We start from the raw sequence: 72,089 nt of genomic DNA, 5'->3' as shown, positions 1-72,089 counted from the left end.
TTCTTATACACAACACGTCTTTTGCATTTCTCACAGCTTGAAACGTCATAACGACTTATAATTAGCAATTAAGTGGAAGAATCTGACTCTCACAGGAAAGTTTTAAGTCTCTTTTGGGAATTGGATGAGTGATTTTCGATAAGAAATGCAATACAAATGCTTCGAAAAATCATTTAATGAGGGAAGGAGAGTGAACAATAATATCATTACTGCGGACATAGCTAGTACACGAGAAATCGGCAAAAATCTGTTACTTTTATATCCAGTGTATAATAAATCCTTGCTTTGACTACTATCCATGAATTATGCAGTTTGTTAGATTTCTGTGAAAATAACCATTTGAAATTACTAGACATAATTTAAAAATATCTAAAAAAAATATGATTCTATCCCAGCTGGCACACAACATTGTTTCAACGTTCATCTAACGTTATATGGACGTTGTAAACATTAGATGGACGTTGAAACAACGTTGTGTGCCAGCTGGGATTACGTACAGACAAAGTTTATACGTCACATTTTGGTCTCTAACAGTGGATCTTAATTATGCAATTCCGTCTAAATAGACCTTTTCATAAATTATATCACGAACATCACTTGCCTCGTTTTGAAATTATTGCCATGGTGATTAACTCCCAGCCTATTTTATTACAATTACTTTCTATTCATAACAAAGATCATTTGATGTCTCAAGGGATATGATCACCATGGAAATTATCTGGATACGAGGTAAGTGATGTTCGTGACGTAATTTATGAAAATGTCTAAATTATCTGGTGATTAATTAAATAGCACACCGCTATGCAAACGTCATGATTATTACTTTTAACATTTGACCGAAATTCAATCCTACAATCCTTTTCATCTTGATTCGTAATGCGTGCAAGTTATTACTTTTGTATTGTCAATAAGTGTAATTGACTTGCAAAAGCAATTAATGCAAAGGATGATGGGATCAAAACTTGGACGAACAGTAATTTCGATGTTCTTTACTCTTTCAGAATAAAATGTTACCGAGTCCCTATAATACCCATTGTGGTACCAAAACATTCAACTTTCTTGATCCGATACTGAAATACAGCAAAGGTCTTTGTATTATTGATTGTATTATTGGTCACATATACAAGAATATGGCTTGTGTTGGAGAAGAATTCCGCTCTCTCATAAATGATGGTTAGTATTTTTATCGGAATACCTTAACGCCTTTTTTTCTTTATTGATAATCATAAACACAGGGTACACTACGAACATATACTACAAAATACTACTAAACATTAATATAGTCCCTCCCTCCGCTAGAAACTTAAGTTATATCGCCAGAGGTAATAGACTATGAAGAAAGGTAAAGCCTTTTAACGATTTTTATATCTTAACGAACTTCAACCCACCACTGCCCAATTTTCTAGATTAGAGCCGTTAGAAACGTCGAAACCTCACTGGATTTTCATAGCAGTAAATATTGACTTAAATCGGTATTAAATGTAGTACTTTAGTTGATTCATGATATTCATGATGTAATCTTTATACGGAAGCCACAAATAATCCGGAACTAGTGGCAAAAGCGAAATTTTGGATTTAAGAAAAACTACACTTTTTTTATAAGAACCAGTAAATTTTTGCTGAGGCTCAGCTGTTCTTATTTTTTGGCACTTTGAGCCTTGAATTGTTCTTATTTTATTCTTATTTTTTCTAAGGTAAAAAACAAGTTTTGGCTATTTGCTTTACTATTTAGAGGATTTTAGAAACCAGTAATTCTTTTTGCTATAACTCTCTAACTTCAGCCTCTCCACTGTTCTTAAATTGTTCTTATTTTTTGGCATTTTTGGGCCTCATTGTATTTATAAAATTGTTCTTATGAAAAAAAAAGTTAATGCTAAATCATACTTTAATCAGTAGAGTGAAATCAACGCTTTTTAGGTAAATAAAATACATTGGCTCCTCATCCGTTGAAAATAAAGTGATATTTTCTCACTTATATGTTTTAGGTTATGAATTTTGTTTGCTTAAAGATCTTCCAACCTATTATCAAGTTCTGAGTAAGTACACGTTTTCTTTATAAACCCAAAATTTTGAAGCCTTCGGATGTTCTTAACTTTTTGAGGTTTAAGCCTAAAAATGTTTTTAATATGTTTTTTACTGTATTTTCACCATTTTTTTATTATTTTTGTCAATTTTCCTAAGAAATTATGTGTTTTAAAGTCTGGGAAGCCTTAAAACGTTCTTAGCTTATTCTTAACATTTTGGCCATCGAAGCCTTATGTTCTTATAAAGTTTGTTCTTATTGAAAAAACGTGTATTCTTAGTATTTCTAGATCATTCAAGGTTTGATTCGACATCTATCATTTGCTATACGTTTTTTATAAGAACAAAAAACACAAAAACATAAGGCTTCGATGGCTAAAATGTAAAATATTAAGAATGTAAGAACTATTCGAGACTTTGAATTTAAGAACTCTAAAAAAAACGATTTCTTAGGAAATTGTACAAAATACTCTAAAACAGATATTTGAGAATAATTTCAAGAACATTTTACGGCGCTTAAAACTAAGAATAAGTTAAGAATATCAGAAGGCTTCAAAATTTTTTGATGTTATTACACGTTTTTTTTTATAAGGAACCTTAACTTTGCTCTGAGCCTGGAGTTCCTTATTTTTACAGAGAATTTCAGCCTCAAAGTTCCTTATCGAGTTCCTTATTTACATAGCTGCTAAGTTTGGATAACCATCTCTTACTGTTCCTTAAAACTTGTTTTCTTATTCTCAGCCTGAGCAGTTCCTAAACAATTCCTTATTTTTTGGACCATTTTGAGCCTCGAGTTCCTTATAAACGTGTTCCTTATATAAAAAAAAACGTGTATATAAAAGGAACGTGTAGACGACAAGCAGAAGCATGGCTTGTAAAAATATACACTGTCAAGTCCTGTCAAAGCGAATCGCAAAAAATAGTGATTTTACACATTTGATATCCATGTAGAAATGCAAGTTCTTCATAGAGAATACAGAATATACACGCCTTTTCTTTTATAAGAATAACTTCTATAAGAATATCAGGGTGAGATTTCAAAGTTAGAACAATAGGCCTAATGTTTAGAACAATAGAAAAATAAGAATAATGCTCACCCTCAGCCAAAAATTACTATTCTTATAAAAAGAAAAGCGTGTATTCTATACTGACTGAAGACTGCCTGAAACGGCACGAAACTCAGAGTATCGGAAAAAAAATTTGTCTTTATTCTTGGCTGGTATATCACTCTACCGATGGTATAGAGCACTTTCTTGAATATATTCTATACATTCTTTGAACCCAAAAGTTCCCCTATTACTCTCACTCATCACATTCATAGATGAATTGTATGAAGGCGATGTTTTCGAAAACACTTGCTACCATACATGTCCGAATGAATGCGTCCGAAAGTCGTACACCGTCCGAAAATCAACATACCGAATCGGAAGTCAATCTGTATATGAAGAAATGAAGAAAACAATACCAAAGTTCAATAACAGAAGTATCAACGAGATTGAAAAATATATCAGGTCAGGTAGATAATAATCATGTCGGCGATCCAAAAAATATCAGCAATCTGATTGGTTAAAAAGAGTATAATATATCTCGTATTTTACATGTACAAAATATAAATTGACGAGAAGATGTTGTTGCATGTAGAGATATAGTAGCAATCTAACGCCATTTTGCTACAAAAGTGCCCTGCGCTTTTTTATAACACAAAAAGTGCATTTTTGGGTCACCGATAAACCAGCCATCAGACATTTGCTCGGACAATATGGAAATATTTTACTTGTTCCGGATTTTCCGTATATTTATTTCCTTGGAGACAGGATAAGGTGAATGGTGGAGAATGTTATGTACTTGAGCAAAAACCCTAATCTATTATTCTAGTCAGATTTAATCTTTCCTGACTAAATTAGCTGCTACATCCTGTAGCGTGTGATACTACTCCTGTAGCATGTGACAGTACTCTATGGTAAAGAGATGGCAATTCTTTTTTTATTCTTTTTCTAGTGATAATATCTTGAAAATCCATGTTGCGTTTTTCGATAGCACGATTGAGACAGAGGAAATGCAACCAGCCGTCTCTTGGAATTCTCTCATAGGTAAATTTATACCTTATCGGCCAAAACTTAGTCAGCCTTAATTTTTAGCTGGCCCTAATTTTAGTCACCAAGCCAAAATTTAGTCACTTGGTGCCGACAAAGTTTTGGCCTAAAATGTAATCAATTTTCTTCGCTACGAATATTTGTGTAGTTTACCTTTCAACAAATCAAATGATTATTTCAAAGAGACCTCTGTGTTACAGACCCAGTGGGACCGCAACATCACTGAAAATTTTAGCCAGAATTTCGTTACCATCCCCATTGAGGAAAATACCTCACAGTTTCAGACCCACTGGGAAGTTGACTTTGTTTTTACGCCCATTTGAGATTCAATGAAAAAACTGCACTAAAAATCATCCCCAGTAGACTTTTTGACCTGGAATCAATAGGATTTCTTTCCTTATTGAGATATAACAATACACCCCCTTCTCACAGGCCCACTAAGAACCTCTTCCCACTGGAAAAATTTGCCAAAATGTGTTCGTTCTCACCTTTTATTACGTCACACCCTGGTAAGGAAATATTTTAGTACCCTTAGACTTCTTTCGGGTAATATTATGGTGCGAATAGTGGTTTACTTAATTGTATATTGGTCATTCGCATTTAGGAACACCTCCTTCTCACAGACCCGGCAGGATTTTTTCAGCCCAAACTCGATGGGGATTGATATTAGCCAGAAGATTCAGTGGGGATAGATAAAATAGCACAATATTTTGCAGTGAGGATTCGCTTTCTAATTATTTTCAGCAGGGACAAAAATTGGGGTTCAATTTTCCACTGGGGACAATATTTTGGCCAATTTTTCCAGTGGGTCTGTGAGAAGTGGGTGTGGTTTTGAGTTTTGTTTAAGAGGGTTTTAGGTTTAAAACTAGTAAAGCTATTGAAATGAATATAAAACATTCATGAAAATTATTTAAACGATTTTAAAATGTCAAAAGGAAGACATGTTTAGTTACTATAATGGGTCATTTCTATAATGTTCCCTTATGGAATTTTTTCAAAATCTTTCTTTCAGCGACCATGGGTGGAGCAATCGGGCTTGGTCTCGGATTCAGTTTCATCACCGGATTCGAATTTCTATTCTTCTTTTTTGACGTCATTAAATTGGCATGGCAACGACGTAAACAAAAACAAGTTCTTGGTATGTAAATTGACAAAGTATGCACAAAACGCAACACATGTGTTTATTTGGGATTTGCAAGTCAATATATGAAGGTTGTATCGAGTATATAAAACACAAAAAAGCTAAGAATTGGCAATCGACAGGGACTGGAACTTGAAAGTGTTACCATCTTAAACTTTGATGTTTATAGTTTAGGTTTAAAAGTGCACAAAAGAAAAAAAAATTTCCATCAAGAAAAGGGGATTTTTCATCCATCATTGAAATTTTTCTATTTTGCAGTTAGATCATTTTTGGTTTAACCTGACGATGGTTTCATACGGATAAGACCTTCGTAAAAATTATATCTTCGTGATGTATTTCAATGAATTATAATTAAAAGTACCTGCGTGAGAACTTTATATTTAATCATATCGTAAAATAAAAAGTAGAAATAAAATATTCATTATATTAAAATGGAAATTCGGAAATTTTTTTTGTGCTAGCGTGTGATAAATGAGGTCACTGTCTGAAATTTCGAAATTTAATTAAAAAATGAATTTGGATTAAAGAAATGTAGTTTTATTACTATTTTTCATTTATCTCATTGATTGTCTGGGTATTCCTGATAGAGGTAACTTTTTTGATATTGACGACAATGTTATCGCCCGTTGCAGTGATAGTAAAGGCGGGAAAATATGGCGGTATGGCGCTATGGCGGCATACAGGAATAAATCGGTGGAAGAGTTTCGAAGAAACAACTGGCAAACTCTACCGGCTGTAAACTATTTTCGGCAAAAAGCCTGTTTGCGATTTTTTTTTTGCTTTTGGGCTTATTTCTTAGATAGTGATTTGTCTTAGACTATATATAGCATAGTCTAGGATAATACGAAAGTTGAAAGGAGCATATAGACATTTTGCTTGTTTCATGCGCAGGAAGAACTGAAAACTCATGTCTCGTTTTGAAACGATTATCGAGTTTATAAAATATCATAAAAAAATTTAAGTTTCACGAATTTTACTCAACAACACTTTCGCGATTTTCTGAAATCTTTATTTTTAATGGAACTTTTACGAATGACTAGGGAAAATGAATTAAAGAATAATTTCAAATCTGATGCGGGTAATCTTCTTCCCCTTGATGGAATAGTATGAGACGAAAATGGGTGAATATCCTGTTGGTGCTACTCAATGTATCGTCGAGAGGTAAGGCTGGCAATTTTCTGTGCTTATTTACGGCACACCTAGACACTTTGTTTCCAAAAGAATCTACATACTCTATAAGAACACCCCTGTGTCACAGACCATTGAGTTTAAAGCCCGAAGGGCTAGAGAGATAGGTTTTGGAGCGACCTGGGACATCTAAAATTATCAAAAATTATCGTAAAATTACCGCTTCAAATGAGGTGGTTTTTAGGTCAAGAATTACCTAAAATTATCGTAAAATTACCGCTTTGAATGAGGTGCTTTTGACATCTATTATTACCTAAAATTATCGTAAAATTACCGCTTCAAATGAGGTGTTTTTTAGGTCGAGATTTTTAGGTTGAAAATGGGAAAATTTTTGAGAATGAAAAATAAAAGTGGTCAAAATTAGAAATTTCGAAAAAAATTTGAGATCTCAAAATTGAGAATTGAAAATGGGGAAATTTTAAAATTTTTGAAAGTGAAAAATAAAAGTGGTCAAAATTAGAAATCGCCCGCGCGACCAAAAAAATTTTCCGCGCGACAAAAATGATCCGCGCGATTTGAAAAAATGCTGAGTCATCAAAAAAAGTTGTCGAAAATTTGAAAGGAATGAACTTTCAAATTTTGTTGAATATTTTGATGATTTGAAAATTTGTAAAGTTCTTGCAGAGAATACAGAGAAGTATATCAGTTTTTCGGTTCCAATTTATGTTGATGTTAGAGATAAGGATGGAAATATTGTAATGTATGAAGATAAAAATGGGAAAATGAGGAAGAAAACAAAGAAATGTATGTTGAGATTTATTGATAGTTGTCGATTTATGAAGGCTTCTTTAAGTAGTTTGGTGGATAATCTTGTTGGTACAAATACGGATGGTATCAAGTGTTGTGAAGAAAAAGATGTAGAGCTTGTGGAAATAGATAACAATTATATCGCAAGCTTTGAGTGTGAAGAATGTAAAAGCATTAAGACAAGACAATTAAATCGGGAAGCCATAGAAAAAAGTTTTAGCAATTTACATAGTCGATGTGTTAACGACGATCATTTTAGATTGTTTTTACGTAAAGGTGTATATCCTTATGAATACATGGATAGTTTTGAGAGATTTAAAGAGGTAGGTTTACCTGAAAAACAAGCGTTTTATAGCCATTTGAATTTGAGTGATATATCAGATAGAGATTATCAACATGCTGTGAAGGTATATGATGCGTTAGAATGTAGAGATTTGGGGGATTTTCATGATTGTTATTTATGGAGCGATGTTTTATTATTGGCAGATGTTTTTGAAAATTTTCGAGATACATGTCAAGAAAAATATGGGTTAGATCCAGCTCATTTTTATTCTGCGCCAGGTTTGGCTTGGATAGCAGCTTTGAAACTTACTGGAGTTCAACTTGAATTATTGACTGACAAAGACATGCTGTTGATGTTTGAGAAAGGTATTCGAGGAGGACTATGTCAAGTGATGATGCATTATGCTCAAGCAAATAATAAATATATGAGAAAACAGTATAATGAAAGAGAAGAGTCATCATATATAATGTATGTCGATGCGAATAATTTATATGGTTGGGCAATGTCTAAAAAGTTGCCAACAGGTGGTTTTGAATGGGTGGAAGATCCTGATAGCATAGATGTTTTGAATCATAAAAGTGATGATGATGATGATATTGGATATGTATTAGAAGTGGATGTTGAATATCCCAAGAAGTTAAGCAAGCAACATAATGAGCTTCCATTTTTACCTGAGAAGATGAAATTTGGAAAAGTTGAAAAATTGGCATGTAATTTGTTTGATAAGGAACGATATGTAGTTCATATAGATTTTTTAAAACAGGCTATAGAACATGGATTAGTATTAAAAAAGGTATATAGAGCAATTTCATTTCAACAAGGAGCCTGGCTGGAACCATATATTACCTTTAATACAAAGATGCGCGGACAAGCTAAAAATGATTTTGAAAAAGATTTTTTTAAGCTTATGAATAATAACATGTTTGGTATTAAAAATAAGTTAGTTTGATATTCAGTTTGATATTCAGTTTGATATTCGAAATTCAGTTTGATATTCGACTTTTTCCTCTGCAAAGGAGAACAGACATCTGTTGCACTTCTAAACTTCAAAATATGTTAGCCACTATTCCTAAGTATCATTTCCACCAAAAATGGTCGCTCTCCACCACAATGGGGGAGCTCTAAAATTATACAACCACTTAGTTTGAAAATCGACTAATTAGCGTTTTGAGCCCTATGAGGGAGAGCAGTCATATGTTGCACTTCTAAACTTCAAAATATGTTAGCCACTATTCCTAAGTATCATTTCCACCAAAAATGGTCGCTCTCCACCACAATGGGGGAGCTCTAAAATTATACAACCACTTAGTTTGAAAATCGACTAATTAGCGTTTTGAGCCCTATGAGGAAGAGCAGTCATCTGTTGCACTTCTAAACTTCAAAATATGTTAGCCACTATTCCTAAGTATCATTTCCATCAAAAATGGTCGCTCTCCACCACAATGGGGGAGCTCTAAAATTATACAACCACTTAGTTTGAAAATCGACTAATTAGCGTTTTGAACCCTATGAGAGAGAGCAGTCATCTGTTGCACTTGTAAACTCCAAAATATGTTAGCCACTATTCCTAAGTATCATTTCCACCAAAAATGGTCGCTCTCCACCACAATGGGGGAGCTCTAAAGTTATACAACCACATAGTTTGAAAATCGACTAATTAGCGTTTTGAGCCCTATGATGGAGAGCAGTCATCTGTTGCACTTGTAAACTCCAAAATATGTTAGCCACTATTCCTAAGTATCATTTCCACCAAAAATGGTTGCTCTCCACCACAATGGGGAAGCTCTAAAATTATACAACCACTTAGTTTGAAAATCAACTAATTAGCGTTTTGAGCCTTATGAGGGAGAACAGTCATCTGTTGCACTTCTAAACTTCAAAATATGTTAGCCACCCTGCCTAAGTATCATTTCCACCAAAAATTGTTGCTCTCCACCACAATGGGGGAGCTCTAAAATTATACAACCACTTAGTTTGAAAATCGACTAATTAGCGTTTTGAGCCTTATGAGGGAGAACAGTCATCTGTTGCACTTGTAAACTCCAAAATATGTTAGCCACTATTCCTAAGTATCATTTCCACCAAAAATGGTCGCTCTCCACCACAATGGGGGAGCTCTAAAATTATACAACCACTTAGTTTGAAAATCGACTAATTAGCGTTTTGAGCCTTATGAGGGAGAACAGTAATCTGTTGCACTTCTAAACTTCAAAATATGTTAGCCATTATTCCTAAGTATCATTTCCACCAAAAATTGTCGCTCTCCACCACAATGGGGGAGCTCTAAAATTATACAACCCCTTAGTTTAAAAATCGACTCATTAGCGTTTTGAGCCTTATGAGGGAGAACAGTCATCTGTTGCACTTCTAAACTTCAAAATATGTTAGCCATTATTCCTAAGTATCATTTCCACCAAAAATTGTCGCTCTCCACCACAATGGGGGAGCTCTAAAATTATACAACCACTTAGTTTGAAAATCGACTAATTAGCGTTTTGAGTCCTATGAGGGAGAGCAGTCATATGTTGCACTTCTAAACTTCAAAATATGTTAGCCACTATTCCTAAGTATCATTTCCACCAAAAATGGTCGCTCTTCACCACAATGGGGGAGCTCTAAAATTATACAACCACATAGTTTGAAAATCGACTAATTGCGTTTTGAGCCCTATGATGGAGAGCAGTCATCTGTTGCGCTTCTAAACTCCAAAAAATGTTAGCCACTATTCCTAAGTATCATTTCCACCAAAAATAGTCGCTCTCCACCGCAATGGGGGAGTTCTAAAATTATACAACCACTTAGTTTGAAAATCGACTAATTAGCGTTTTGAGCCTTATGAGGGAGAACAGTCATCTGTTGCACTTCTAAACTCCAAAATATGTTAGCCACTATTCCTAAGTATCATTTCCACCAAAAATGGTCGCTCTCCACCACAATGGGGGAGCTCTAAAATTATACAACCACATAGTTTGAAAATCGACTAATTAGCGTTTTGAGCCCTATGAGGGAGAGCAGTCATATGTTGCACTTCTAAACTTCAAAATATGTTAGCCCCTATTCCTAAGTATCATTTCCACCAAAAATGGTCGCTCTTCACCACAATGGGGGAGCTCTAAAATTATACAACCACATAGTTTGAAAATCGACTAATTGCGTTTTGAGCCCTATGATGGAGAGCAGTCATCTGTTGCGCTTCTAAACTCCAAAAAATGTTAGCCACTATTCCTAAGTATCATTTCCACCAAAAATTGTCGCTCTCCACCACAATGGGGGAGCTCTAAAATTATACAACCACTTAGTTTGAAAATCGACTAATTAGCGTTTTGAGTCCTATGAGGGAGAGCAGTCATATGTTGCACTTCTAAACTTCAAAATATGTTAGCCACTATTCCTAAGTATCATTTCCACCAAAAATGGTCGCTCTTCACCACAATGGGGGAGCTCTAAAATTATACAACCACATAGTTTGAAAATCGACTAATTAGCGTTTTGAGCCCTATGAGGGAGAGCAGTCATATGTTGCACTTCTAAACTTCAAAATATGTTAGCCCCTATTCCTAAGTATCATTTCCACCAAAAATGGTCGCTCTTCACCACAATGGGGGAGCTCTAAAATTATACAACCACATAGTTTGAAAATCGACTAATTGCGTTTTGAGCCCTATGATGGAGAGCAGTCATCTGTTGCGCTTCTAAACTCCAAAAAATGTTAGCCACTATTCCTAAGTATCATTTCCACCAAAAATAGTAGCTCTCCACCGCAATGGGGGAGCTCTAAAATTATACAACCACTTAGTTTGAAAATCGACTAATTAGCGTTTTGAGCCCTATGAGAGGGAGCAGTCATATGTTGCACTTCTAAACTTCAAAATATGTTAGCCACTATTCCTAAGTATCATTTCCACCAAAAATGGTCGCTCTCCACCGCAATGGGGGAGCTCTAAAATTATACAACCACTTAGTTGAGAGCTTGAACTGTAAAAAAGAAACATAGTATTTTGAAATACTCTTCTTGAATATCCCTTTTCTTTATACAACAGTATGCTGTCCATGCCATAAAAGAAAACGTGCAAGACAACGAACCAACAATATTTTTTTCAAAATCGGCATGGCATGGATGGCTTTCACTCTCACTTGCATTCATTAGGGGGTAAGATAGTTTTAAAACCTGGATACAAAATCTTTTTATAAATTTTGAAAGCAAAATTTGGAAAATAATATTGTAGTAATAAAATACTTTAAACAATGAAAAACATTTTAAAAGGAAAATTCTATTTTTGATCCAAATTATTTTTTACTTAACTAGTTTTAATACCCCCTAATAGTTCAATTTTATCACTGCAACGCCTCGCCGTCCGGAAGCTTGTACTCCGTTCCGTAGCACACCTATACCGTCAAAGTTTGGTGGGCGGCTGCCCACGCTCTAACTATAGCTCATTACAATACTCTGGGCCAATATCCCCATCGGAGAGGGATGGTTAACGTGTCGCAATTTTTCCGTCAATGTTCGAAAACCTTCAAAACTTTAATTTGTGTTTTTTCAGTGGCCAAAGTAGACCTCTACGCTAGCGGTCGAAGACCTGCAAATTCGCAACGCGCAAAGCAGTGGCGTTGTGGCAGGGGGGGGGTCCGCCGGGGGGACATGGCCCCCCAGCGAAGCTTTTTTGAAGGGGCGCCGACGAGCTAGGGGCACCAAAAGAGATTTTTTAAACGCCCCAATCTTAAATCTTTTTTCGCTCACTTCGCTCTCCCAATACAGTTAACAATTGGTAACTTCTTTGCAATCTACAATCATGGTCGTAATATTTGAGAAAAAAGGGAAATCCACCGGGAAGTTTTGAAACCACAATCGATTTGTAAGTGCTCTAAAGTAGGTTTGAAGGGTAGAGTTTTAACTCTGAGTTTTAACACTAGACTTAAGACTTTCAAAAAATAGTCCAATAAGGCTCAGAATATAGCCTGGAAGTCTGCCAACCCCTCCCAAATTGAAATATTCGATTAAGTTAAAGAGATAGCCCGAAATCGACTTTCTCGCCAGAACTTTAAATCTTGAAAAACGTTAAAATAACCGGAATTCTCATTCTATTTCGACCATGATTGTAGCTAATTTACAAAAATTTTTATGTACAACATTTTCTATAAGTCAATATTTGCACAGGGTGGAATTTTTTAGTTTGACAAATTTTGAAACCTCCTCTAGCCCCCTTAGTCTCAATAGATATAACTCAAATTGAAACAAACCATTGTCAAATAAACTCTCTGGTAAATTTTGGAACTTCTTCAAAAAAAGTAAATTCCCTATTATGCCGAATTTAGTGTCATTTATCCCAAACGAGTTCCAATTATATTTTTTTAGATTAGATTTTGATTTTTTATTCATGCAAACTGTAACCCTAAATATTAAAAAACTTACTTTTTTACAAGGCTTCATCATTCCTGACCAACACCCGAAACAAGCCAAGAATGGTCATTTTCGTTGGAATGGAATAAATTTTGTCTCCTGCATTGCAAAAACTGTAGCGTGACAGTTTGGTATCTAAAAAGCTAAAATCTCCCTTCTTCAAATCCTCCATTCGAACCCCTGCCTGAATGAAGTAACGAAGTATCCATTCTTATTCATTCTGTTGTCCTGGTCTATGATGTCTATGTGAAAAAGGCAGTTTAGGCAGCACCAGGCAGGCATAGCAATAAAAAAAGAAATCAAGCTAGCTTTTCTCTATTTCTTTTATTTTTATTTGAGTGTACTTTTTAGTTAGATTCTTTTTTTAGTAAGATTCTTCTTACTTACTTTTCTTTTTGGGTACAAACTTTCTTTTTTGCCGTGAACTTCTATTCGCCACGAACATTTTTCTATTCACCGTGGCTTTTCCTTTTTGACGTGGCAGTTGTTGGCCACCGTGCATAGACAACTCTGTACTCATAAATTTATTTTGGGTGGTGATACCTTAAGGGAAGAAATTTTCGCCAGAAGAAATTTTCACGGAATTTAATTTCGCGAATCAGAGTTTCAAAATGGCAAATTTCGCGGAATTTAATTTCGCGGAATTTAATTTCGCGAATGAGCCGATTTCAAAAGTTTCACGGAATTTAATTTCGCGATTGAGAAGAAGTTATCAACTTAGATTAACTTTTAAGCATCATGGAGTTGTTTATATTTGTTTATATTTGATAAAAAATACACGTTATAATGCTTAAAAATCAATTGTGTCCATCTTTTTTGGCAACACCTGGTCAAAAACAACAAAATAAAAGAAGAAGAAAAACAAGCTAGATGCTGAATGGACCTACCTGATGATGAAAGTTAGATAGCAATGCGAGGAGAAAAAAATCAGTCAGAAAATATATCGTTTAGCGAAAATGCATAACGCAATAAATTCATCATTGATTGTTGATGGGGGGAGAGGGAAGGGTTGTAGGGAAAAATTAATAGAAAGTTCTGGTCGCAAAAATCAGTTTTATTGACAATTGAATCATGCTTGATGGTGAGCATTGTTATCAATAATGTTTTTGTGTGAAGAACATAGAAATACAAGGAAAACATATAATGAAAATCTGCAAAGACGGCGATTTCCGGCATTTTCAACTGGAAAAAATTTTTTCTCTCAAAAATCGAACTCGGCCATGTTTTGAGCATTGCATATACGCATCTTTCTTCTTTCTGCAAAAAAAACAGAAAAAGCTAAAGATGAAATTCGAGAAAATGTAAAAAAAGACGGGTTTCTGCATATTCTGGCATTTTCGGCCGGGAAAAAATATTTTCGAAAGATCGGGCTCCGTCACATTTTAGTATTGTCATTTTGCATCAGTGTACAAAATTTTCATGAAAAAATATAAAGTACAGCTCGAGAAATTCAAGAAACCGTTCCGTTTTTTTTTCCGGCGAAAATAGTCTGTTCCCGCGCGCGCGGCTTTTTAGAAAGTTCCGGCTTCAAAAATCACTTTTATTGACAATTAAAACCATGCTTGATGGTGGGCGTTGCTATCAATAATGTTTTGTGTGAAAAACAACGAAATATAAGGAAAAAGTCCGATGAAAATCTGCAAAAACGGCGATTTCCGGAATATTTCCGGCATTTTCAGCCGGAATAGAATTTTTCTCAAAAATCGGACTAGGCCATGTTTTAGACATTGTTAATACGCATCTTTGTGCAAAAAATCTGAAAAAACTAATGATGAAATCTCGAGAAAATGCCAAAAAAACGGTTTTCCGGCATATTTCCGGCATTTTCGGCCGGAAAAGTACGTTAATTGAAAATCAGGCTCAGTCATATTTTAGGTATTGCCATTTTGCATCAGTGTGCAAAATTTCATGAAAAAATATAAAGTACAGCTCGAGAAATTCAAGAAATACCGTTTTTCCGGCGAAAATAGGCTGTTCCGGCGATTTTTAGAAAGTTCCGGCTTCAAAAATCACTTTTATTGACAATTAAACCATGCTTGATGGTGGGCATTGCTACAAATAATGTTTTTGTGTGAAAAAACAACGAAATATAAGGAAAAAGTCCAATGAAAATCTGCAAAAACGACGATTTCCGGGATATTTCCGGCATTTTCAGCCGGAATATAATTTTTCTCAAAAATCGGACTATCTATGTTTTTAGGCATTGCTAATACGCATCTTTGTGCAAAAAATCAGAAAAAACTAATGATGAAATCTCGAGAAAATGCCAAAAAACCGGTTTTTCCGGCATATTTCCGGCATTTTCGGCCGGAAATGATTTTTTTTTCGAAAATCGGGCTCCGTCACATTTTGGGCATTACCATTTTGCATCTTTGTGCCAAAAATTAGGAAAAACTAATGAGCCAATCCCGAGAAAAGCTAGTAAGGAACGGACGAACGGACGAACGGACGAACAGAGGTTAATTTATAGGACCTACAGCCCACCGGGGTAGGTCCAAAAATCGAATTTCGCGGAATTTAATTTCGCGAATTACGCCCCAATTCGCGAAATTAAATTCCACGAAGATTTCTTCCGCGAAGATTTCTTCCGCGAAGATTTCTTCCGCGAAAATTTCTCCCGCGAAGATTTCTACTTGCGAAAATTTCTTCCCTTAAGGTATATATGATGGCCCACAACTGCCAAAAAGAAAAAACGATCACGACAAAAAGAAAATGGGCCAGCGGAAGAATTCTGTCAGTAGGGTACTTGCAGGGGCTTGCTACCTCAACCAGCTGTTACCTTGCAGCTGTACCGAACAAAGTTTTTTATCTCTTTGGAGATTTTTTTTGGGACATTTTTTTACCATATTATGAAGAAATTTCAAAGAAATATCCCATGCAAAATGAGTGTAAATTGTACCTAAACGAATTCCAATCGGAAAAAAAGCTTCGTTTCAATTAGGATAAAAAAGCTAGGTGATTATTTATTCATGCAAACTGAAAATTAAGATATTAAAAACATTGTCCTTTTTTAAATTCCTGACAAACACCAAAAATAAGCCAAGATAGGTCATTCTCACTGGAAGTATAAACATTAGCTCCTACCGGGTATTCGGGTATTTAGCATCTGTGGAGAGAAACAGCCATCAAACGCCTCACCAATCAAAGCAGCAAAATTTATAAAATTGCTAAATAATCGATTCTCAAACTAAGTGGTTGTATAATTTAAAGCTCCCCCATTATGGTGGAGAGTGACCATTTTTGGTGGAAATGATACTTAGGAATAGTGACTAACATATTTTGAAGTTTAGAAGTGCAACAGATGACTGTTCTCCCTCATAGGGCTCAAAACGCTAATTAGTCGATTTTCAAACTAAGTGGTTGTATAATTTTAGAGCTCCACCATTGCAGTGGAGAGCGACCATTTTTGGTGGAAATAATACTTAGGAATAGTGGCTAACATATTTTGAAGTTTAGAAGTGTAACAGATGACTGCTCTCCCTCATAGGGCTCACAACGCTAATTAGTCAATTTTCAAACTAAGTGATTGTATAATTTTAGAGCTTTCCCATAGTGGTGGAGAGAGACCATTTTTGATGGGAATGATACTTAGGAATATTGGCTAACATATTTTGAAGTTTAGAAGTGCATAAGGTGACTGCTCTCCCTCATAGGGCTCAAAACGCTAATTAGTCGATTTTCAAACTAAGTGGTTGTATAATTTTAGAGCTTTCCCATTGTGGTGGAGAGCGACCATTTTTGATGGAAATGATACTTAGGAATATTGGCTAACATATTTTGAAGGTTAGAAGTGCAACATATGACTGTTCTCCCTCATAGGGCTCAAAACGCTAATTAGTCGATTTTCAAACTAAGTGGTTGTATAATTTTAGAGCTCCACCATTGCGGTGGAGAGCGACCACTTTTCGTGGAAATAATACTTAGGAATAGTGGCTAACATATTTTGAAGTTTAGAAGTGTAACAGATGACTGCTCTCCCTCATAGGGCTCAAAACGCTAATTAGTCAATTTTCAAACTAAGTGGTTGTATAATTTTAGAGCTTTCCCATTGTGGTGGAGAGAGACCATTTTTGATGGAAATGATACTTAGGAATATTGGCTAACATATTTTGAAGTTTAGAAGTGCATAAGATGACTGCTCTCCCTCATAGGGCTCAAAACGCTAATTAGTCGATTTTCAAACTAAGTGGTTGTATAATTTTAGAGCTTTCCCATTGTGGTGGAGAGCGACCATTTTTGGTGGAAATGATACTTAGGAATAGTGGCTAACATATTTTGAAGTTTAGAAGTGCAACAGATGACTGTTCTCCCTCATAGGGCTCAAAACACTAATTAGTCGATTTTCAAACTAAGTGGTTGTATAATTTTAGAGCTCCACCATTGCCGTGGAGAGTGACCATTTTTGGTGGAAATAATACTTAGGAATAGTGGCCCGGGGATAGTGGCTAACATATTTTGAAGTTTAGAAGTGCAACAGATGACTGTTCTCCTTTGCAGAGGAAAAAGTCGAATATCAAACTGAGTATCAAAATGAATATCAAACTAACTTATTTTTAATATGTTTGGTAAAACAATGGAGAATGTTCGTGAACATAAGAATATCAAGTTAGTTAATAGCGAAAGAAAGCGCAAAATGTATGCTTCTAAGGTAAATTATAAGAGTACTGTGCGCTTTACTGAAAAGTTTGTGGCCATGAACATGAGGCGGAATAAGGTTGTTATGAATAAGCCAGTATATCTTGGTTCGGCGATTCTAGATTTGAGTAAGATTGTAATGTATGAATTTCATTATGATTATATTAAGCCAAAATATGAAGGAGCAGCAAAGTTAATGTACATGGATACAGATTCGTTTGTTTATCATGTTAAGACAGAAGATATTTATAGAGATATTGCTGGAGATGTAGAAAATAGATTTGACACAAGCAATTATTTTAAAGTTGATGATCAGAATAACGCTAAATATCGGCCACTTGAGGTAGGAAAAAATAAGAAAGTGTTAGGTAAAATGAAAGATGAACTTGGTGGTAAAATCATGACAGAATTTGTAGCTCTTAGACCAAAAATGTATGCGTATCAGAAGCTTGATGGAGGAGTTGACAAAAAGTGTAAAGGTACGAAAAAGTGCGTAGTGAAAAAAAGAATTTCATTTGAAGACTATAACAAGGCGCCCAAGGGCGTGAAGGCCCAGCTTAAAAAATCTGTAATAGAGACAAAATACAAGGATACTTGCTACAGTAGATTGATTAAAACGAATTGATTTATTAATCTTAAAACGAATTTTTCAGTTATTCGAAGCAAATTCTTATCCCCTTGGAGTTTCGAATAACCGGGAGTCTACTGTTTTTTTTTTCACATTGTAGGGATCGATGATCAAACAACTGGACGAGCAAGAGTTCCTGAATATGTAAATAGCAATAGCAGTTTTTAACATGTAATATATCTAGACATTGTAACTTTTTAATGGTACTAAAAAAATCTCCCTTCACTATTTCACCCCACCCCCCCCCCACCTTTTTTTGAAGGAAAAATTGTACCCTTCGTTTGCAAAATTGATTGTCACTTTGTAAAGATAGTAAAAAATATCCCGTCACTATTTCACAAGTTGTCTGATATGGAGAGTTCTACCATGACCACAGACAAAGAAAGTTTTGAAGTTTTGCTTGAAATAGAAGAGTTGACTACTAAATGACGATAAATTGAGCGGAGATCATATTGCCTTGTCCCGTTAAAGTTGCCGATTTGACTATGGGATGCTTCGATTGATATCATGTTTTGAAAAGGGGAATGTAAAAAAATGATAAATACGTCAGTTTCAAATATAATGTATATTTATTTTAATAGCCTATTGTTTTTTAATAAGTTAAAAAAGCTGAGCAAGTAAGTGGTAAACAATGAAATGTCAAAAAAAAATCATAAATTCCGGGTTAGCCTCGGGAATCTGAGTTACCCAAATGCAACACAAGTTAATTGAATCAAGTGAGCCGAGTACTATCAAGTTAGTCGAGTAATATCAAGTTAGCTGAGTAGTGTCAAGTTAGCTGAGTAATATCAAGTTAGCCGAGTAATATCAAGTTAGCCGAGTAATATCAAGTTAGCCGAGTAATATCAAGTTAGCCGAATAATATCAAGTTAGCTGAGTAGCATCAAGTGAGCTGAGTAGTATCAAGTGAGCCGAGTAGTATCAAGTGAGCCGAGTAATATCAAGTGAGCCGAGTAATATCAAGTGAGCCGAGTAATATCAAGTGAGCCGAGTATTATCAAGTGAGCCGAGTAATATCAAGTGAGCCGAGTAGTATCAAGTGAGCCGAGTAATATCAAGTGAGCCGAGTAATATCAAGTGAGCCGAGTAGTATCAATTGAGCCGTGTAAAAACAAATAAACTGAGTAAAACGAAGTATTCCAAGTGTATTCTGGTGAGCCAAGTGAATCGAGGGGAATCCTTTAAATCTGAGTTAACTGTGTAAATCCAAGTTAGCTTTGTATAACCAAGCTATCTAATGTAATCCAGATTGACCAGAGTAGCTATACACTGAATGATGAACCCTGAAAAATAAAAACAAAAACGAAATTACGGAAACAGTCGCGTTCAACTGGAGTATACTACCATGTTCATAAATCGTAAAGCTCAAGTGCAGCGTAAGCTTGTTCCAAGTTTTGGAAGACTTTCATAATTATGTCCACCCGTTAGGAAGACACTTGCTTTTGGTTGAAAATTGAGGCGTGCAAGCATTTGTAGGTCACAATTTTTTCGCACAACATAAAGAACCCGAGATGAAATCTGATCATGATGTTTTACAAATACAAGTGAAAATCTCATTTCCAGGGCAGCTACCTTAAAGGGATAACCAGATAAAAAATAAAATTCAGCCCAAAGATTCCTTCCATAGTCCTTAGCAAAACCTCCAAATTTTACAGGCTAATTGTTTTTCAAAGTCGAAATATTTAGGTTTTTAATTTTTAATTTCTGCTGGAAAACAATAGAATTTCAACGTGAGGTATGTGTGAGGTACGAAAAACTGAGATTTCTAATTGTCATATCTTGAATCTGGAATGTTATTTCTCAAAAATATTTGGAGGGCTTACTAAGGACCGTGGAAAGAATCTTTTAGCCAATTTTCATATTTTATCTGGTTATCCCTTTAAAAGTTTCAAACAAAAAGGACAAAAAATTACGAATCAAAAAAAGAAATCCTTCTCTAGACTATAACCAACAATGGGCTTCTCTTTACCACACTCCCCCAACCTCACAAAGATTTTGCAGTAAATGGTAATACACAACTTGATTTTCACTTAGGTCATTAGGTTCTTAAGCCTTTCAATGATAAATCCTGAAGAAAATCAAATTCAAACTCACCTTAAGATTTGGGTATCAATCAATCAGTGGGAACCAATCAGTCTGGATATGATGTACGATAACAGTCTTGATGTATATGGATGATGGTCCAAAACTGTTCAAAAAGAAAAACAAATATGATTCTTATTAACAAAAAGTACAATCATTAGGCATGGCCTGGAGTAATACCTTTAAGGGAACATTTTTTGGCAAAAACTTAATTTGGCAAACAACTAAAGTCAGCAAAATTTTTTATCTTTGTGAGAACGAATTTTGGTGAATGAATATATTTTAAATTTTGACAAGAACTTATTTTGGCGGATGGCCAGGCAAATCTTCCCTTTCTATTACCTTTTTTTAATGATTGACGGCAAGAATCAATTTTGGTTAGAACTGAAATTGGTGAATTTCAAGTTTTTGCTACCTCAAGTAAAAATTTTTTCTCCATTTCGACCAGACGATCTCAATCAAACGGAATTGAAATTCGATTGTCGAACGCAATCGAATCTCAATCCAACGAACGAATTCTAGGTAATATTTGATTCGTTTGATTGAGATTTTTGTTCGAGTCATTGAATCGAATGCAATCGAACCCAATCGAATCTCAATCGAACAAGGCTGATGGAATTTAATGATATGTTTATCGTAATGACGATCTTCAGAATTCGATGCGGCCAAGTTTTCATTATTCATTATTCATTATTTTAGGGAGATAATTCTCAATAAGTTGCGAGCAAAAAAATTATCTCCATAATTATAAAAATCAAAGAAGCGCACTTTTGGTAGATGAGATGGTAGGGCCGTACGGGTTCGTTTTTAAACGGATATTTGCCGGACCCTTTGTTTTGATCTTTCAAAATCTTGATGAAGCGCCAAAATAACAAAATAATGGCAACTTGGCGCGGCAGTTTTTTTGACATGCGGGCGGCTTACGGTAAACATAACATTAAATTCCATCGGCCTAATATTCGATTGAGATTCGATTGCGTTCAACAATCTAATTTTAATCGTTCGCTTGCGTTTGATCTGGCTCAATCATCGGTTCTGTTCGATTGAGATCGTCTGGTTTAGAGTATCAACCGACCGACCCTATTATTGGCAGACAGAAGAGTAATAGATAGAATAGCTGTTTTCAAAATCAAAGCATACGTCGTCTGACGTCAAACAACCCGATAGTGACCTGCGCTGCATTTTTAGTAAGTGAAATTGCCTGATTCTTACCCCTCCTACCTAGCCCTTAATTTGAGAATGTCTTGTTGCAAAAGGCCAATCAATTTTAATCGTTCGATTGCGTTCGATCTGGTTCGATTGGCTCGATCATCGGTTCCGTTTGATTGAGATCCGTCTGGTTTTGAGTATCGACCGACCGACCGACGTAATCGATAGAATAGCTGTTTTCAAAATAAAAGCAGACGCCAAACGACCCAATAGTGAACTGCGCTGCACTTTTTGTATAAGTGGAATTGCCTGATTCTTACCCCGTACCTAGCCCTTAATTTGAGAATTAACCTTGCAGATTTTTTGTATTTCCCAGAGTGTCTTGTTGCAAAAGGCCAATATTCTTATGATACTATTGGAGCACACAATAGAGATTTACCTTTATGAATGGCAGCAGCAGTCAGTGACAGCTAAATCTTGATTATCCTCTTTACTTCTAAGTCTTTGAGAGAAAAAGAGCTCACGTTTAACACTCCACGTTGACTTGAAGATAGTATATCAGTATATGTAGGTGGTAGACTATACGAAATACAGACAATAACAAGATACGGTCTTCAGCCATATATCAACATATGGCTTTGCTCGGCTTTGCTAGAGGATAGATAATTGTATGCTAGCCGACAGACAACATTGACTATGACGATCCCTGTCGATCCCTTTACATTATAGCGCTGAGTTTAGCCTGGAAAATATATGTACTCTCGCGGAACACCGCCTAATTGCTTTGCGTAACTAACAAACGTACGGGCACTGTGCAGATGAAAGGCCCACTACGCTGCGCTGCTGGGCCAAAAATGTGTATGAAACAGGAAAAATTCAATATAGAACACAGCAGCGTTTTGTTAGTGAAAAGCATCGAGTTTATACACAGTATGTGCGAAAAGTAGCGTTAAGCGCAGACGATGATAAAAGAATACAAGATGGGAATCAAACGTGGGCTTATGGAACTTCAGTCGGTATAATATGTAGAGATGAGTTAGAAGTTAAAACTTGGCATCCTAATCGTGCATATGAATGGTGTTTTGATGAAAATCAGAAACGAGAAGTTACACAGATCTTGACTGTAACTAGCATAAAATGAAAACAAGAGATAATTGAAGAAATCATAGCAAAAGTGAATTGTATAGTTTTGCAAAAAGTTCAACTTTTTGCGGTTAGTGTAAAACGCAGGTCACAGGTCACAGGTCGCAGGTCACAGGTCACAGGTCAGTGATGACAGGTTAACTCTAATCAATGTCATTGCAGAGGAAAATGTTTGGAAAACACAAAGAATTATCAAAAACATAATTCTCAAGCAATTTCATCCATATAAAACCATTTAAAACATCAAAATCTAACCACGTGCTTTTATCGATCTTTCGCGGTTTGCGCCGTGTATAACGCAGACCAGAAAATATTTGAAACCATATTATACGTATAACAGGTATATTACATATTGTAATGTTTGTAATGTTATATGATGGTTACATATAATAAAACAAATCGCTCTAAAACTACCTTCTCAGAGAACTCACGAGCTTCTGATTGGTGTAATTTTATATCCTGCCATATTGTTATCATCACATTCGGCATGCTGAATATTTTTGGTGTTTTTCTCTTGTAAGACATGATATTTTGTAATTCTGTCAATATTTTTGTCAAAAATTGTCATTAAGTCATTAAAATGACAATTGAATAATTAATTAGTTTCATCCTTCTAAAACCACTCTCTTAGGGACCTCACAAGCTTCTGATTGGTGCCGTTTTATATCCATTCACACTATCTACATCACATTCTGTATTATAAATATTTTTCGTTTTTTTGTCTGTTCTTGCATCATATTTTATGATTCTGTTAATATTTTTGTCAAAAATTGTCATTAAGACATTAAAATAATAACTGAATAATTAATTACTTCCATCCTTCTAAAACCACTCTCTTAGGGTCCTTGCAAGCTTCTGTTTGGTGCCATTTTATATCCATTCACACCATCCACATCACATTTTGACATTTTGTATAATAAATATTTTTCGTGCTTTTGTCTTGCTAGGCATCATATTTTATGATTTTGTCATTATTTTTGTAAGTAAGTGTCACTATGTCTAAATAGGTTGTTATTCTATTCAATTGTCATTTTATAATATCTAAATAGCATGTATTACTTTTTTGTAATTTAATGCGCTATGTATTGATGTTATGTTATGTATATGTTATGATCTTATTTTCTTTTCCGGTCTGCACTTTGTTGACCTGTGACCTGTGACCTGTGACCTGCGACCTGTGACCTGCGTTTTACACTAACCGAACTTCTTGCAAAAATCATGCTGAGTGTGTTGTGTTTTGAAAAATAAAAATGAGTAAACAACTTTTTTAAAGAAAATCCATGGTTAAAAAATTGAAAAGCTGAACAGAGAAGCATAGAGAGAGAAGTAAAAAAAAAGTATTTTAATTTGAAAAGCTGTAAAAAATAAACATGGTGAAGTGTGGAACTTGTAAAGAAGAATTGACACAACAAAGAAAAGAACCTCATTACCATAAAGGTGAGGTAGTTGGATGGACGATATACTGGATGTGCAAAAACCACCATTTGACGACTGAATTCAAAAAGAAATGATAATCAAATGCTGAAATTTTTATTTGAAACGTGGATAATAAATCGTTGAAAGAAGAACATAATGACTTATTAGTTGTAACAAACATGGAGCAAACACTACATTGATTTGAGGCTTTAACGATGATTTTTTTTTTTGATCAATTGAGAAGTTGTAACAAACTTAAATGATGCGTAAAAAATAAGTTGATAATTGTTGTGCGCAGATATGTAATTTTGCGCAGGTATGTAATTTCTGCGCAGATATGTAATTATTTTGCGCAAATATGTAATTATTTTGCGCAACTTTGTAATTTCGAGCTGCGCAGATATGTAATTAAATTTTTGCGCAGATATGTAAAACACGATCTTTAAAATCAATGGTACCCCCTTGATAGCTTTCTACCATTACTTTTACCTTTTTTTCGACTTAAGGTATTTTAGCTAATTCCTATCAAATACAAGAAGTAATATCTCATAACAACAATTTTTAGCTTTCGGTGATTGGTTCTTTCAAAGCAAAGATGGAATAGCGCCTTAAATGAAAGTAATTATTTTTCTTATAAGAATCATCGTTATAAGAAAATTCTCTATAACTTTTCAACCACTAAGTTTTAGCTTTCGATGATTGGTTCTTTCAAAGCAAAGATGGAATAGCGCCTAAAATTAAACTAATTATTTTTCTTATAAGAATCATCTTTATAAGAAAATTCTCTATAACTTTTCAACCACTAAGTTTCAGCTTTCGGTAATTGGTTCTTTCGAAGCAAAGATGTAATAGCGCCTAAAATGAAAATAATTATTTTTCTTATAAGAATCATCTTTATAAGAAAAATTATTTATAACTTTTCGACCACTAAGTTTTAGCTTTCGTTGAATGGTTCTTTCAAAGGAAACATGGAATAGCGCCTTAAATTAAAGTAATTGTTTTTCTTATAAGCATCATCTTTATAAGAAAATTCTCTATAACTTTTCAACCACTAAGTTTCAGCTTTCGGTAATTGGTTCTTTCGAAGCAAAGATGTAATAGCGCCTAAAATGAAAATAATTATTTTTCTTATAAGAATCATCTTTATAAGAAAAATTATTTATAACTTTTCGACCACTAAGTTTTAGCTTTCGTTGAATGGTTCTTTCAAAGCAAAAATGGAATAGCGCCTTAAATGGATGTGACTATTTTTGTTATAAGCATCAGCTTTATAAGAATTAAATCAATAACTCTCGATAGACGGTCATATACCTTTCGGTAATTAGTTCTTACAAAGTAAATAAGGGACGGCGCATAATATGATCATATTTATTTGTCTTATAAGGAACTACTTTATAAGAATCAAATCAATAACTCTTGATAGACGGTGATATACCCTTCGTTTATTAGTTCTTACAAAGTAAACAAGGGACAGCGCACAATATGAGCATATTAATTTTTCCTATAAGCAACTACTTTAGAAGAATCAAATAACTCTTGGTAGAATAGTATTTACCTTTCGGTAATTACCGTATTCCTACCAATACACGCTCCTTCTCTGAGAAAAAAGACTCCCTCAATGGGAGGTTTTAAAATTTTTAATTAACATCCTTTTCTTTAACACCCTTCCTGAAAGTCTTAAAATTAAAAAGACGCCCAAGGCGTTTATTCGAAGAAATACGGTAGTTTTTACAACCTAATAGAAAAGTACAAATGAGATTTTCGATAGAACCTCGACTCGAGATAGTCACACCTATGTAAACTTTATTGATTTTGTAGATATGAATTACATTTCTTTACATTACAGTGAGATAAAGTAAAATTCTATTGGTTGTCTTTACCAATACATGGACTAATTTATGATAAAAAAACTCCCTTTTCCTTTTCATGGCTCGCGATCTACGAGCAAAGTCATTAAATTTGATTGAATTATCCAATGAAATAGAATGGGATTATCGAAGTTGTGATTCTCGCTCGAACTTTAAATTCTGAAGAATGTTACACAATTCAGGAATATTTTGACACTGATTGTTAAAGATATTTAAAAAAATTACATGTCTTTCTTATTTTCCCCTTACAAATTAAACTAAGGCAAAATATTTGACTTTAAGCCATCTAAAAGGAGACAAATTTAACTTTTTTGAAGTGGAATCGGCATTCACAATGACACAATGGCTCTATCGAAAGAAATAGGGAAATTTGCTAAATCTAACATTAGTTTATTAGAATTTTATAAGAACAAGGTTTTTTTCTAAGTGGAATAGGCTTTCAGAGATTTGATTTATCAAACAAAAGCCAACAAATATTGTTTAGGAGTTATGAATTCTGTTCTTATAATGTTGATGCTCATGAGAAAAAAAAATTTTCTAGCTTCAGCACTATCCTATGTTTGCTTTGAAAGAACCGATCACCGAAAGCCAATATCTATTGGTTTAAGAGTTTTGAACTGTGTTCTTATAAAGTTGATGCTTATAAGAAAAAAATTTTAGCACAATCCTATATATGCTTTGAAAAAAACAAACGCCGAAAGCTAATAATCATTGGTTTAGGAGTTATGAATTGTGTTCTTATAAAGTTGATGCTTATAAGAAAAATTTTTTTCTAGCTTCAGCACTATCCTATGTTTGCTTTGAAAGAACCGATCACCGAAAGCCAATATCTATTGGTTTGAGAGTTATGAATTGTGTTCTTATAAAGTTAATGCTTATAAGAAAAATAAATTTTTCTAGCTTAAGTACAATCCTCTATTTGCTTTGAAAAAACCTAACACCGAAAGCTAATAATCATTGGTTTAAGAGTTATGAATTGTGTTCTTATAAAGTTGATGCTTACAAGAAAAACTAAATTTTCCTCATTAGCACAGTCCCCTAGTTGCTTTGATAGAACCAAACGCCAAAAGCCAATATCGCTTTGATAAAAAGATATTGACTTGTTTCTTATAAAGATGATGCTTATAATAAAAACAACAATTGCCAAATGTTTGCCTTAGTCCAAGAACAATGTTCAAGATATTACTTCTTGTATGTGAAAAATTAATGTTAAAATTTAGTTAGTTTTTCAAAAAATAACCAAGTCAAAAAGGTCGTGTTTTACATATCTGCGCAGAAATTTAATTACATATCTGCGCAGCTCAAAATTACATAGTTGCGCAAAATAATTACATATTTGCGCAGAAATTACATATCTGCGCAAAATAATTATATATCTGCGCAGAAATTACATATCTGCGCAGAAATTACATATCTGCGCAGAAATTACATATCTGCGCATAACAGCGCACTTTAGTACTGTGGAAGGTTAGAGGAATGTAAACATTGTCAATTTTTTTCTTTCCTTTAAAAAGAATGACTTATATATTTGAACATGATATCAATGATAATTTTATGGATCTCATCTGAAAATTTCACAAAAATTCATCCAGAGGAAAAGAAGTTATGATTAAGAGGAGTTCTTTACCTACCGTTTTTCTGCTGGGTTTCCTTATGAAAACCAAATTTTTACCCCGTTTTTCTACGCTCTCCCCCGTAGTTTCCCGCGATCACTAAAATCAAAACAATGGAAAATTGTTTGGACGCGTGCGCAGTCGACACTACTAAACGGTGTATTGTAAAGAAAGAGCCCAAAGGCGAGGAAAATTCACACACCTGATAAATTTTGGTCTGTGGAGGAGATCCTATTTATTGAAACATAAATGGAAAGTACACTCCTCCATAATACTCATTTTCTAAATTTGCTCATCTCAGAAAAATTAATCGTCTCAGTATAAATAGAACTAAAGTTTATCAAAGTTTCTATCTGTGTCATATCAATCGTCATGAGATATCTTTTATGAATAACTTTTACAAAAAACAATTCTCAATAACTTTAACGTCATGAAAGTAAAGAAGTTAATTCTCTTTAATCATAATGACTGTTGTAAAAACGATTATTGTGTTGGTATATATTTTCTTACATTTTATTAAACACACGCAACAACCTTCTACTCAGAATCATGTTCGAATCGAACTCGATAATTTTTTCCGGACACCCTGTCTATCACTGCTCTTATTACTGATGACAGTCAGCACGAAAAAAGAATCGTTATACTTTTCCATGTATGACAAAGAAAGCCCAACATTTCATTACTTGTGTATAAGTCATAATTCACACCACCCCATTCACCCGAACAAAGTTCATCAACGGCCGGCAATAACAAGTATCCTCACAAAACAATTCGGTGCAATTGTTCGATGGAATATACATGTTTTTTTTTTATAAGCAAGTGTCTGTCCCTATATCAGGCTCGCATTATGCTTAGCATTCTATTGTTCTCAAACAATAGAGCCATTGTTTAGGTACCAAAAGCTGAGCCTGCATATGCTTATAAACGTTATGCTTATAAAAGAAAAAACATGTATTCTTTCGTCTAAAATACCAAAAAAATGTGATGTACTTACAATTGATGCTCTCTGATTGATATTTAAGGAAAAGTTGATTTTATTTTAGCAGCTACAGATTTTCTTAAGGGCTCCAACCATAGTCGAAAAATTTATTTTAGTATTTGAACATAAAAGTTATGTTTTAAGCTTTTTAACACTTTTAACAAAGAATTGCCTTTATAAATTGCTTTTTAATCGAATCCCTTAAGAGTGATTAAGAATTTAATTGCAAAAATGACGCTATGAACTTTAAAAAGACGTTAATAATATGTTGCATTACCTCCTTTTTTTAAAAGTGCTAAGTTTTAATGGGTAATTAACCTTTTTCAACTTTTTTAAAATTTTCGGAAATTTTTTCTAAATTAATACATCAAAAGTTATGGCTGTTTTACTATGAAAAATTGGGATGAAAATTTGGTTAAAAAGCACAGTTTTCAAGATTTTGAGACAAATAAGCTTTTAGAAAGATTTTCTGAACATAATTTTTTAGTTTCGGTAAAAGATACACCATCTACCACAAAAAAAAACTTTAAAATGATTTTTATTCGCCGAAAATAAGCTCTTCAAAGTTGAAATATTCTCCTTCGCAAAAGGCTTCATTTTCTTCTTCATTAATTTTTTTCATTGCCATTCTTAAATTTTCAGACTCAAGGATAACTGGCCTAACAGAAAATGTATAACATACCACAGTTTTGTATGCTACATCAAGTAGAAATTTATATTTTGTACGTGGCAAATATCAAAAATTCACTATGGCCAGAGCCCTTAATTGATTTCTTTGTAAAGATCATGAGAATGATAGAGGGAAATTTTAAAGCAACTTTCTTCATTCAGACTTGAAAATTTTTAAACTACCTCGGAAAATAATCTCGAATTCCCTTCTTAAAATCATGAAATAACATACTAGATTTACAATGTGAACTTCCATATCCTTTTATTCGCAATAATCCGCCCGTCTCTCCCCTTGAAATTCCTCTTGGATTGACCCCTAAAAATTTTAGTCCATCCTCAGTATGAACATAAAATGGAATGAAGAAAAAGGAAGTTAGGTAGTTACGTGTTAAGTGAGCGTAGGAGAAAATACTTCTCGTATCTTTCTTAAGTAAATAGTTACACTTGTTTAAAGTATATCAACACATTTTTTTCATTTTTCAGCCAAAAATGATCAACTTAACAGTGTTGTAACTTCTTTTATCTAAAAAAGATAAACGAAAACTCGGAATACTGATTTGAAATCAGCAAGGTTCAAATAGGGGGGTTCTAGGGGTACTGAATACCGAAATACCTGCAATTTTTTCCCAAAATACCGGAATACCGGACACAATTAACTCCAAATACCGTCACAGAAAATTTTTACATTTCATTTTGGACGTTTTTTGTGAGGAAAGGTATTTCAACTGTAAGAATTGTTGATGAAATAAGGAGTAAGGGATACCACCCTGTTGAAAACTTCATTTTCAACTGTTATTAGCTCAGTATATCAGACGAAGTGATGTTTAATTATTGAGAAAGTAGTATCAGAGGTTAAGTTTTCAAAGAATATATTAACCTCTGAAGACCAATAATAGAAATTTTATTGCGATGTGTCAATCTAATCACTGTAGAAAGAATCAAAGATGAAGAGTAAATATTACAATATTAATGTATAGCAGACTGTATCAGTATGCAGTTTACTATTTACGAATTCCCGAGAAACCCCTAGGTTTAATTGAAGAAATTTTTTACATGTTTCCCAAATGTATAACAGTAGTTACTAAACTATTAATTATGGAGATGCTATTTTAATTGAATCAAAATAATAGACAGACTTTTTGTTATGATTCTCTGTCACTGACTCTTTTTAAAAAGCATTGATGACATTTGTGAGTTGTGTTTTCAACCACGGGAATAAAAGCACTTTCTTATTTGTAACCTGTCTGTGCCTATCCCATCCTTTGAGAAAAGGGACAATAGCATGTTTGCTTGACCAAGATTGGGGAGGCAAATAAAAAAAAGGCAACCCACAAGGTCTGGGGAAAGGTTTTAACAAAATAAAGCGAGCGAGGCGAGCACGAAAAGTTTGTGCTAATTTACAGGTCCGCTATTGTGGCTAAAAGTGTGTTTAGGGAAAGGGTCGCCAGATTCGTTTAGTCCGTCCATTTATCTTTGGATCAAATTCTACCAGGTGCGCCACAAAAAAGTTTTTCTATTTAAAGTGAATTTTCTCGAAGTCTGAAAATTTTAAAAGAACCATTCCTTTTTCATTGGAAAGAAGAATGATAAACTTAAATTTTGATAGGTCATTTATTGAATTTGGTTTATTAGACCCCCGGGGGGGGGGGCACTGGCTTTGCGGACTGACGGTATGTGCGGGCCGAAAATTGGCTTTTGAAATTGCACCCTTACAGTGCAGCAAAATTCGATGAAAATCATACCCTTAGAGTGCATCTTCCCCCTAATTTTCAATCCTTTTCGTGCAAAAAATGGTCAAAATTCTAGCATTTTTGGGCAAAATATCTCGATTTTTCAAGAATTTTCTGAAATTTCTACCCTTACATTGCATCTTTAGTTTTTCCGACCCTTACAGTGCATTTTAAACATCTTGGAAAAGGTACCCTTAGGGCCCGCACATACCCGTTGGTCATTTTGCCCAGCTGCCCCCCCCCCCGGGATTAGACCAAAAGTTATGCTCGATTGAATAAAAAAGTTACTTTCAGAAAGTGCTCGAAAACGTTGAAAATCAGCCTATCAAATTAAACAGAAGCACGATCACATGATACATCAGTATTGTTGTTCTAGTCATTAAAAATTATAATTAGCTGTCAAAGTGACCTTTTGTTTTACAAAGGAAAGTAGAATTTCAATTTAAGGAAGAAAATTCTTCAGAAAATGCCAAAAATTCTGGCAGAATTAATCAAAATACATGAAATATGGGTTTCGAAAATAAATCCAGCCTTACATTGACTTTATCCAGTCTAAAACCAAAAATCTAATGATAAACTCGGTAAAAACAAATGAAAATGATTTTCATAAAGATTATAAACCCTTTTTAGGCTTAAGTTTCAAAATTTATGCGTATAATTGCTAAGAAATGCTCTTATTCGTACAAAGGCTATCACGACTGCCAAATTTTAAAATAAAAATTTGATAGGTACTTTAATAAAGAAAAAAGACATTTGTAAGTGCTTGAGAGAAGATAGCACTTTACTTGTAAAAAGTCATTATTTCAAGGATAGTGATGGTACTTTTGGAAGCTAAAGTGGTATATATATACTGTATCAAAACTGGTCGTTTTAGAAAACATGGGTGCAGTTTTCTAAAATTTAAGAAAGTTTAGCGCCGCAGGCGATGTTTGGAAGTCTCTTTATGAAAAAAAAACAGTTCGGAGAGATTTTCAAAGTTACCGAAATACCGAAGTTTTACGAGTGAATACTGAAATACCAAAGCATTTACTGTCCAATTTACCGTCACCCGTAGTATCTCAAATACCGGAATACCGTACTATGTTTCTTAAAATACCGAAATACCAGACCGATAAAAGGCCGATACCGTGTCACTGTAAACCTTGAACCCCCCCCCAAATATTGCAAAAACTCTAAAGTAATGTCATGATGGCTGAACCAGAAGAAAAAATTTTCATTTTTTAATCCTTATTTTCTCTTCATTTTTTAACTTTTTTTATTTGGATTATTCATCTCGGAAATATCTTTCCAACGGTGTATGGTTCTTTAATATAGCATCAACACATGCTAAGAAATCAAAGGCGGTTATAGAACCTGTCGAACTTATCAGACGAAGAGAGAAAAGATTTGTAATTGTAATTTCATTGTCTTTTAACGAGCGTTGCACTTCTTCGCATGTTTCGTACTTGCTCTATTGTCTTAAATCCACCAGTGGAAATTGTTAAAAATTTCAAGTGTTCACATTTATTTTTAAAATAATATGATTTTGTTTAAAAGTTATCTTAAGCTTTTTTTTGAGTAACCGGTATTTACAAAATATAATATATAATGTATACATAGTAGCATAGTAGTATATTTACAAAATTAAATTCAGCAAAACTTATAAATTAATGATTATTGCTGACAGTCACCTGGGGAACCAAAATCAATGCGTTTATCTTTTTTTCAGAAAATCTCTTTAACCTGATTTTTAAATCCACGGTTAGCAAATGCATAGCAAACGGGATTAAAAAGTGCGTTCAGCCAACCAAAGATGTAGCAAAATCTCCATAAAGGCTCTGGTAAAGATGTCTTTAAAATTGATCTTGCTAGTATAGTAATATGATATGGGAACCAACAAATAAAAAATGCTGTCGAGACCAATAAAATCCATTTTAAAGCACGCTTTTTAGTCTTTTGTCTACATTTATCCATTTTTCGTTCACATGAAGTCTTCCGTTCTCCATAAAAAGAAATATTGGATGTTCTATTACGTTTTTTCCCTACTGTTGAATTAAATCCAAGTTTCATATGAAAGTCTAACGTATTTAAAGTGAATCTTCGTTGCCGTTTTGGTGCGGTTTGAGTAGTAGTAGATTGTAACTCGTTATGGTTCTCCAGCTCTGTCGTCATAGTGGCAGGTCTTGGTGATAGCATTAATGTTTCTGTAAGTGTTGAGAATCTCATCCTTTCACCATCTTCAGCATGTTTTCCTACCTTTTCGACGCCCATTTTATCGAAAGAGTTGACCCGAGAATCTCTTTGGCTGGTACTATTAGAACTATCTAGAGAATCTTCTATAGTTGAAGTAGTGTCCTTTATATTAAATCCTTGGTTAATATGTCCTTTTTTATTATCACATAAGTCAGGTGTAGATTCAACGTCATCTAAAGTATTAGAAAGTGAGGCTATATTCTCAACTGCTTTGTTTGGTATAACATAGATTTTCTTTTCACCTCCACTGATTCTTGAAATCCGTCTCGATATACATAAATAAATTACCAGTAATATAATACTGGGAACGATATAGCTCAAGACTACAACTATAGATGTTACAGTAATATCATTTTGATAGAAATCTACGTAACATTCGCTCGATGGCATTACTCTATCAGGGTCTTCCTCAGTATAAGGGTAGATCAGGATGGGTAGCGGCCAGACCAAAACTGGTAGCAACCATATAAGAATCACACATCGTTTCATGAATCGAGCATCGCATTTCACTTTATGAGTCATCGGGTAAAATATCGATCCAAATCGATCAAATGCGATAAAAATGAGACAAAAGTTCGATGCTGTTCCTATATAGTGATCTAAAACCAACCATGTGTAGCAGAGACCCCGGCCTAGTGGCCAGTGACCAATCATTAGTAAAATAGTATAAGGATTTATTGAAAAACCCACTAGTAGATCCGCTACAGCTAGGGAAAGTATAAAATAATATTTTGGTTTTTGTAGTTTTTTTTTTGTTTTGAAAACATAGATGACAATGGCGTTTGGGATTATGATTGAAAGACTCATGACGACCAGACCAAATCCAATCAGTGATAATTCTAAATCTATAGTTTGATTTGAGTTCATTTCTTCGTTATTCGATGTTGCGTTCGTCATTTTTGTTTTGTTGTTGTTACTTTCCTAAAAAACATCAAATGTTAAGTTGAAAGGTCATTATTTAGCAACATACATCTTATATTAAGCACAAGATAAAGCTACTGCGTCCCTAATTGAATCAAAATAATCTGCCATTATTGAAGTAGACCATTGTTCGGTGCCGGCAATTTGATCGATCAAGCCTATCTTTCACCTATTTGCTTCGTGCCATTCAGTTTTTTGCTTGGTTGAATAAATTGCCGGTACTGAAATGTGACCTACTTTCAGCAAAGATTGTGCATTACTTTGCTTCACCTACCGTTCGCTTGGGAAATACAGAGTAGCTCTATATAGTGTTTTATATAAGATATCTATACATTTAACACATCTCCTATCATTTTCATAAAAAACATTTTTTACATAAAAGAAAGAACAACATTCTGCTCTGCCGTGTGTACGACTCAGCTATTTGCACGCAATTTCTTTAATCTCGTTGAACAGAAACTCTTACGCGGCTGTATGATTAATACATTCACGTGTCTTTGCTGTGAGCGCTCAATTATAAAAAGTAGACTTTGCAACTGCAAAGAATCATTTTCAAACAGTATTGCTATCAAGCTTTCTTAACTCTAAGCAAACATTTATGTAAATGAAGCCAAAGTAAATGTTGTGGAGATATTTAATGCTTTGTAATTGATGATTTAATGGTATTCCTTTGTGAGGGTAAATTAGGCTTCCTTTATCATTAATCAGATCAATCATCTCAAACACAAAGAATCTATCATTTTGACGTACTGTTATGTCGAGACGTACAAAAATTATCGGAAAGTTAGCTTGTTTATTCCTTGGGAGGTGTTCAGCAGTTACCAAGGTAACTGGGATAAAAAGCAATTTTAAGATATGAAATAAACCGGAAAACCCAAGCCACAAGACAAGGAATCTCCCTTTAAGTAAGGGAAATTAGTACTAGTAATCTCATGGTTATGAGGGAAATTCGGGATAAATTTCCCGAGGTAAATTTTGAAATTTGACCGAGGGTAATTTATCCAGAATTTCACGAAAACAAGCATGAGATTCCTGGTTAATCTCATGGTTTGGATTGAAACTCTAACAATTCTGTAAGACGTCAATTTAACACTGGAAATCAATCTGAAACTTTAAAAAAAGGTCTCAAAAAAGTCATAGAAATGCGAATAGAGTTTTAATTGGATAGTATTCCATTTACTTAAGCCTTCAAAGTTAGTAAGAAATTCAAAAAAGGTGAAGAATTTCCAAACGATGGAAATTTCACTTTTGCGGGAAATTACAAAATCTAGGAGGGAAATTACAAAAGCTAGGAGGGAAATTACAAGTTCGCGGGAAATTGCAAATTAACGTAAGCAAAAACGTCAATCGAATTTCAATCAACCATGAGATTACCAGTGGAATACATGTTTTTTATAAGAAACAACTATATATAAACATAAGGCTTCAACGGCCAAATTTATTACCTCTCATTATTACTAGTGCGGTACCTCCACAATAACTTTTCTTAAGTTGAATTCTCTTTAACTCGAGTCTCACATCTCTATAAATCGAAAAAACCTTATTTCAAAATGAAATTCCCTCAGCTTAAGAATTCAATGGATATTTTTTTGTTTTATGGGACGCCGTTCCGGGAAAAAATATGGCACGAGGCCAGTCTGTTGTTTATGTTTTTCCCCGGGGGGGGGGGCAGTGGGTTTGCTGACTGACGGTATGTTTGGGCCAAAAATTGGCTTTTAAAATTGCACCCTTACAGTGCAGCAAAAATCAGTGAGAATCATACCCTTAGAGTGCATTTTCCCCCAAACTTTCGATCCCTTTCGTGCAAAAAATGGTCAAAATTCTAGCATTTTTGGTCAAAATATCTAGGTTTTTCAAGAATTTTCTGATATTTCTACCCTTGCAGTGAATCTCTAGTTTTTCCGACCCTTTCAGTGCATTTTAAACATATTGGAAAAGGTACCCTTAGGACCCGCACATACCCGTCGGTCCTTTTGCCCAGCTGCCCCCCCCCGGGTATTTTTCTAGTCAGTATTTTGTCCTATCAAAAAATTGTAGGTATCTATCCAGGGATAGGGCCCATTCCGGGTGATTCGGAGGGTTCACTTCTCTTCTCTTCTCTTGTTCTATTACTATACACTACGTTAATCACCTACTGTATCTACATCCTTGGTCAAAATCAATCAACCTAACTCTCGACATGCCAGCAAGCTTACATAATCCCTTGGCTTGCCAACCGACGGGGTGTTCCGCTGAGGTTCGGAAAATAGACCCTATGAGGACTCGTAAAATTCATCAAAATTTGCGAAGAAGTGACCCTGAACGGGGCTAAAATTCCAAATTTTCTCAATATATTCCAATTTTTTCCCAAAATCTGCTACATCTCATCTTAATTCGCCCAGAAATGGTACGTTACTATTTTATTGTTTTTGCGACTCTACCTGGAACTCATTAAGGTGAAAAGTACCCAGACAAGTGGCACATTCTCGTACTCCTTTTTACCCAAGTATGTACACAACCTGCGAGTTATGTTAAAATGTCATTTTTTTCCCGCGCTGTTTCACCTGCTTTCATAGCCCTGCATTTTTTGATGGACAAAACACTGACCAGAAAGATAAACTACTGAATGACCTTGTGCCATATTTTTTCGAGAACGGCGTCCCATAAAACCAATAAACGAAAAAAAATTCACTAAATTAAAAAAAATTCACTAAATGAAAAATATTTCACTAAATGCAGACAAAATTTCACTAAATGCAAAAATATTTCACTAAACGAAAAAAATAGAGTTTTGCTACAAATGAACAACCACACTCACCGCACTCTTATTAATTCATTGAAGAATTTATTATATCATTTATAATATTGTATAATTTTAGAATCTTTTAACCCTATTAGCCCCAAGCTTTTTTGACTTTTGTATCCCTAAGGGGGGGGTAGAATCTACCACCCTCGATTATTTTCGATCTAGAAGAGCTATGGCCATGAAATTTGGTACAGATGTTTTCCATCATGATACAATTTTCCAGGAAGAAAAAAAAATTGATGACGTCATTCAAAAACTGATGACGTCATCACAAAATTTCCACCTGTCGGGAAAAAGCCCAAATATATGGTTTACAAAAATGTCTATTACAGTCGAACCAATAAAGACATTTCAATTTTGTTTGAAGATTCTGAAAGGTAAAAGACTGTTCTTTAATATAATTGCCGGTTTAGCAATTTCCATAAAGAGTTTTTTCATTTTCAAAAATTTTCTTTTGATTTTTTAAATTTGTATTATCAATGCCTATCACGTGTCAAAATTTGAAAATGATTGAATAAATAGTTTAGAAGTTATCAGTACTTTAAAATTTTGAGTTTTAAGCGATTTTAGCTGGGTTTTATGTCATGTTTCAAAATAAAGTCATAAAACCTGCTCTGGACAACCTATGACCCTAAAATTTTGCACAAGTACTCTTAATAAGATTTTATTAAAAGTCAGAAAGTTTCAAGTCGTTTAAAAAATTTTTCTTTGAGATATAAACAAAAGAACTCCAGCGTGGTAGATTCTACCCCCCCCTGGGGCTAATAGGGTTAAAGATTATTACTGTCTCAATTTTCTTAAGAAACGAAACCCTCCTTAATACTCTGATAAACAATCACAAGGAAGAAGAAGATTTGTTTAAATTCATTTCATTCAAAATATATATCAATTCTCGTCTGTAATTCATTGAATAATTTATAATATTATATAATTTTCTTCTTCATTAATCTTTTTCATTCTTAAATTTTCAGACTCAAAGATAACTGGCCTAACAGAAAATGTATAACATACCACAGTTTTGTGTGCTACATCAAGTAGAAATTTATATTTTGTGCGTGGCAAATATCAAAAATTCACTACGGCCAGAGCCCTTAATTACTTTCTTTGTAAAATCATGAGACTGATAGAGGGAAATTTTAAAGATACTTTCTTCATTCAGACTTGAAAATTTTTAAGCTACCTCGAAAATAAACTCGAATTCCCTTCTTAAAATCATGAAATTACATACTAGATTTACAATGTGATTTACATACCCTTTTATTCGTAAAAATCCGCCCGACTCTCCTCTTGAAACCCTCTTGGATTAACCCCTAAAAATTTTCGTCCATCCCCAGTATGAACATAAAATGGAATGAAGAAAAAGGAAGTATGGTAGTTAGGAGTTAAGTGAGCGTAGGAGAAAAAACTTCTCGTATCTTTCTTAGGTAAATAGTTACACTTGTTTAAAATATGTCAACACTTTTTTTTCATTTTTGCTTTTGGCCAAAAATGATCAACTTAACGTTAACAGTGTTTTAACTTCTTTTATCTAAAAAAGAAACGAAAACTCGGAATACTGATTTGAAATCAGCAAGGCTCAAATAGGGGGGTTCTAGGGGTACTGAATACCGAAATACCTGCAATTTTTTTCCAAAATACAGGAGTACCGGACACAATTAACTCCAAATACCGTCACCGAAAATTTTTATATTGGGCGTTTTTTGTGAGGAAAGGTATTTCAACTGCAAGAATTGTTGATGAAATAAGGAGTAAGGGATACCACCCTGTTGAAAACTTTATTTTCAACTGTTATTAGCTCAGTAAAGACGAAGTGATGTTTAATTACTGACAAAGTACCCTGAGTATCAGAGGTTAAGTTTTAAAATAATATATTAACCTCTGAAGACCAATAATAGAAATTTTATCGCGCATGTGTCAATCTAATCACTGTAGAAAGAATCAAAGATGAAGAGCAAGTATTATTATATTAATGTCTAACAGACTGTATCAGTATGCAGTTTACTACAGGGTGTCCCTAATTAAAGTATCGAGTCGAAACACAACTATGTGTAGAAAGTTTTATGTGTGTGTTCACAAAATTGTATTTTAAGCTCTCCCTCTTTTTTCTTTGTCATTACGATTAATTTATACGTTGTAACTACCTTTTGTAATAAGCCTGTGTGATGGAGAACGTTCTTATATTTTAGCGATAACACCAGGGGGTGAAAATATTTTCACCCCCTGATAACACACACAAACTTTTCTACTCAATCGCATGTTCAAACTCGATATTTTAATTAGGGACACGTATTTACGAATTCGCCAGAAACCTGCAAGTGTAATTGAAGAAATGTTTTACATGATTCCTAAACTATTAATTATGGGAATGCTATTTTAATTGAATCGAAATAATAGACAGACTTTTTGTTATGTTCTCTATCACTGACTCCTTTTAAAAAGCATTGATGACAATTGTGAGTTGTGTTTTCAACGATGGGAATAAAAGTATCAACTTTGAACCTCATCCAAGATCTTGGATGGTCGTCTTGGTTACCTTTGTCTTCGTCGATTGCGCGCTGAATAGAATATCGATTGTTCGTCACAGCGTCGATATATGATTTCGACCTGTGCTTTTCACAGTACTGACAAGGTGCAACCGTGGTTTGTGCCGATCGAAAAAAAATTTGATTTTAACACTTTCTTATTTTTAACTAAGTACCTCAAAAAGCTCTTTTTATGGATAATTCTTTAGTTCTAACCTGAGAATTAGGCAGTGCCTATCCCATCCTTTGAGAAAAGGGCAATAGCATGGTTGCTTAACCAAAAGTGGGGGAGGCAAATAAAAAAAGGCAACCCACAAGGGCTGGGAAAAGATTTTAACAAAATAAAGCGAGCGAGGCGAGCACGAAAAATTTGTGCTAATTTACAGGTCCACTATTGTGGCTAAAAGTATGTTTTGTGATGTGAAATTAGGGAAAGGGACTCCAGATTCGTTTAGCCCGTCCATTTATCTTTGGATCAAATTCTACTTTAATAAAGAAAAAAGACATTTGTAAGTGCTTGAGAGAAGATATAGCACTTTTTCTGTAAAAAGTCATTATTTAAAGGATAGTGGATGGTACTATTTGGAAGCTAAAGTGGTATATACATACTGTATCAAAACTGGTCGTTTTAGAAAACATGGGTGCAGTTTTCTAAAATTTATTTAAGAAATCTTAGCGCCGCAGGCGATGTTTGGAAGTCTCTTTATGAAAAAAACAGTTCGGAAACATTTTAAAGTTACCGAAATACCGAAGCATTTACCGTCCAATTTATCGTCACCCGTAGTATCTCAAATACCGGAATACTGTACTTTTTTTTCTTAAAATACTGAAATACCAGACCGAAAAAAGGCCGATACCGTGTCACTGTAAACCTTGAACCCCCCCCCAAATATTGCAAAAACTCTAAAGTAATGTTTGTTAATAATGATTGTTGCACCAGAAGAAAAAATCTTTTTTGGATTACTCATCCTGGAAATATCTTTCCAACGGTGTATGTTTTTTAATATAGCATCTATACATGCTAACAAATCATAGGCGGTTTTAGACCCTGTCGAATTTATCAGACGAAGAGATTTGTAATTGTAATTTCATTGTCTTTTAACGAGCAATGCACTCCTTTGCATGTTTCGTACTTGCTCTATTGTCTTAAATCCACCAGTGGAAATTGTTAAAAATTTCAAGTGTTCACTTTTATTTTTAAAAGACTATAATTGTGTTTAAAAGTTATCTTAAGCTTTTTTTTGAGTAACCGGTATTTACAAAATATAATATATAATGTATACATAGTAGCATAGTAGTATATTTACAAAATTAAATTCAGCAAGACTTATAAATTAATGATTATTGCGGACAGTCACCTGGGGAACCAAAATCAATGCGTTTATCTTTTTTTCAGAAAATCTCTTTAACCTGATTTTTAAATCCACGGTTAGCAAATGCATAGCAAACGGGATTAAAAAGTGAGTTCAGCCAACCAAAGATGTAGCAAAATCTCCATAAAGGCTCTGGTAAAGATGTCTTTAAGATTGATCTTGCTAGTACAGTTATATGATATGGAAACCAACAGATAAAAAACGCTGTTGAAACCAATAAAATCCATTTTAAAGCACTCCTTTTATTCTTTTGTCTACATTTATCCATTTTTCGTTCACATGAAGTCTTTCGTTCCCCAAAAAGGGAAATATTGGATGTTCTATCACGTTTTTTCCCTACTGGTGAATTAAATCCAAGTTTCATATGAAAGTCTAACGTATTTAAAGTGAATCTTCGTTGTCGTTTTGGTGCTGTTTGAGTAGTAGTAGATTGTAACTCGTTATGGTTCTCAAGCTTTGTCGTCGCAGTGGCAGATCTTGGTCTTGGTGATAGCAATAATGTTTCTGAAAGTGTTGAGAATCTCATCCTTTTACCATCTTTAACATGTTTTTCTTCCTTCTTTACGTCTATCTTATCCAAAGAGTTGACCCGAGAATCTCTTTGGCTGGTATTATTAACACTATCTAGAGAATCTTCCATAGTTAAATTGATGTTCTCGTCCTTTATATTAAACCCCTGGTTAATATGTCCTTTCTTATTACCAAAGTCATCTGCAATAGTAGAAAGTGAGGCTAGATACTCGACTGCTTTGTCTGGTATAACATAGATTTTCTTTTCACCTCCACTGATACTTGAAATCCGTTTCCATATACATAAATAAATTACCAGTAATATAATGCAGGGAGCGATATAGCTCAAGACTACAACTATAGATGTTACAGTAATATCATTTTGATAGAAATGTACGTAACATTCGCTCGATGCCATGAATCTATCAGGGTCTTCCTCAGTATAGGGGTAGATCAGGATGGGTAGCGGCCAGACCAAAACTGGTAGCAACCATATAAGAATCACACATCGTTTCATGAATCGAGCATCGCATTTCACTTTATGAGTCATCGGGTGAAATATCGATCCAAATCGATCAAATGCGATGAAAATGAGACAAAGATTTGATACTGTTATTAGATAGTGATCTAAAACCAACCATGTGTAGCAGAAACCCGAGCCTAGCGGCCAGTGACCAATCATTAGTAAAATGGTATAAGGATTTATTGAAATCAAACCCACGAGTAGATCTGCTACAGCTAGGGAAAGTATAAAATAATATTTGGGCTTTTGTAGTTTTTTTGTTGCTTTGAAAACGTAGATGACAATTGCGTTTGGGATCATAATTGAAAAACTCAAGACGACCAGACCAAATCCAATAAGTGATAATTCTAAATCTATAGTTTGGTTTGGGTTCATTTTTTCGTCTATAGACAGGTTATTTGATGTTGCGTTCATCATTTTGGTTTTGTTACTTTCCTAGAAAAAAACATCAAATGTTAAGTTTAAAGAACACCATTTACAGGGAAATTAAAGTAGTAAAATGTAAACATTGCACCAGCCACGTGTCATTAAAGAGAACAATTAAAATCACGTGTCCAAAACAAACTTGTAAAACAATTGAACAATCAAAATTAGCCATATTTGGTTTCATTTTTTATTTTGACATGTGACATTTGTTTTGATTTTGTATCCGCTGCATACAGTTTGTTTACAAATTTCGCAAGTACTTTAATGTCCCTTTAACACATCTCCTACCATTCTCCTAAAAAATACTTTTTCACATGAAAGAAAGAACAACTTTCTCCTGTACCACGTAGCGTAACCAAGGGGCGTGCAAAATAGACCTTATGGGAGTTTTTGATTTTTCTGAAAAAGCGATGCATTGTGGGATTGTTTCGAGTGCATTACAATAGAATTCCCTCGAGGAATTCCTAAGAGATTTCTATTGTAATTAACTTAACTCCGATAAGGTCTATTTGTGTAGGATAGCAGATTTTTAGCAGATTGTAATTTTCTATTAATACCATGAATCTATTATCTATTAGAATCATAATCTGCTCACCTACACAAATTTTGCGCCCCCTTTGGCTACGCTACTACAATGGCTTCGATATTTCTAGCCAGCTGAGTAAGTACTTTTCACGGCTCAGCAATCTCTTTGATCTCACTGGCTAGAAACTCTTAAGTGGCTGCCTCATTAATACATTAATGTATTTTTGTATTGAGCGTTCGATTATAAAAGTAGACTTGCAAAAACTGCAAAAAAAATCGTTTTCAAACTGCATTGCTCTCAAGGCTTCTTAACTCGAAGCAAACATTTATGTAAATGAAGCCAAATTAAAATGTTGTGAACAAAAATACCAGCCAATTGGTATAATTGAACCGTGTTGAATGTATTTAATTGATTGATTTAATGGTTTTTCTTTAAAGGCAATTGCATTCCTTTGTGAGGGTAAATTAGGCTTGCCTTTTCCATTAATAAGCTCATTATCATTACCCAATTAATCATCTCAAACACCTACGAAAAGAATCTATCATTTTTGTGTGATTCTGACGTAATGTCGAAACGTACAAAAATTTCGGGAAAATTAGCTTGTTTATTCCGTGGGAGGTTTTTAGCAGTTACCAAGGTAACTGGGATAAAAAGCAATTTTAAGTTTTGAAATAAACAGGAAAACCCAAGCCACATACGACAAGGAATTTCCCTTCAAGAATTGTTTTTGGATATGATTGGTTACCCAGCTTGTGTGAAAGGTTATGAGCCTGCCTGATTGAGACACATTTTTTATGAGAGCCAGTAAATTTTGGCTATCAGGCTGGGCTTTTTCTTAATTTTTTGAAATTCTCAGGCTTTAGTTGTTCTTAAAATGTTCTTTAGAACATCTTGGACTTGGTCTTATTTAGTTTGTTCTTAAATATTCACTAGAGCTGAGTCTCTCAGATTTTTTTTTAATTTATTGTCAAGGTTTTGGCCAATTATCAGCCTCGTGTTCTAATAGAATTAAAAAAAGTCGTGTAGATTGGATTGTATGTGAAAGCGTCTGAACCTAAATTGCATTAGCTCCTCCGTATAAATAGCACCGAGAGATTTAGTGAAGTATCTTTTATTAGAACATCCAAAATTTCCTATTTTTTCACCAGTATTTTTGTGCCATTTTCTAAGATGTTGGGTGATTAAGAGGTCGCAAAGACTAAAAATCTTCTTATTAAACTCCGGTTAAGGAGTTTCTTAAAATCATTGTTTTTCATTTGTAATCGTGCGTAAATCCGATTAATCGCGGTAATCGGGTTCGATGTCCAGATCTTTCCGGTTTGATTTCCCGATTTGGTTTGTGTTCGCAATCGCACTTACTAGGATATACTCTTTTAAATTTTATGTTAGATATATTAAGAAAGGCTGACCACGATAGAGATGTTAACTTAATGGTTTACTATTCCATGGATTTATCATAGAACTCTGGATACACAACGAGCTGGTTTTTCATCGATTTCTCATGTTCTAGCCTTGTCCGCAGTAATGACATTATTGTTCACCCTCCTCCGTTCACTAATAATTTTTCGTAATTTTTTTTTATTGCATTTTTCATCAAAACACAGCTATACAATTCCCAAATGAGACTTAAAGATCTCTCAAGAGAGTCAAATGCATCAAATTTTTAGGGGCATAACATATATATACCAAACCGTATTGGTGATGAAAGAGAATTTAATAAATAATAAAAAAATTGATTGCTAATGATATGTCGTTATGACGTTTCAAGCTGTGAGAAAGATGCGACAAACATGCTATGTATAAGAAATTGAATGTTAACACCAGAAAATTTCAAACTTCCACCTCGCCGAAACCACCGTGCCACCGCGTGCCTCCAAAAGATTTTCATATCACTATGAAGCCAAGATACTCCAGTCTAACATATGTCAATCCTAGCTCTTCCCAGGAAAAAATTGGAAAGATATTGCCAACCTTATTTTCAGCTTCATTCTAGGCTTTTTACTCAATTTTTCTTGTTTGGTGAAGTTTTTTTCACATTTAATTTCATAAATGTATTAGTTAAGCTTTCTTGCTTTCATTTTCAAAGTTGCATCCGGTAAATATACAAAAACAAGAAGTTACAGGACTTTTTAGAAATGGGATTATTAATCATTTTTTAAAATCAGGGACCTTCGAGCCGCCATGACAGTTGTCCTTTGCGGACAAAGCTAGAACATCGATTGTTTTCTAAAACAATGGAAAGCCAATAGTTCGCTCTCCACCGTTTTATTTGATGTTTATCCAGAGTTCTATGATAAATCCATGACTATTCAAAAAGAAAATTACCGGAGTTTTCACCCGTCATTACGGGATTTTTATCTTATTCTTACTTCTGACATCAGAGTTCTATGTTCTTATAAACTTTCTTGTTATAAGAAATGTGAAGAGCATCTAAACAACAATCCTGGTCCGATAGCAATGTTGTGGGGACGTTCAATAACAACATTGATTTTTGAGGAGGGGAAATTACCAGTGGAATACACCTTTTTTATAAGAACAAACTTTTGAACATAAGGCTTCGACGGCCAAATTCGAAATTTCCTTAACTTAAGAAGATTTGTGTTCCCAGTGCGTGTTTGAGTAACAGAGACTGCAATGTAATTTTCCGTATCGCATAAGAGAAACAACGGTATAAGTAAGTAAGTCTGCGAATGCAGTCAGAGGCCACCCGAAAGGCTCCTCTTTCGGTCTACCCGAAGGTAGGGGAGGGCGCTACTCATTCTCCCTGGATTGCTCCACTTACCCTTGATCCTTGTTTTAATTGCTGAGCATCCAGCAGAGAGGCATCAAGTACCATTTTGGAAATCTTTGGTATGACCCGGCTGGGGGTTGAACCCACAACCTTGCGCTCCGTTATAAGACATCCAAACAGCTCTCACCGTACAAAATTTTCTTATTATTTTATTGAAGAATTTATTATATAATTTATAATATTATATAATATTAGAATCTTTTAAAGATTATTACTGTCTCAATTTTCTTTAATACTCTGATACACAATCACAAGGAAGAAGAAGCTTTGCTTAAATTCATTTCATTCAAAAAATATATCAATTCTCGTCTGTAAAAATTATAATAAGTAAATATTTTTATCTGATCTTTGAAATTCCTCGTTGCGATTATTTTTAAACTTTGTGCAATTGTAAAGAAAGAGCCCAAAGGCGAGGAAAATTCACACACCTGATAAATAGCAGAACTCTGCACTAAGGGTTAAAAAACCGTCTACAATTGCAGCTGAAAACTCTTCTTCGAAACTCTACAACCAATTTTTTCCCGTATACCGCAATTACGGCTGTAAACTCCGCTTTATTACTCATTTCTAAAATCCTTTTAGACATATTGATTTGTAATTTTAACCAAACCTCCTTTCATAAAATTCTTTTATTTCTTATTTTTCAATCTTCCTGTCAATTTCAAGATAAAAATAATTATATTTCATTTTCAAAAAAAAGGAAACTTTAGGGTTGGATTAGGGTAGGATTTTTATTGAGGCTACACGTTCTTTTATAAGAACATTTTCCGGCTTAAAACTCAAATAAGAACATCCGAAGGCTTCAAAAATTTTGGATGCTCTTATGAAAAATGTTAATTATTACAATCATGGTTGAATTATATTGAGAATTCCGGTTATTTTAACGTTTTTCAAGATTGAAAGTTCCGGCGAGAAAGTCGACTTTGGGCTATCTCTTTAATTTAATAGAATATTTCAATTTGGGAGGGGTTTGCAGACTTCCAGGCTATATTCAGAGCCTTATTGGACTATTTTTGAACTTTTGAATCCTCACATCCTAAGGTCATAAGTCTTAAGGGCTCTGACCATAGTGAATTTTGATATTTGTCATGAACTAAATATAATCTTCTGCGTGATGTAGCTAACAAAGCTTTGACACGTTATACATTTTCTATTAGGCCAACTATCCTTGAGTCTGAAAATTTATGAATTCCAGTGAAAAAATTAGATGAAAAAGAAAATGAAGAATTTTGCGACGAAGAGTATTTCAACTTTAAAGAGCTTAGTTTGGTCAAAGAAGAAATATTTTGAAAAATTTTTTGTGGTATATGGTGTATCCTTTACCGAACTAAAAATATATTTTCGGAAAATTTATCTAAAAGCTTACTTGTCTCAAAATCTTGAAAAAAGTGGCTTTTGACCTATTTTTCATCCCAATACACCTTTTCGACCGTAGCCACCAATTACCGCGCGGGCTTTTTTTGTCCGCTTTATCCCACTAAAACCGTCCCAGTCCTTTTCCCGTACCAATAAACAATAGAAAAATGCGTCACAACGAGCTTCTTACTTCTTCTAGATCCGGAGATATAAGCCTTTAAAGTTTGAACTAGTTATTTTCTTTAAAAAACTTAGAAAAAATGACCGGTTAGGGGAGTTTGTTTCGAGCTAATGGATTTCTTTTGTTGTTGCTTTAAAAAGGTCGTATAATTAGCGTGCTATGACGAAATTCTTTTGTTTAGGGGCTTATATTTTGGGCAGACTTCCGCTGCGCGGACCTGACTGAATGATAGAAAAGTGCCGAGTGGTAAAACTTCAAACTAACTTGCTGGAGGACAGAATCAAGTTAATCAGGGCCAAATTTGGAGGTTCCTGGATCACTCATCGACCAAAAATGGTCAAAAAACGGTCAAAATCTTAAATATTTGCATTTTTTGACTTTTTTTTGCTTAAAACCTCTTCTAACTCAAACTAGGCATGATATATACGACATTGGCACTTAAACGGTTAAGGGCAAAGGACCTGGTATAATGACTAGCCGTCTGTCTATTGTTCTGAAGAAGCTGTTTTCCATCTCTTTACATTCCTCTGATCCATGAATTCGAACTTTTTGTGCTTTTTTATTTTCTATTTCGCTTTTTTGTCAAAATGTAGTAGTGTTTATTGAATTTTTAGATGGTTTTATAGTTGAAATTCTACTTTGGTTTTGAATTTTCACCGGTCGACTGATCCTCTTTTTTGAGTAGCTTGGCCCTTAAAACAACAAATCAAATTGGGCTCGCCTCAGACAAAAGATCTCTCAGCTCATCAAAACAACATCCATCAAAAATAAAAAATTCACAAAGTCGAACTTTAAAGGTTTTGTTTTTAAATAAGAGTGATATCGTTTGCTTACTCATCAATTTTAATTAACAAGCTTTTTGATATTGAATTGATACGGATGTGTAGCAGATTGGTCAGCAAGAGAAAAAGAAAGACATTTTTTGCTGATATCAGCACAATTACAACTATAGTGAGACACTGATATGACACATGTGCCTGATATGAAACAGAAACACTTATGTAAAAACAAAACCTTTAACAGAAACGATAAAGAATTAATTTCTCAAAAACCAAACAAGTTCAAGTGAAATCTAAATTTTCTCAGAATTTCTTGACACTAAATTATTTAATTGAAAAACGAAAGAAAGAAAAAAAATTAAGAATTTATGAAAATACAAATTAAGTGACGGAATTCTGACCAGTAAAACATTGTCGATATGGATTTCTCTAAATAGAATCACGAATGTGATTTTAGGTTTCGAGGAATGAAACAAATCAATCAAAGTTATACAACTTACGTAACTTTTGCGTCACAACTCATATTTTTCTCCAACTAATTTTAGAATAAAGTTTTTAAACACAGCAAGCATTACCAAGCTTGAGATTACCAATCCCAAAATTATTCAAAAAAGATTAAAAAAAGACCTTAATGGCAACCGCGAAATACTAGTATTTTCATAAGATCACCCAAAATTCTTGAAGCGTTCGGGTGGATGTTCTTATTTTTTTTAGTTTCAATCCTAAAATTATTCTTAACATGTTCTTATTTTCATCATTTTGTGAGTATTTATTTACGTAATCTTTTAAAAGGAAGCACACGAAAAACACCAGGCCTTTGTCAACAGTTTCATTGTCATCAAAACTGGTGGTAAACGCCCAGTGTTTTTCGGGTGTTTCGGTATAAAAGATTACGTCACGAATATCAAGAATGCAAGGCTGCTTTTTTGGAAACGGTAAAAAAGACAGATTCCACGTGGGCTTAGATGCATTTGCCGCATCGTTTTAAAGAACACCCCTGTCTCACACTCCCGGTGGAACTTTTTTCTCAGTGGGGATAGAAATTGAAATTGAAATCCCAATGGGGATAGAAATTCCTTTGTTCGAAGGTTAAAAAATTCAGTGGCAATGGTTTTGAAGTGCAATTTTTAAGCATTGAATTTCAAATGGGGATGAAATAGAAATTAATTTCCAAGTGGGCTGAAATTCTAAGGTATTTTCCCACCGGGGACGAAATTTTCGTCAATCTTTCCAGTGGGGCTGGGCTCCCAGCGGGTCTGTGACACAGGGGTATTTAAGATTTGCCACAATTAATCAACTGATTCTTTTTTTGAAGAGAAATAATTTTTCCGAAGATATGCGTGCAAAAAAGTCGTTAAAAATGATTAATGCTTTGTATTATGTCTTAATTACCAAATGTAACGTTTGAGGTAATTAGAGTTGTTTCGAGCCAAAAAGAAATTAAACCAAAAAATAGTAAACAAGTTAATTGCAGCCACATGATACAAGTAGTGAGTAGCCTGGGAATTCAAGATCAAAGTTTTAGATAAAAATTAAGAATAACCTCAGATCACAAAGCTCAAAAATTTCTTTGTACAGGTGTATCAATTTAGTACAGAATACAGATACGCATATTTCTAACCTACCATAAAATCTCTTTCATAAGCTCTATAGCTTAAAGCTACTAAAAACCACATCAAAACATATTCAGCCACATATATACAAGATCAAAGATAAATGAATTTATTTACGCTTTCGGAAGAATATCATATTCGATTAATTTGCGTTCCGTAAATCAAATCTTTTTGGACAGGCCCGTGGTATTCAAAATGGGTTAATTTGTGTTACAGTTGTTCACAAGTCGATCAAAACTCTTTCTCTAACCAGCAGCTTTTCTTTGAATGGCCCATTCCATTTTATATCCATACAGGGGGTGGACGAACATTTCCAGAGGGTAATCTGAGAAAAATTTCCAGGGGGTGTTTTTCATTTTTCCAAGGGGATAAAAGACTGATTCTAGTTCGTCCACCCTCACTTTTAGGTATTAAAAAAAAATTCCAAAAAAATTCAACCTAGGCTCTTAGGGGCGTGGTTTGACAAAAAAAATCATCAAGAAATCAAAAAATCTTTGCTGAATCAACAGCGGAATTTTCGATTTTAACTTTGCATCATACAAAATCATAAAATCTTTCAGAAAAGTTGACAACTTTCATTATATTCAGTTACTATACAATTGACGCTCTCTAATTCGACGTTCTACTATTCGATAGGCTCCCTTATTCGATGGAATTTAAAATCCCCGTCAACAAGAAACTCTCATAAACGACGCTCCCTTATTTGATAAGCTCTCTTTTTCGATGAAAATCCAATTCCCCTTGAAGATCGAATTAGAGAGCGTCAACTGTATTTACCAGCCATTGAGAAAATGTCAATAGTTGGCCCAGCGCGCAGCGGAATGGGCCTTTAAAACACAACTGGTCGAAAAAATTTGACTTTGTCGGGGCCTATGCGCGCGATTATCAATTAACGAGTCCAGGCTAAATTATTACTATTAAAATATTACGCGTATGCGTAAGAAAAGAACACATTTAATTAATACCTCAGAGTGATATGGTCAAATCTTTCTTTCTCAAGCAGTAAGAAATTTTTACTTATCTCAAAAAATTAAAGTAATTAATTCTTTATTGCATTTACGCCGCTTAGGCTTTCTTGTTTCTCTTTAGTCGATGAGTTCCTCTCAACAAAACCTCCATTCTAGGGACCACAAGCCTCCATTCTAACAACCATTAGTAGATTAGTAAAAATGTTATCAAATTATTTTACGCAAATAACAATTCAAAACTAGCTATGTTGAAAATTTAATTTCGATATCTAAAATAGATCATGAGAAATTGTCTAAATTCTAAACCTCCGTTCTAGGGGCCATTCAAAAAAGTGACACAACTTTGAGTCAATAAAAAGTGTGACCGACTTAAATATTTTTGAAAAACTCTCTTGGGAAGGAGGGAAGGAAAATAGAAAGACTGAAATTTGTTTTTGAGGAAATATATTTTAGATTCGTCTATTTTTGAAGCCACCAGGGCGATCTTATTTTTGACCTCCCTTCTAGGGGCCACATACTGTAATTATGAAAAGGATCTTTGAAATATAATTTTAATTATTCAACTGTGACTGTGCTACACGCTCTTTTTTTATAAGAATGGAGTAAATCCATTTCATCATGGATATTCTTAACTTTTTTTAGGAAAATCATCCTAAAATATTCTTACAGCATTCTTAGGTTAGGATCCTAATTCAGACTAGATTTAACATTTAGAACATACGTCTCAAGCATAAAATTGTATTTTTGTGAAAGGAGTGAGCCTTGCTTGGGGGTAATTGACAACTTATAATTGAAAATGCTCTATAAATGGCATTCTTAACTTGAGTAGCAAAATTCCTTGATGGTGATATTCTTAGCGTTATTCTTAATTTTTTAGCTATTTTCATCATGGACATTCTTATAGTGTATTCTTATAATAAAAAAAAAAGCGTGTATTGAATGAAATCTAGTTCAAAATCGAAATTTTCAATAAACTTAAAAAAAACCGTGGCAAAGAAATGGAAAGTGCCCATACCCGCATATGCCGACATTCGGCAGTTAAAGGGTTAGTCCAGTAAAATGACGAGTGAGAAATTATAGAACATTTCAAATTGAGCCACAAGACAATAAAATAACGGAAAAGAATCAAACTTACATAATGAAATCTAAGCTTGTGTCATCGGTTTATGCTAGGAGAGTATGCGGTATATCCAGACATTCAATAATCTTTGTTGATATTCGAGTATGTAAATCATTCTTAGATACTTTTCAATTCTTTATTAAATCTAAATCCAGTTGTTACATCTTTATTTCCATCTCGGAATCACAGTACAAAGTGTTGAAACAACATCCATTGTATGTAACATGAACATTATATGAACGTCGGGACAGCGACGTTTGCTGTCTTTTACTTTTCTCTTCTTTGTAAATGTTTTATCTAAATACAAAATAGGAGCATACACTTACTTAGAATCGAATAATTTTGTGGTGGACATGATCATAGAATTTACAAGATAAATTGAAATGTTCTATATTTGTAATAGTTATCGGACAGTTGCGAGTACAATATGAGAAATACTATACGAGTTCCGAGATTTTTTCCGTACAATATACGGAAAATCCAGAACGAGTGAAATATTTCCATATACAAGCAAATGTCTGATCAAATGTCTGATAACTGGTTTATCGGCGACTATTTTTAAAATGCCATTTTACCGTTTAGCCAAAAAAGAGCTATTTGTCAAAATTAGATCCCTCAGTTGTAAGAAACAAAATTGTAAAGCAGAAGAGACTTAGATGGTAACACAAAACAATTTAAAAGAAATTTGAGATGTATCGTTATTCAAAGTTTTTTTGTGAATTTAAAAAGAATGCAACAAAAAATATGAAAAATATATACATAAAATTGTCTAATTATCAAATTTTTCAGGAAGAATTAGTTACCCTTGATAAACTTTTTTTTTACGTAAGGCCGCTAGTTTTAAACGTATCTGAGACTTTACACGTACCAAGGCTAAGAATCTAAGAAACTCAAAGCTAGTTAACGAGATTGATGAAAGGCTATAGTCAAGAGTTCAAGAATCCCAAAAAAGAAAACATAATAAAAACAAAATTTGAAATAGAAAGAAACTAAGAAGACTAAAAAAAAAATTCTTACGTAAAGTAAATACTTGTGAAGGTACCCATTTTTGTGCGAAAAAATAAATATACATCTGAAGTTGAAGGTTACCCAATAAACCCTGTGTGTACCCTATATGGTTAAAAATGTTTCTTTTGTAAACAATGCCGAATTTTTACTTGGCTGTAGTCCAAACATTAAGATCCACAATGCCATTTTTCTGCTTACAGAAAATGCAATACAAAACGCTTGTTGGAGAAGGTTAGATGATAGTGGCTATACCGGGTTGACCAAAAATAATATAGTAGTTAAGAAGGCAAACATCTTCCAATTATCTTATCATTAGAATCATTGTTATGCCAATAATTAATGATCAATTTTTATGATACCAAAACTTTTTCATTTCCTTAATTGTGCTTTATTTTCGATAAGGCTCATGCCTTGGAGCTCGACCACCGGGACCTACAAAAAGAAAACAAAGAAGAATGACAGGTATAAGCTTCAATTGGAATTTCGGAGTTTTGAGGTTTGAAAATAAATTTCCAAAGAAATCACGCCATTGCTTTACCTTTAGCACAGACAAAAATCAAAGATTAGGGTTCCTGAAAAGAGTCCGGTGAAGAAAAAAATTCATAAAAATTAATGAAACAAAACCATCAGTTTGAGGTCGATCGAAAAATTTTCCTTTACGGGAATTCTGGAAACACGACATTTTCATCTCGAAAATTCTTTTACTTCAAAAAATTACATAGAGGAACAAACCCATTAATTGATAATTTTATCAATCAGTTATGTCAAGGATATAAAGATAGTAAAGACCACACACAGACGTTCTGTCATGACAAGTGACCCTGATGTAACAAAACATTATACCAAATATTTATGGCGTCCTATTTCTTTACTAGGGGAAACATTATTATTTTTGAGGGGAGGGGGGACTCCAGGTACCACTATGAACTTTGAAATTTTGACCAGAATTGGTAGATATGGATAATTGGAGATGATTTGCAAAATTTTGCTTCGGCCAATTTCGTTTCTGAAAGCTAGTTTGTCAAGTAAAGGAGGCTGGTAATGGAATGAATTTGATCCCATTTGCATTTGTATTCTGTAAAATACACGTTCAGCCCCCCCCCCTGCAGGAACTCGAGAGCTACTACAGCTTTTGAATTAAAATTTTCACAAGTGATAGTTTTTTAGTTCTAAGGCAGTGTGCAAAACTTCACTTTAGTCACGTGCGTGCTTGGTATTTTACAGACCGGTCGAATTCGAACTTCTATTATTCGAGTCTTTCTGCGATTCGAACTAAAATATTGCTCCCTCAGCTGGAAAGTGGTTTAAATTACTCTCTGTAATTCCAATCTTTCTATGATTTGAAGAAATTTTTGCTCTGATAAGGAACGAATTAAAGACAGTCAACTGTATGTTATTTGAGTCTGACCCTTGTAAGTTCTTAAAACTTGTGTTTTTTCTTGTAGCTTTGTGCAAGATAGGATAGGGTTGTCCAAAACTCAAACAATTTAGATTGTCTAGGAACCACTCATATCGATCTTTCTCACGACTAACGTCATTCTAAAGGTTAGTCCAAGACAAAATTAGATTTCAATCAGCCTAGAAAATCGATGTTTTGATGGATTTTCTTAGCTTCACTGCTTCTGATCCCCCACCCCCTCACGTCATTTATTGTGGGAGACCTCGATATGCGAGTGACCCCAAAAAGCAAACTAAAGACCCGCGGGTAAAGGGGGGGGGGGTACTAGGTTTGCAAGGTGACGGGTATGTCCAATCCTAAGTCGAAAATCTACCCATAGAGAGAGAAAAAATGGCATTTTTGGGACCCTTAGAGACTTTACTCAAAATTGTTGTCTATTTTCACTAGATTTTGTCAACAATTTTGAAAATCACGACCCTTTGAGAGAGGAAATTTCGATTTTCGTGAATTTTGCTCCCTTACAGAGACTCAATTTGCTTTTGAATGGTTTTTGTACCCCTTTGAGAGACTTTTGAGAGTGTGAAAAAGGGACCCTTATCGCTCACACATACCCGGCACACATTTTTCCTAAGTACCTTCTTCCCCGGAACTAGTCTTCATTTGGAGAATATAAAGTTCTACATTTGATGACTTACCTAATGTTTAATTCAACAATGGAGCAGATAATTTGATTGGATGTTGTACGCACATTTATCGTTGTATAGTTTTGGTTGATGAAATACCATATTTGGCAAGGTAATTAGGAGTGGTTGGTATGTAGGTACAGAAAGGGTAATTTAATGTGATTAAGATTTCAATCAAAGATAACAAAAAGATTTTTCTTTACGCAATTAAGAAAGTTGATTTGAGTTTGGAATGACAGAAATTTCTTTAAAAAGACCACACTCGACTTAACAGAAGATGAGAAGTTTGATAAGGAAATAGATAAGACCACACACATTTAAATTTCCTTGAAATTGCGGGCGTCGAGGAGCACGTAGGCACTAAGAAATTGAAAAGCCTCATTCAAAGCTTTACTTATTCAAATATTAAGCACCCAAGTGTTTTCAACGTTCATTCAAAATGGTTTTTGATTATACTTTCAAAGATAGCTGATCACAAAAAGCTACCCTTCTGACTTGGAAAAGGGATTTTTTTAATTATAATATACGAATTAATTATAGCGTGACAATTTACAGATTCAAGGCCATTTTAAAACAACAACGAACGTTACATACGTATAACATTATAGTATAATGGTTAGAAAAATAATGATGCCATTATAAGGTCAGCATATTCTTTTGTTAAATTATACCATTTTCAATTTGAAAAGCTTTTTACATTATATGGAAATGCGACGAGACGGTCATTGTTACATATACATACTATTACAGTGTAATGTTGACATCATATTATATCATGTTATACGAGAGGGTATGATGCCATCCTTTATGTTCAAAATTTTAAGCTTACATATAATTTTTGTAATAAGTATAACATTTATAGTATGGTAGTATGATATGTACGGGAAAGATATCTATTATCCTTTTAAGATCATAATATATTATGCGTTATATACATTTGATTGAAATGATAATATCACAAAATAGTAGCATCTTTGAAATCTCTTCAGCCTTCGAAGCAACTGTTATGTTGCCAATAGCGACAAAAAATACCCTATGACTGCTAAAATGACAATTAAAAAGTCAAGACCAGTGCTGTGTCTTGACATAATTAAAATGCCACTGAAGTTTCTATAATGAAATATTTGGTCGAAAACGCTTTTCAAAATGACTAAGACAGAAGTAGCTGATAAAAAGGTTGAAACGCCATAAATTACTACAGTGGAGTCTCTTTAACTCGAACCTCTATAACTCGAACAGGTTTTCTCGTCTCTTTAGTTAACAATGCTTTATAAAACTTACTCTATAACTCGAACGAATTTGTGTCTCCCATGCAAGTTCGAGTTATGGAGTCTCGACTGTACTTTTTGACTGTAAAACTAAAAAACTATCTACAATATTATTATATAAATTTTATTCAAAGCTTTATCTTAGCTATTAAAAGCTTGTAAAATCCATTATGGAAATGTTTCACTCTTTCCCTTGAATATTTCTAATGATCTAACTATATCTGGCTTTGATTGATACACTGACCAATGGCAATTGGCTGACATTTTCATATATATATATACAGGGGGGTGGACGAACATTTCCAGGGGGTAATCGGGGAAGAATTACCAGGGAGTATATTTTTAATTTTTTCCAGGGAGCAAAAGGCTATTCTAAAATTTCCAGGGGGTATCCACACATCTATAAGAATCTTGTTTTGAAAAGGTTCTTCCATCCCATGTATGGATATTTAATGGGACAGCACATTGGGAAGAAAGTTTATGGTAGTTTAAAAAAATTTTCTTTTGCAGGTGTATATCAAACATAATATAATATTTTTCACAATTACAAAATATACACAACTACTTTTCAAAAACATTATCATACAGCATAAAGGGCCTATGTGAAGCTGTTCCAAAAACGAGAAACTGATTTGATAAAGAAATTTAAAAAAATCAAACAATTTTTCAATGAATACCTTTGGTATATGTATGATTGACACTAATTGAAAGTGGATAAATTTACGCGAAGATTTTATGATAAAGTTTTTCCCAAAATTCGATATATTTAAAGCTCGCAAAGAATTTGAAACCAGAACTTTAGACCAAAGACCAAACCCTACTTATTTTTTATTATACCTCTAGGAAAATGGAAGAAATTAGTTAAAAAAGGGGCCGATTCGCGAAAATTAAATTAAAATGAAAAGAAAATTGTCTTGCGAAAACATCTACGAAATATCCACTTTTAAAAAGGTAATAGTTATAAGGAAAGAAGTTCAAGTCATTCATGGCGCCTTTATGTAGTTTTTATCCAGCTGATTGATACATTTTTGTTGATGATATATCTTAAACATGTTTGACGTATTTTGTCCCATTTTCGAAACAGCCTCTCTTGATAACAGAACAGAACTGAACAAAACAAAAATGAAATCGTAATACAAAACTAATAGAAATATGTACAATAATATTCTCCAAAAAATTCTTCAGGCAAAAATGAGATAAAAAGGCTCGATGAACGCTTTCAAAACTTTGGCAGTTTTTATGATGAGTAGCAAGCGTGATTAAACGGACGTGAAAAAGACTTGAGCATACGTGATTTAGATTTGCGTGATCGTGGAAAAAAAATTGCGTGATATTGTGATGAGAGTTAGGGGGGGTAAGAGCAAAAGATTTTAAAAAGCCATGAAAAAGAAAAATTAATTGAAAAAATCAGCTGAAAGTAAATTGTCATTTTTATAAATAATAAGAAAATTCACTTTAGAGGCAAAATATATTTAGAGTAAAAGTATAAAAAATAGGTAAATCCAATTTTTTTAATGGAATCAATTGTCTCTTAATTTTCATTTTAAAAAACTCTCTTGTTTTAGCAATTCCATTTCCAATACCATAAAATGTATTTACAACCAAGTGTATTACCAGCCGATGGTTTCCTCGTTAATGCCAACAACTACAGGTTATTGGATTTTGATTTGCCAGGGGTAGAATGACCTCCATATATTTGTGAACGCAGCCAAGGGCTTGACTCCAACCCCATTCCATGCTTTTTTATACAGTTTGATAGATGATTAAAAGTTTATTTTATGTACTATCCCTACTATTATAATATTAAGGGCGACTAAAGGTTAAATTGATTGAAAATTACTTTTCACGAGTGCAACATAAACACAAAATTATCTATAAACATCAAAAAAATTATATTAAAAGTACTACACCCCAATAAAAAAGTATTGAGCCCTAAGAAATAACTTAAATCATATACATACAGTAACTCATAACTTTTACTTGATGACTAAATCGCTGTCATATTTACTCTACGTTATAATTATCATTGTGCATTTTTATTTCTAACACAAAAAGTGCACTAAGTATCCTTTAAAATACAAAGAACATAATAATATTATCTTTTGATATCGAAGGTTTGAATTCGATCTAATAATTTCAACTCTAACCAAGGAGAACTTGTTCTAACAAACCTCGAAGTCATATCTCCAAGTCATGCTTGAAACTTCCTGGAAACTGTTACTTTAGGCATACATACTTTCGCAAGGTCGAAAATTGACAACATTCACTTTGGCGACATTTTCCAACAGAGATCGGCTTAATAAAATGACAAATACGTCTGTTCTCTAACTTCAAAAAGGTGTTAAAAAGGGTTATAAATAATACTATGAAAATTGATATTTTTTCACGAGTATTAAAAGTATTTTAACGATTTCAAAATTTCATAGATTTTCTTTTCGATTTTCGCGAATTGCCTCGATAAGAATTTTCAAATACATTTGAAAGAAACCAAATCTTTTAAAAAATTTTGGAAATTTGTATACCTAAACAGTTTGTTTTTTATCCTGAAATCAACTAAAATATTTGCAATATGAAGTGTGTGTGAAATGTGTGTATATCAAAATAAATTTACATCGTCTCTCCTTACAAGGTATAAAATTTTACTTTTTTAATCGAGTGATTTAATCACCTTTATAAATAAATAAATATTATTGAGATTTGTTCAATTTGTAATTATAGTTATCATAATTACTTCTTTAATGGCAATAATGTTTACTTAAGGTGATTTTAAGGGTTTGGGGGGTAAAGGGAACCGTGGGATAAGGGCAGGGTTGATCCACCGCAAAACTGGAGCTGAAAATGAATCAAAAATTAAAAAACAAAAGAGTAAAAATAATCAAATAAACATTGCATAGAATCTTTATTGAAAGAATTTAGTGTGTATGCATGAAGATATAAATTATGTCTCTAAAACAATCTGCAGTTGAAACGAAAAGAGCAATGAATCTTGACATCACTTTTTTACTAAATTGTGTAAAGATATTTACAATTAGAATTCGTATTTCTTGTTTCCACTGCAGATTTTACTGAGACAAACTTTAATAAATGAATCGCTCATTAAGTAATAGCGAGTTTATGTATCCGAGATAACTCAAAGGAGACGGTATAAAGCAAAATTGACATTTCACCAAAATTGCCATCCACTTTGCTCGACGACGGTAAAAACGCCGAAATAACCTCGTCTGTTTGGGTGAGCAAAGGCGAAACAGAGCAGTACATCAACTAGCGACTTTGTTTTGTGTTGACATACACTCACCGTCGCCCTCAATTTCCTTTGATACACGAACTCGCTAACAAGAGCGTAAAGGGTAAGTATCCTATAAAGGAACCAGTTATTCACACTTTGAATAAATGTTTGTATAAAAGTTTCAAAACATACCTGGTCTACTATCTCTACTATCTCTGCTATCCCTTGCTCCAGTCGTCCCACCATAAGGTGAATAAAGTGATTCCAAAGATGTCGTATAACCAGTGGATGCTACTGGGTATCCCGCAGATAGACCTGCTGTTATGCCCAAGGCCTGTAGAGGATAGCTTGTTGATAACGAGTCAGGGTGAATGTAGATGACTGGTTGTGCGTAAGCAGCACCGGCTGTAGCTATAGGGAGACCAGCATACGAGAGGGCAGCAGCTCTTGCCGGTAGTCTGGTTGTTGCTGTCGAAAAAACAAATCATAATGTTAAAAAATGTACTTTTATAAAAAGGAAAACGAGTTGTATTCAAAGATAGAACAATAGTGTCAACAGGTTTTACATGGCAAGACAACAATAAAATCATACTAGCCCCTGTTGCAAAGAGGACGAGCTAAACATCATAGCTTTAGTTTAGATAAGAGTGGGTCGTCTTTTACTTAGTCGAAAATTACAAATTATCTTGTTAAATAGCTAACTCTATAAGATCAGTATAAACAGTAAAATACCTGACTGGGCAGCCATTTCTTGTTGCTGCTGTTTGGTTAATGCCCTCTTTGTTTCAAGCTAAAAATAGAAATAGCTGAAAGTCAAGTCCTCTTGTCAATAGATTCACGTTCATGCAGGATTGACTTAATTACTGGGTGATTCTAAAATGTGTCAATACCGTTTGTGTTACTATTCTCAACCTCAAATCTTACATGACCAAACATTGACCTATTTATACAGAGTACTGAACCAGGCCACAACTGAAAATTTCAGTATCCTTTAATTAAGCAAAACCAATGTTATGCTAATATTGAGAGCATCAGAGACTTTAACTGTCAAGCTTAGAAAACGTGGCACCGGGGATGGTTACTACCTATTTTTTGAAAATTTTGCCAAAATTTGTGAAAAAAAGACTCTGAATGGGACTGAAATTCCAAAATTTTCTCAAAAAGGTACCCTGACCAGCGGCACATTCCGTATGCCCTAGTAATCCTTCCTCCCCGGAGCATGGCAAGATGTAAATTAATATTCATTGAATTTTAATTAATTACATTAATATTTATTTTATATTGTGGAGAATGAAATCAACAAGAAAATTCACGAAAGACAACATCTAGAACACTAACCTTTTTACCAGCTACGTAATGATATTTATCTTTGACTATTCTATCAACCATTCCCTCATTTGCAAACTCGATGAAACAGAACCCTATAACATTAAAAGAAAAGTAAGGAATCTGAAATCATTACTTCTTGCCAATTTTATAAATGACAAGAAAACCCTTTTTTCACTTTTTCACTGAGTGAAGACACAGGTGAAAAATCATTAAACCGTCACATTAAGAATCATTGTGAATCAATGATAATTAAAAATGTAAAGCTAAAATGTTTCAGGAAAAAATTAGGTATTAAAAGATTAGGTTTACCTCTTTTCTTCTTTGTGTGATGATCAAGTGCATATTCTATGTTATTCAAAATCTAAAGAAAGATTTATTTTTAAATATTCATATTATCAAAAGACCCCTTTCAAAATCTGAAGTGCAGATGTATGCAACACTTTTAAAAGCAAAAATCCTTAAAGATAATATTTTTGAGAAAAAAATCCTTATTTTTGAGAAAAAAAAATGCTTATTTTTGAGAAAAAAAAATCCTTATTTTTAGCGGTTTAACTCACCTAAAGCATATAAGTACATTTAAAATCAGATTATTGAAAATAAAATTTACTATTTTGGCAACTTTTTATCAAAATGAATTTTAAATTATAATTAATAGTTATCTTACCTCGCCAAACTGTGAAAAGTAGTCCCTCAAAGCATCATCAGTAGTTTCTGTTTGCAAACCTCCTACAAATATCTTTTTTGTTCTCTGCTCTGGTTTCTGAAGTGGTTTAAAAAAACAATGATTCATTTTTTGATTGGTACAGTAGTGCAAATGATTTGTGCTTTGAAAAAATATAGATAGATAGATATGCCCTCCGATGCATCGGAATGGGTCCTACCCACGGTGGAGTAGGAATCACAGCGCAAGCAGACATTGCAACCCTGCAGATGCGAGCTGCCGGGCCATGGTGTATACCACGACACTCGAACTACACGGGAGAACGGATGTCCTCGCAGGTGTAGAACCTCCTGAGTGTCACGGCACACCACAATGTCTGAAATATCTACCCATACTCTTGTATCAGAGTTATGGTACCCAATTCCCCTCACATGGCATGGGTTGACCCGGGCGAAGGAGCATTCACTTGCCAAGTGAATCGTAGTGCCACGGTGGGTATCAAACTCGAGCCTCCTGGACAGAAGTCAAGCACGATAACCACTGCACCACTACGCCACTGAAAAAATATTGTACATTATAATGTTCTCAACCAATTTTGCTTTTTAAAGGTAAAAAAGTGTTTTTTTACTGGGAGAAAATATCCAAGTAATTCCTGAGAGTTGTATAACCTCTTTATGAATATCAAAATCTACTTCGTAAACATGACAAAAACTTTTAAGTGTCAAATAGAGAGTAGATTTTTTTACTCACCACACCAATAGGGCAAGCTGATTTAGGATCAATCTGAAAACAAAAAAGAAAAATTAATAAGTTGAGTAAATCGTCTAAAGTTTCGAGTGAAAAACCGTCCTTAAAGAACATTACCAGATGTTACCGAAGACTGCATAATAAAAAAAAGTATAAATTCAATTGCATGTGAGAAAAAACTTTTAACAAAATAATATGCAAGTCATTCATTTTTCCATCCGTTGTTTATTTTTTAGTCCTGGTGAGTGGTGCAAAAATACAAAAATATCACAAAAATATAGACTTCTTACAAATAACCACTAAAAATACAATAACATTAAAGGCCTTTTAAAAAAGACAAATATTTATCAAGCAATTTAAATCATAATTTAGCAATTGAGAGAGATTTGAGAATTCTATGATCATACCTTTGAGCCATCCAAAATATGACTGTCTTTTGATAAACATGCATCGGCACTGGATTGGTGAAAATATTTTACAAAACAAAAGCCCCTGAAAGAAAATCAGATAATGATTTGACTTTATTATGAGAGTAAAACGAAATACTTTGCTCATATTTACAGTATAACACCATCTGTGAAAATAATCAGGTATTTACACCCATCAAAGTTTATCAATTAACTATAATATAGGGTGTATACATTGTGTTCAGGAAACAAAAAACGGGACAGAATTAGAATAAATATAAACCTGTGCTTTGTTGGGTCCTCTTTATTACGTTTCAAAGTTACAGATTCAACTGGACCCCATTGTCCAAAATAATCTTTGATGGAAGCTACAAAGATAAAAATCATTATAATCCATATATTTATTAGCTCAGAAGATATATTATGACAAAAAATCTATTCCATATTCTACTCCATTGCTTATTACCTAAAAAGATCCCAACTTTTTAAGCAAAAAAGTATAAATTTCCAATGAAAATTCTACCTTAAGAGAAGAAATTTTTGGAGAACATAATTTATGCAGAATATAATTTCAGCTTTTTGACAAATCTGCAAAATTAAATTCCACGAAACACAAATATTCTCAGGATTAAAAAATTAACCTCCAAAATTGTGCTTTTCAAAAAGCCTATATTATAAACAAAATTCTCCCGTCCGCGAAATTAAATCCTGCAAAATTTTGAGCTGTGAACTTAAAAAAGTAAATTTTTTCTGTTTTAACTTTTAAGGTTTTACTTTTTATGGTCTCCATCTTTAGATATCACGCAAATGTCTTTCAAATGAATTTGTTTTTAAGTAATTTCTTAGTGTTGAGTCAGGCTTAGTTGTGTACTTTTAAAATTAAGCATATAAGACAATATTATAAACACCTTGAAAATGTGACAAAAAATGAATTAACTAACCTTCGTCACTTTCCCAAGCCAAGCCACCAACAAACAGTTTTCTACAATAAATAAAAAAATTTGTCGATCTCAGAAAGATTTATTATACTGCACTGTAGCACCTTTATTTATTACAGTACTCAAAACATGCAGCAAAAAGAAGAAAGAAATTTATTATTTCGCTTTCTCTCTCTAAAGATATTTCACATATATTTGTTAGCTATTTTTGTCCAAAACGCTTCAGGATACGCATTTTTAAAGGTTGGAGGGATAGGCCATTTTTCATGCCCTTTTAGCGTATGGTCATTGGACGGCTGCCCCTCCTGAGATCTCTAAAATTTTGGTAAAAACGGCCTTTTAAGCAGAAAAACACACGAAAAAGTGCCCTTTTTGGCCACCAACGGGTACGCTGCCCTGCCTTTCTAAAATATGGCCAGCAAGAAGGGGGATCGGACCCCTTTCCACACTATATGCCAAAATTTTTCATTTTTGATTCCCTAGATAGGTTTTGATTCGTAGGCCTTTATTACACGCTAAAGAAAAAATAATTCTGCACCCTCAAACAACATTCCCAGGCAATGTCAATTGAACTGTTCCATTACCTAACTAATCAAACTCAATCAAACTTAATCGAACGATAGGTGTTCGATTACCGAACCAAATGGAACAGTCATCGAACCGAGAAATTCTGGTAAAGTTTGATTAGTTCAATTCATGCAGTTAGTGGAAGCACACCGATTATAAGCATGTTCAAAGCTCGCAATAGAATAATGATTTTCTTTTTATTACGGAAACCAAACGAGTGAGAACAAGTCATAAAACTAATAAGTCAGCGCTCAGTGTGGTTGTGGGCGTAACTTGGTCTAATGTTGTGGGGGGAAAGTGTACGGGAAAGCGGTTTTGCGCGGTTTGTCGGTTTCGGCCCTTTTTTATGTCGATTTATCGGGGAAGAGCTCGAAATATGTCGGTTTATCGGTGAAGGGAAAACATCACGGTGTCGGTGATTGAGCTGTTTTTGTTCAGTTTATCGGTGAAAAAATAAAAAAATAGCGGTTTTTCGGTGATGATCAAATACGTCGGTTTATGAGAATTGATTATCCTTGTGCATAAATAATCAAAAATCAAGAATTAAAATTTTCTTTGCTCGCTTCGCTCGCAGAAAACACCCGGAGTGCCCTAGTTAAATAACATATGTTCAGCAATGTAGCCCATTAGTAAAAGCTCTGATGGAAAAAATTGTTTACATACAGTAGCGTGGTGGCAAGGGGGCAACTTCCCCCTCCCAGTGGAGGCTTTTTGAAGGGGCGCCAAAAGAAGGAAGTTTTCTTTCGTATTTGCTCTTTAGTATGTAACTTTAGCGCCCCTTTCCCTTTAAGGCGCCCTTTTTTTACTAAACTTTTGCTCAAATTTAAGCTCTATTTTGGAGAAAAATTTCCCTCGCTTCGCTTGCGTCAAACAGAGTCAACTTTTTGCATTGACTTTTTTAGAATAGGCATAACCAATAATAGTTCCTCAAGGATCGTATGTGGAATTTTTCATAACATTTGTCATATATTATATGCCTGATTTAAAGTTTTTATAATTCTATAAAGTTCTTAAAATAATTTAACGTTGGTTTTATTTTGTTCCTTTTCTAGTCGAAAATTTTGTGCTCCCTTTGCTCGCATTTCAGTATCATTATACTCTAATTGACTTTACGCAATTCATCTCGATAAACAATGTCGCAAATTTTTCTTGCTTTCGGTATACTAATGCGACCAAAAAGGGGGCGCCAGAATATGCCTAGGGGGCGCCTTCAGCCAAAATTCTAATTTTGCCTCCCACCCTTGACCTACAATCCGTGCCATAATATATTTGCACTTTTGGCTAATTTACCATTTTTCCAAAAAATTGAAGTTCGAGCGAGAATGTCAATTTCAGGCCCTCAACTTGATTTCATCAATTATTTCAATCTGGGAGGGATTTATTGGTTTCTAGGCTATATTTCAAGCCCTACTGGACCATTTTTAAACTTTTGGATCTTAAGCAGTCTTAAGTCTAGCGTTAAAACTCAGAGTTAAAACTCTACCCTTCGAACCTACTTTAGAGCACTTACAAATCGTTTGTGGTTTCAAAACACCCTGGTGAATTTCCCTTTTGTGCCAAGTATTTTTTCCCTGATTGTACCCACCACTCTACTGTGTATATATGACCAGCAGAATATAAAATAGTCCAGTCCAGTAATACTAATAGTTTTAGGGCCTCAAAAGATGCTTTTTCCAAACACGATTTTAGAGATTATAATTTTTGAGTTTAAAATCGTGGACAAGTAACTTGCACAAATCTCGGTACAAATAAGTCCATCAATTTTTTTCTTGCTCACTTCGCTCACATGGAGGGTTGAGAAAATACAAAAGTTTTCTTCATCAAGGGCAACCAACATAATAAATGCAGAAACCCGTATTGAATAGTATTGATTCCCTAAGCCAGCTTATTTTCGGAAAAAAGTGTCTAAAAAGGGCGTTTTTAGCCTAAACTGAACAATTTTCCGTCGGCGCAAACCATGGTTGCGCCTCCTGCTACCTCCTAAACAACAATTTGAATTCCTGCCAGCATGCATTGGGGATTATGGGTTAGTTTTGCTACAAAAATTTCGGGGATACATGCAGTCTACTTTATTCTGCTTTATTAAGAGCTACAGACCTTTTTTGAATTGAAGCAAGAGTAAAAATTTGGTGTCGGTGAAGAGGATAAATTTTGTCAGTTTATCGGTGAAAGAGCTATTTATGCGCGGTTTATCGGTTTTTGGAAGTCCCGTACGCCCCCCCCCAATGTTGACATCCCTCATCTAATTCTGACACCCTTTTTATCAGCTGAAATTGATAGAAAGGCCAAAGCTATTTTTCTTTGCTTAACGGTCAGGGAGAAATAATCCTTTTTAAATCAGTGATTCAAACTTTCCTATTATTCCTGTCTCTAAAGAAGGGTATCAAAGTTAGACGAGGGATGTTGATATTAGATCAACTTACGGTAGTTGTGACGTAGTTTACGAAATTGTTAAGATAAAATGACAACTTTTTTTCTACGTCATTTTTTGAAGCCTCTACGTAGGAGAATGTGTCTTTCTATAAGGAATTTTATAACACTTAATGGCAGATTAAAAATACAATCAGAAAACGAAAGTTTCTTTGTTTCTTCATTTTCGCATTTATGGGGAAGAATGAAATTTTCAGAAGATGCTTTATCCGATATGAGGATTCCCATTTCTGTAAAATTGCGATCCCCATTGTTGCGAAATGGTGGCTAGGGGTAATTCCTTTGTTCTTTTGCTATCTTCTTTTGTTCTGAAAAATGTCATGAAAAGAGGCTTCACAAATCAAAGTACTTCCACTACACGTGCGTTTGCGTAGGGTAAAATGGCGAAATGCAAAAATTGATATTGGCAAAATTTTTTTGAAAAATGAACCTACAAGATTTGACTATATCTTTTTATTCCATAAAAAGATTACTTTCAAATAAAAATTATATTGATTTTAAGGTTTTATCTATCTTATCTCATTTTCTTTAACTAGTAGAGGCTTCTTCAATGTTTGGGGAAGGTAAGTCTATAAAAGTTATTGTTTTTTGGTGGAAAAAAGTGTTTAAAAAAGCATTTTTTGTACGCAACTTTTTGTCGTCAATCTTATAGATGAACGAGTATTTGACTGATGGTTATAATTTTTTCACAGAACATGGTTAAAACTATTCAGGAACTTGGACCTTTTTACAGAATTTCAAAAAATCTTTTAGTTTTGGAGATAATTATATTGAAAAGTTTAGACATGGGTAGTTCGTGTTTGTGTTTCTTGTTCCCAAACCAAACGCACATGACCAGACCTGATCAATCAAACATGTCGAACCAATCGAGCAATCGAACTAATCAAACTCCATCGAAGGTTCGATTAAAAAAATTAGTCGATCCTAATCGAACACTCACAATTTTTGAAGCAATAGCATTTCCATTAGTTCGGTCAGTAAAAAGTTCGATTATTTCGATGATATTAAATCCTCATATTTTCCCTCGCTTGTAAAAACTTTGTCCTCTGGCACGCGATTGCCATTTTGACAGTTCCCGGACTTTACAGCTTGACGTTTATTGTACCCGGATATTTGTCTATCCGGAATAAAGCCCCTCTGTTGCGATTTCGCGCGCGGCCGAGTGGCGGAATACTACGCCCCCAACAAACCGCCTCTGGTGCTAAAAGGATACAGGAAAAGTGAGTAATCCGTTATCGGAAATAATTTCCCAATTTAAATTATGAATTTGGCTTTGAAAAGAAGCTTTAAATGGTGGCAGAGCAGCACAAATATGTCAAACAAAATTGGTTTATCGAACTGATCGAACTGAAACCCATTGATGGAACTTAATCGAACACTCACAATCTTTAAAAAAAGAAAAAAATCATAAGTTTGATTAATTTTTTTTGATTACGAAAATAGGTTCAATAGGGTTCGGTTGACAAAATTTTTTATCCGGGGGTTCTAAAATCAAAAGCGCTAGCCACCCGAAACAGCTATCGACCTGGAATTTTTTGCATCGTTCCCTGCAATAGTTTAGCTTTTGAGACGTACCACGTTCGTTGGTTGGAGCAACGTATATTTTTCAGGAAGTCAAATTATGTACTTAAAATGCGTTTTTTTAATTGAAAAAATCAAATTTTTTTATCGAACGTGAATTTTTTAGAAAGAACAATGTTTTTTCTTTCCAAATGTAATGTGAAAAAAGTAAGAATCAAGCTGTTTCCGGTGGCAAGTGCTAAGGGAAAGATTATGGTGTAATTACCCCGTTTCAGCTACATCTACGGAAAATAAAACTTGCACCAAACCTCCCGCGCGGAATTTTTCATAAATAAAACACTTTTGCTTTTGGTGCCGTAATGAAGGTACAAAATGGCTGGCGATGTGTGCACGAAAATGCTTGAAAAATTGAACTTCAAAATGGAATATCTTTGGAACTTTAAAGAATTGGAAGGTAAATGACCCCTCATTTTTCTTCTGATGGTTATGGCTTTCCATTAAACTTGGTTTGGTATTCTGCAATTGTAAGTTTGAAATTTCCTCTGACCACCCTACTTATGGTACTTATGATTAGTTATCGATTATTTATCGATCTATTATATCATCGATCTTTTATCAATCTCGATTTACGATCGATAACAAATCGATTTACGTTCGATAACAAATCGATTAACGATCGATGACAACACGTGCGTTTGGTTTGGGAACGCGAAACATAAACGCAAACTACCCATGTCTAAACTTTTCAATATATCTCCCGAACTAACAGATTTTTTGAAATTCTGTAAAAAGGTCTAAGTTCCTGAATAGTTTTACTATGTTCTATGAAAAAATCATAAGCATCAGTCAAATACTTGTTCAATTATTTAAGATTGAAGACAAAAATTTGCGAAGAAAAATAAACCTTGAGCACAAAAAATGCTTTTTTAAACACTTTTTTCCACCGAAAAACAAATAACTTTTACAGACTTACCTTCCCCAAACATTGAAGAAGCCTTTACTAATTAAAGTAAATGAGATAAGATAAGATAAAACCTTAAAATCAACCAGAATTTACAACCTTTCGTCCAAAGAAAAAGACGTGCTTTTCTCGCCGCCATTTTGTTTTTCGAATGAGAATTCTAGAGACTTCCATTCGTTTCCAGCTCCCGTCCCTTCCATCAATCTCCTATCCGGATCGTTAAGTAATCCATCGCTCACATATCGAACCGTCATTGAGCCGTTTCGATGTTCGATCCTATCAAGCGCGGGGGTCTGGCATCGCCAGGAAATTCTCTACTTTTTTTTCATTGTTTCCATTATTTTGAAAATTGGATGGGCAACTGAAAGACTGAATTGTAAATGAAAATTTTCATACCCTTCATCATCATCTGTATGTCTTGGCTCATCTCTTGCATATGAAGTCATTTTGATTTAAACTGTCTTTTAAAAAGTGGAAAACAGAAAAAGGAACCTTCTTTCACTTCTCTTCTCGACTTGCAGAATTTTTTTCAGAAATATTCGAGTTCTAGCTTATGCACTTACTTATTTCTAGCTGGAACACCGCTCGAATGAATTATCTGAGCTCAAAAGCCTATTTTAATTCGCGGGCTGTGCCAAAGGTAATAACTTCACGTTAGGAAAGTACAGTAGTGTGGCCGCCCGCCGCGCGCCGACGGCGAGGAGAAGAGAAAGAGCAACCAAATATCCCCCTGCCCCCTCGGCGCTCTAGTCTGAATCGCAGACCTCTACAAAACCACAGGAGCACGAATCCGATAGTGGATGCCAGGTACTGCCAGCAGCCTACCCTCACTCCTTTTCCTTTTTTTCAAGTTCAACTTTTGATTGACGGAGACTTCTCATCCCTCAGATACAAGACTCAGAAAGGGGATACTTCTTAGGAAAGTGAAGGTATGGATGGATGTGCCAACCTAACTTTATTCTATTGTGGTTGAGTTGCAGGACGCTCTGGAGCCCATATTATTCTCGCGCAAGGTGATGTCCCGGGGGGTACTACCCTTGTCGACCGACGGGGGTGCTCCGCTGAGGTTCAAAAAATTGACCCTGCCTACGTGGGACTCGAAATTTGCGAAAATATGACCCTGAATATGGTACTGAAATTCCAAAGTTTTCTCAAATTTTCTACTTTTTCCCAAATTTTCCAAAAATAAGCACCCTACGAGGGACTGATTTTTCTATTGTGATGTTTTTGCGACCCAACCTGGGTTAAAAAAGGTACCCTGACCAGCGGAGCATCCACGTAACCCATCTTGCCCTTGTATCCCCCCCCCCCCCGGGTTTGATGTCCACATAGTCTCCCACGTTTTTTTCTACGCAATTAACGTCTATTCCACTTTGCGACTTTTTCGAATTTTTGGAGCCCAGGTTTTCGGGCTCTGCTCTAAACATTCAATTTTTTGACGTCACTTTTAACTTTTGAAGCCCTTGCAGTAGCAAAAATATCGAATTTGCGTCAATACACTTGAAAGGCTTCCATTTTTCGAAATTCGTCAAAGTGGAACTCACAAAGAAACGAGATGAAAAATCCCGGTTTTTAGTGAGGTGTTCGCTAATGTCCACTATACCATGACGCCTTTTAATTTATTTTAGAACCTGGCGGCAGTCCCTGTGGCTTGGGAAAATTAGAAAATTAAAACTCGGTCCGATTCATTGAGGTTTGGAAAATAGAAAAATTCTTTTGCTCCTAACAACATCTAAGTTTGGTCAAAATCAGTCATCATATTAAGAATCGCAAAATTCATTAAATCTTCAAATAATTTTCCCTCCTTATTAGTCCCGTCATAAACACGCATAGGCATAAAGATCCAAGGGTCTCAAAAGCCGGGTGACACAGGCGCGCCCCCGTCATAATCTTGTAAATCTAGTACCCCCGTTATGACAGTGTCCGTCAGATTACTGAAGTGATGAGACAGAGACGACTTTGTTTTCTCGGTGGACGGCTGTTTTTTTTACACAGGATACAATACTACTACAATCCTACTAACTAAAATGCTTGTTAGTGCTTCAGCTAACCAACGCATCCTCTCAGATTGATGCTCATGCGGCATTGTAGATGGTTATAGAAAGGGGGCTTTCATAGAAATATGAAAATTCTCATAAATTCTCATAATTTATGTATGCACGGGACTGTAAGTAAGATAAGAAAGAGGACTAGGTAGACTTCCAAAATATCGTTCAAAATATCACGCCATTTTTTTCCAAATTTCACGCATCACGCCATTTCATCGAGGATTTGTGCATCTGGTACATGTCATTTTAGGTCCAGTTTGGGAGACTTTTTTGGGAAGTCTCAAATTCCAATTAAATTAGTCTTCCGCGGGGGGGGGGGGGGGGGGTGGGGGGGTACTTGGAAAAGTGGAGGATACGGAAAATGTTCTGCCCTAAGGCTAAGGGTACATTTTTGTGACCTGGAAGTTCCTTAAAGAAGGGTTGGAAAACCAAGAAAATTTAATCCCAGTCCCATTATTGAGGGTTGAAAATTAGGAAAATTTTATTCTTTGTTTCTAAAAGCATTTGGTCTATTAGTCTCATTAAGGGCCGTAAAACTAAAATCCATAACATTTTCCAATTTTTTATTCCAATTCAGTCTCTAAAAGAGTCCGATGGTCAACGAGTGCCAAGGCGGCATCATCTCAAACTCATACAAAGGTTTTGTGGTTCTAATCTTCACTCCTTATCCTATTGTTCTGTTTAGTTTATGATAGTTAGCCAAGGTCGCTGAGCGTGAACACTGCGTGAAACGACGGTCTAAAAGTCCTAGATTACTGGATTATCCAAGTGAAATTGATATATGAATAACCATTTCATAGTTGCAAATCGTAATGGGTAATCAGGACCACTATCCACCAATAAGGACTTACTATTGGTCTAATGTTTTAATGTCTAACCAACGGGAAACCGTTATCAGGGAGCAATCAATCCTGATTACCCATGATCGACTAATAGCCTATTAATCTCACGAACTTATGTCAACCAGTTTCAGATAAGTAGAAATATGAGTCAGAGGTTGTATCCTAGGCTATTATGCTTTTCTTACTAAAATGTATATCTAATATAGGAAGTCAAGCTGTTTAATACCTCACTTAAAAACTATGAGCTTTTAATCAATTTTATGTGCTACATAGGCCACTGTCATCTAGTTAAAACATAGGGAAATTGCTCGAACAACAAATTTTAGATGTTTTTTTTTTCATTATATTAATTTCTAACGCCATGTTGTTAAATGTTTTCCTTGACTTATTGAAACAGTTTTCACTGTGTGCGATGGATAAAGCTATGTGAAATTTCTTTACATAAATGAGATTACGGATATGCTCAATTTCGTATATGTATAAGTAATGTAAGTTTAAAGGACGACAAAAAACGGCGTTGGGTCTAGCAAATAGAACAACTAAAAGGCCCGACGGTCAGGCTGTTGTATTATTCTTGATTGTCAAAGCAAGTCGAAATGTGTAATGGCGAAGATATGTAGAAATTAGATCTTGGTTTCTGA

The 72,089-nt window shown here is 34.3% G+C and overlaps 5 protein-coding genes and 1 long non-coding RNA gene across 7 annotated transcripts in view; 2 read left to right on the top strand and 4 right to left on the bottom strand.

Moving 5' to 3' along the window:
* Positions 1-5,694, top strand: part of LOC136821107 (acid-sensing ion channel 5-like) — a 9,312-nt gene extending 3,618 nt beyond the window's left edge. Inside the window, exons 3-7 of the mRNA XM_067077333.1 lie at positions 1,002-1,173; positions 1,986-2,036; positions 3,344-3,533; positions 4,021-4,112; positions 5,128-5,694. Coding sequence (XP_066933434.1) covers positions 1,002-1,173; positions 1,986-2,036; positions 3,344-3,533; positions 4,021-4,112; positions 5,128-5,261 — 639 coding nt within the window. The 3' untranslated portion in view covers positions 5,262-5,694. The remainder of the gene's footprint in view (positions 1-1,001; positions 1,174-1,985; positions 2,037-3,343; positions 3,534-4,020; positions 4,113-5,127) is intronic.
* Positions 5,695-17,448: 11,754 nt separating this feature from the next.
* Positions 17,449-22,510, top strand: LOC136821106 (uncharacterized). Its single transcript, XM_067077332.1, has 2 exons — positions 17,449-17,999; positions 22,255-22,510. Exons 1-2 carry the CDS (start codon positions 17,449-17,451, stop codon positions 22,508-22,510), a joined length of 807 nt encoding a protein of 268 aa, XP_066933433.1.
* Positions 18,685-20,724, bottom strand: LOC136821110 (uncharacterized). Its single transcript, XR_010848685.1, has 2 exons — positions 20,233-20,724; positions 18,685-19,421 (listed from the first exon to the last, which is right to left on the bottom strand). It is a non-coding gene; the product is annotated as an uncharacterized lncRNA (long non-coding RNA).
* Positions 22,511-32,323: 9,813 nt separating the features above from the next.
* On the bottom strand, positions 32,324-33,936 carry LOC136821112 (muscarinic acetylcholine receptor M2-like). Its single transcript, XM_067077338.1, has one exon. The coding sequence runs from the start codon at positions 33,914-33,916 to the stop codon at positions 32,492-32,494; it is 1,425 nt and encodes a 474-aa protein (XP_066933439.1). The 5' UTR covers positions 33,917-33,936; the 3' UTR covers positions 32,324-32,491.
* A 6,534-nt stretch (positions 33,937-40,470) lies between these two features.
* On the bottom strand, positions 40,471-42,084 carry LOC136821111 (muscarinic acetylcholine receptor M2-like). The gene has a single exon (XM_067077337.1). The coding sequence runs from the start codon at positions 42,068-42,070 to the stop codon at positions 40,640-40,642; it is 1,431 nt and encodes a 476-aa protein (XP_066933438.1). The 5' UTR covers positions 42,071-42,084; the 3' UTR covers positions 40,471-40,639.
* Positions 42,085-52,106: 10,022 nt separating this feature from the next.
* LOC136821115 (heterogeneous nuclear ribonucleoprotein A/B-like) lies at positions 52,107-69,094 on the bottom strand. 2 transcript variants are annotated; one of them, XM_067077340.1, is made up of 11 exons: positions 68,955-69,094; positions 63,083-63,123; positions 62,425-62,509; positions 62,142-62,226; positions 61,738-61,770; positions 60,991-61,086; positions 60,636-60,687; positions 60,336-60,418; positions 59,730-59,787; positions 59,190-59,465; positions 52,107-52,853 (listed from the first exon to the last, which is right to left on the bottom strand). In XM_067077340.1, exons 1-11 carry the CDS (start codon positions 69,002-69,004, stop codon positions 52,810-52,812), a joined length of 903 nt encoding a protein of 300 aa, XP_066933441.1. In that variant the 5' UTR covers positions 69,005-69,094; the 3' UTR covers positions 52,107-52,809. The 2 variants fall into 2 exon arrangements, with proteins under 2 accessions (XP_066933441.1, XP_066933440.1); XM_067077339.1 differs by lacking the exon at positions 52,107-52,853 and adding an exon at positions 58,344-58,603.
* Positions 69,095-72,089: the final 2,995 nt, after the last annotated feature.

Source organism: Clytia hemisphaerica, unplaced genomic scaffold, assembly GCF_902728285.1.
Source record: "Clytia hemisphaerica strain Z4C2 unplaced genomic scaffold, Clytia hemisphaerica genome assembly, whole genome shotgun sequence".
Taxonomy (NCBI): Eukaryota; Metazoa; Cnidaria; class Hydrozoa; order Leptothecata; family Clytiidae; genus Clytia; species Clytia hemisphaerica.
This window is presented reverse-complemented; position numbering and strand designations above follow the sequence as displayed.

Excerpts from the sequence above, each read along its gene's own strand:
- LOC136821106 (XM_067077332.1), top strand. The coding sequence starts at position 17,449 with ATGGAGAATGTTCGTGAACATAAGAATATCAAGTTAGTTAATAGCGAA. Across the intron at positions 18,000-22,254 it reads AAGTGTAAAGGTACGAAAAA|AACACAGCAGCGTTTTGTTA; the intron begins GTGCGTAGTGAA and ends AATTCAATATAG.
- LOC136821112 (XM_067077338.1), bottom strand. The coding sequence starts at position 33,916 with ATGACGAACGCAACATCGAATAACGAAGAAATGAACTCAAATCAAACT.
- LOC136821111 (XM_067077337.1), bottom strand. The coding sequence starts at position 42,070 with ATGATGAACGCAACATCAAATAACCTGTCTATAGACGAAAAAATGAAC.
- LOC136821115 (XM_067077339.1), bottom strand. The coding sequence starts at position 69,004 with ATGACTTCATATGCAAGAGATGAGCCAAGACATACAGATGATGATGAA. Across the intron at positions 60,419-60,635 it reads TCACACAAAGAAGAAAAGAG|GGTTCTGTTTCATCGAGTTT; the intron begins GTAAACCTAATC and ends TTAATGTTATAG. Across the intron at positions 59,466-59,729 it reads AGAAATGGCTGCCCAGTCAG|CAACAACCAGACTACCGGCA; the intron begins GTATTTTACTGT and ends TTTTTTCGACAG.